Here is a 72089-nt window from a genome sequence, read left to right as displayed (position 1 = left end):
CCAATAGGGTTATATGGAAGAAAGGAAGCTTGTTAGGAGACTATGGCATTAATGCAGATATGAGGTGAAGGCAACTAGCTTTCAGGAAAAAGGCAGGCATGATTATGAAAGTTTAATAGTTTTTTTAAAAGATTATTTATTTATTTGAAAGAGAGAGAGAGAGAGCACAAGTAGGGGGGAGGGGCAGAGGGAGAAGAAGAAGCAGGCTTCCTGCTGAGGGCTCAATCCCAGGACCCTGTGATCATGACCTGAGCCAAAGGCAGAGGCTTAAACAACTGAGCCACCCAGGCACCTCAAAAGTTTAATAGTTTTAATCAGAGATACCTAGAGTAAAAAATATTAAAGCTAGGAAAAAATTAGAAATCATCTAATCAAGCTTCTTCACTTTATATAGGAGGAAATTGAAGCTAAGAAAATGTAAGCGATTTTTCTAAGGTTACCTAATCAAGTAGTTAGTGACAAAGCAGGGAATAAAATCTAGAACTTTTGACACCTTAACAAGTGCATTTTATAAAACATTAAGCTGTGGAATATGAAATGAGAGCAAGATATCCATGTTGGATTCCCTGTAGGGAGCAATAGATATGGTACAGACATTCAAGTGAATGAATACTTAAGATTTTATTAGAAGGGAAGGTAACTGGACCCACAGTCATAGATGACCTCTGAGATAAGAACAAAGATACCGAGATTAAAGGGTGAGTGAAAGAAGAGTACTTTCAAAAAAAACTAGGGGATAATCAAGTGGAAGTCACATCACGGTAACCAAGAAAAAGGAGACTTTCGAAAATAAAGGATGGAAAACACACTTTTGACCTAGATGGAATAGCAGGAATTGGATTTACTCTCCTTAATGAAACAACTAAAACAATTGGACAAAGCATATGAAACAACAGTTCTCAAAATATTAGATATTAGGTAATGAAATGTAGCAATCCTTGAGAGACTGATAACAAACAAAGGGAGCTCTATGATTGCCCCCAGATTAATGCCTTTGGAGTGTTTCTACAGTACAAAATGCAGGAACCCAGGAAAACATGGTAGTCTCTTTGATTTGAAGAGACAGAGCTGTAGATCTGGGGACACCAAGGAAACTTGGGTTTTCAGGACAGAATACCAAAAAGGAGAGATCTACATGAAAAGAGAATCATGCTGATCTGAAGAGTGTCTCTTCAAGTATTCAGCTGAGTCCTGATTAACATATGTGTGTCCTGTACCATCTGAAGTGATTAGACATGAGGGTACTCAATGCTCACATAGGCTGGGAATAGCGCCTGTTCCCACTAGTCAGACTGCAAAAACTCAATATTCACAGATCAATGGGTAGAGTACACTGAAGAGTCTTACCTCAAAAATAAAAATAATTCATCCTAGACTAAGCACTGCCACAATCACACCTAGCAAATCTTCAAAACAAACCCAGAGGGATTATTATGTTTTGAAGTACATGTCCCAGAAAAAGAGCTCAAGAATATTTATAGGACTACAAAAATATCCAGCACCCAGCAAAGTAAAATTTATAATATCTGTCTTCCAAACAAAAATTACCAGGCATGCAAAGAAGCAGTTAAATATAACCCTTAATGAAGAGGGGGGAAAATCAATTAATCAAAATTATCACAGAAGAGGGGTGCCTGGGTGGCTCAGATGGTTAAGCATCTGCCTTCGGCTCGGGTCATGATCCCAGAGTCCTGGGATCGAGCCCCGCGTCCGGCTCCTGGCTCAGCAGGGAGTCTGCTTCTTCCTCTGCCTCTCCCCCTGCTCGTGCTCTCTCTCTCTCTCTCTCTCTCTGTATCCCTGTGTCTCGAGTGAATAAATAAAATCTTAAAAAAAAAATATCAGAAGAATACAGATAACAAAATTAATAGACAAGGACATTTAAAGTTAACATAATTTTATTCCATATGTTCAAGAAACTAGAAGAAAAATGGAACACATCAAGAAGAGATCTAAAAAGTAAGAAAGACCGGCGCCTGAGTGGCTTAGTCATTAAGCATCTGCCTTTGGCTCAGGTCATAATCCCAGGATCCTGGGATCCAGCCCCGCATCGGGCACTCTGCTCAGCAGGAAGCCTGCTTCTCCCTCTCCCACTCCCCCTGCTTGTGTTCTCTCTCTCGCCGTCTCTCTCTGTCAAATAAATAAATAATATCTTTTAAAAAAAATAAAAGAAAAATAAGAAAGAAAAAAATGAAGTTCTAGATATGAAAACTACAATGGCTAAGAAAAAAAACACTGGATAGGATTAATGGCAGAGTAGACGTTACAAAGGACAAGATTAATGAACTTGAATACAATACAATAGAAATAATAAAAGATGAAACAAAAAGATTTTATCTTTTTATTTGACAGAGAGAGAGGGAACACAAGCAGGGGGAGTGGGAGAGGGAGAAGCTGGCTTCCTGCCGAGCAGGGAGCCTGATGTGGGGCTCACCTGAGCCGAAGGCAGACGCCTAATGGCTAAGCCACCCAGGCGCCCCAAAGATGAAATGTAAATAGAAAAAAAATACTGGAAAAAATAGAACATCAGAGACAGCTGTGGGACAACTTCAAATATTCCGATATAAGTAAGTGTAATTGGGGTCCTTGAAGGAAAAGAGAAAGGGGATGAACAGAAAATATATTTGAAGAAGAATTGGCCAAAATTTTTCCAAATTTGATGAAAACTATAAATTCACAGCTCTAAGAAGTTCAAAACCCGTAAAAACAATAAATATGAAGACAACTATAGTAAGGCATATCAAAATTAATCTGCTTAAAACAAAAGATAAAGATAAAATTTTACAAGCAGAAAAATAAGGAACATATCACCTACAGAAGAACAAAGATGAGAATGACAGCAAATATCTCCTCAAGAGAACAACAAAAGAAGAACACAGTGAAGTAAAATGTCTTTAGTATTAGGAAAAAAACCTGTCAAACTAAACTACTTTATCCAAAGACAATATCCTTTAAAAACAAAGGAGAAATTGAGACTTTTTCAAATATGCAAAAACTGAAATAATTAATATCCAACAGATCCATACCACAAGAAATGCAAGTTTGTCTTTGTGCAGGAGAAAATGATACTAGATGGAAATATAAGTTTACACAAATTAATGAAGAGCTCCAGGAATAGAAACAATATGAATAAATACAAAGACTTTTCCTTATAATTTAAATTTAAAAGAACTGTTTGAAATAAAAAATAAAAACATGTGTTTTGGAGTTTATAACATATGTAAAAGTAAAATGTATGACAAAAATAGCACAAAGATTGAGAAGGAAAAAATAAAAGGATATTGTTGTAAGATTTCTATATATTCTATGTGTGAAGCAGTATAACAGCACTTGAAGTTACTTACCAGTGTCACTGTAAACAACACAACAAAGTGCTATAGCTAATAACACAGAAGGATATAAAACAGAATCATAAAAATTATCCAATTCATTGAAGGCAGAAAAAGTAGAAAACAGATGGAGAAAATAGAAAATAAATAGATAACAGATTAAAACTCAAACATATTAATAATCACATTAGATGTTAATGGTCTAAACACTGACTAAAAAGCACAGATTATCAGATATGATTTTAAAAGGCAAAATCCAAATATATGTTGCCTACAATGAACCAACTTTAAGTATAAAGACACAAAATAAAAATAAAAGTATGGGAATAGATAGAATATGTAACACGAATCAAAAGAAAGCTGGAGTGTCTATATCAAACAGTATATTTCAGTGCAAAGAATATAATCTGGGATAAAGAGTATAATTTAATGATGATAAAGGGTCAATACATTAATAGGACATAAGAATCCTAAATGTTTATGCCTCCAGTAACAGAGCTTCAGAAAACATAAAGAAAAAACTGATAGCCATTCAGATAGAACAAAACAAATCCACAGTTATATCCAGAGGTTTCAACACCCTTTCATCAATAATTGATAGAAAAAGTAGACAGAAAATCAGTAAGGATATAGAAGATTATACTATTAACCAACCTTGCTAAATTAGCATTTAGAGACCCAACAACAGAATACACATTCTTTCTGAGTGTTCATGGAATATTTACCAAAATAGACTATATTCTGGCCCATAAAGCAAGCATCAAACATTTTAAAGGATTGAAGCCATACGAAGTAGGCCCTATGACCATAATGGAATTAAACTGAAAACAAATAACAGAAATATCTCTGGGAATCTGCAAATATTTGGAAACTAAATTTAAAAATTCTTCTTTTTTTTAAAAAAAGATTTATTTATTTTAGAGAGAGAGAGCATGCATAAGCAGGGAGAAGGGGAGAGGGAGAGGGAGAGGGAAAGAGAATCTCCAGCAGACTCCCTGCTGAGCACAGAGCCCAATGTGGGGCTTGATTTCACAACCCTGAGATCATGACCTGAACCAAAACCAAGAGTCAGACATTTAACCAACTGAGTCACCCAGACACACCTAAATTTAAAAATTCTAAAAAAAAATTATGGGTCAAAGAAAAAATAAAAATAGAAAATATTTTGAGCTGAATGAAAATGAAGACACACTATTAAAATTCAGGGATGCAGCTAAAGTAGTACCTAGAAAAAATTTATAGCATGCAAATGCTTATATTAAAAAAGAAGAAAGGAATCAAATCGATAACCTCAGCTTATACCGTGTGATTTCACTTACATGTGGAATCTAAAAAACAAAACAAATGAATAAACAAACAAAAAGCAGAATCAGACCTACAAATACAGAGAACAAACTAATGGTTGCCAGAGGGAAGGGAGGTGGGAGAAGGGAAAATGGGTAAAGGGGAGTGGGAGAAACAGGCTTCTAGTTATGGAATAAATACGTCAGGGGAATAAAAGTTACATCATAGGGAATATAGTCAATGATATGAGCACAGCATTGCATAGAGACAGTTGCTCACTACAGTTCTGGTGAGCATAGTATAACATATAGAGTTGTTGAATCACTCTGTGTTGTACACCTGAAACTAATGTAACATTGTGTGTCAAATATACTCAGATAATACATACATACATACAAACTAGAAAAAGAGCAAATGCAACCTAAAGCATAAAGAAAGGAGATAATAGAGACCAGAGCAGAAATCAATTAAATAGAAAACAGGAAAGACAATATTTATAAAGCCAAAAGCTGGTTCATTGTAAATATAAATAAAATTGATAAACCTTTAGCCAGACACTTGAAAATTTTAGATAAAATGAGAAAGGGAGGGAGGGAGAGAGGTAGGAAGGGAGGGAGAAAGGTAGGAAGGGAGGGAGGGAGTGAGCAAGAGAGAGAGAACACATATCAGGAATGAGAGATGACATCACTAAAGATTCTATAGATATTAAAAAAATAATAAGGGAATATAATAAACAATTTAAGCCAAGAAATTCAACAACTTAGATGAAATGGGCAAATTCCTTGAAAGACGCAAACTGTTAAGGTTCAATCAAGAAGACATAGAAAATCTGAATAGCCCTACATCATTTAAAGAAATTATAAAACCTTCACTCAAAGAAATCTCCTGGTCCAAATGGCTTCAGTGGGGAATTCTGCCAAATATTTAAAGAAGAAATAATACCTATTTTACAAAAACTTTTCTAGAAATGTTAAGAAGAATCATTGTCTAATCAAAAACAAAGGCATTGCAAGGAAAAAATACAGACAATACTCTCGTGAACATAGATGCAAAAGATTCTTAAAATTTTAGCAAATCTGATACAACAATATATAAAAGGGACAATACAATGTGACAAAAGAGGTTTGTCATAGGAATAATAGATTGGTGTAATATTCCAAAAGCAAACTATGTAATTCATCATCCTATCAAATTAAAAAGAGCAAAACTACATGACCATCTCAATAGATACATAAAAAGCATTTGATAAAATCCAACATCTACTCCTAATAAAAAGTTCTGAGCAAACTAGGAATTGAAGGAAATTTCCTCAACCTAAAAAAGAGCATCTACAATAAAACTATAGCTAACATCATACTTTGGCAAAAGACTAAATGATTTCCCTCTAAGATTACCTTAACAACATAAAGATGTCCACTCTCACCACTCCTATTCAGCATCATGTTGGAAGACCTAGCAGTGCAATGCGGGTGTGTGTGTGTTTTGGTGGGGGTTGGGGGGGGAATGAATATAAACTACCTGGATTAGAAAGAAAGAAAGAAGTCTGTTCCTATTAGCAGACAATATGATTTCCCATGTAAAAAAAAAAAAATCCTAAGGAATCTATAAAAACCTACTATAAATAAGTGAATTTAGCAAAGTTATAGGACAAAATTCAGACTTAAGCATAAACTTCAGACTTAAGTATAAACTTCCCCAAATACGTGCAAGATCTGTATGCTGAAAACTATAGAACACTGACAAAGGAATGCAAAGCAGACTCAAATAAGTGGAGACATATTCTAGTGTTTTCAAGGATTGGAAGACTCAATAATTTTAAGATGTCAGTTCTTCCCTAACTGATCTATAAATTCAACTTGGTTTGGATCAAACTTTGTTTTTATACCCCTCCCACCCCCACCTCTCCGCCATGACTACCATAAGTGGCAGCTTGTGTGAATGGCGAAATTAGAATTAGACAAAATTAAATTACTCCATTGCAAAAAATTATGTTATATGGAAAGGCACACAAACTACAACAGCCAAAACAATTTTGAAAAAGAATAAAGTAGAAGGAATCACTCTATTCAATTGCAAGACTTACTATCTAGCTATAATAATCAGGACTGTTGGGTATTGGTAGAGGAATAGACACATCGATCAAATGGACACAACAGAGCATCCAGAAATAGATCTACAATATATGTCAATCAATTTAGACAAAAATTCAAAGGCAAATTAATGGAGAATGGATGGTCTTTTCAACAAACGTTGCTGAAACTATTGAATTCAAGTCATACAAAATATGATTGCAAAACCAACAAAAAACCTTTTATCATAACTTGAACCTTATACAATGACCAATTTAAATGGATCAGAGACTTAAATGTAAAATCTAAAACTATAAAAACTTCTAAAAGAAAACATAGGATAAAATCCTGGGGATCATGTATTAGACAAAGATTCCTTAGATATATACCAAGTGCATGATTCTAAAAAAAATAAATTATACTTCATCAAACTTGAAAATGTCTGTTCTGTGAATGATACTTTAAAAAATGAAAAGTTACAGATTGAGAAAAAAATATTTGCAAAATACATCCCTGCATATCTGACAAAGGACTTGTTTCCAGAATAAATAAAAACTGTCAAAACTCAATAATAAGAAAACAATCTAATAAAAAAGGGGGGGAAAAGATTTGAATGGCTACTTTACCAAAAGAGATATATGAATGGCAAATAAGCACATGAAATGATAATCACATCATTAGACATTAAGGAAATGCAAATTAAGCCTGTAATGAGATACTACTATGTATATTAGCCTGTAATGCTGACAAAGATGCAGAGAAACTAGAATTCTCATGTACTGTTTCAGCCACACTGAAATAGTTTGGATATTTCTTATAAAGTTTATCATATCCTACCATATGACCCAGCGATCTCACTTCAAAGTATTCATGCAAGTGACATGAAAATGTATGTCTATATAAAAACCCCATATAAAAATATTTAAAGTAGGGGCGCCTGGGTGGCTTAGTCATTAAGCGTCTGCCTTTGGCTCAGGTCATGGTCCCAGGGTCCTGGGATGGAGCCCTGCATTGGGCTCCCTGCTCCATGGAGAGCCTGCTTCCCCCTCTCCCACTCCCCCTGCTTGTGTTCCCTCTCTCTCTGTGTCTCTCTCTGTCAAATAAATAAATAAAATCTTTAAAAATACATTTAGAGTAGTTTTATTAATAATCATCCAAAACTGGAAATAATCCAAACTTCTTTCAGTGACTATCTGGATAAAAGAACTGTGGTTCATCCATATAATGGAATACTAGTATGGGACAAAAAGCAAAAACTATCCACACATGGATGAATCTCGAATCCATTGCACTTCATGAAAGGAGTCAGGTTCAAATGACTACATATTATATGATTCCATTTATATGACATTCCAAAAAAGGCAAATATACAGGGACCAAGAACAGATCAATAATTGCCAGAGGTTGGGCTTCAGTGAGGAGTTTAGTACAAAGACGAGCACGAGGAACTCTATTCCAACTGAGCGAAATTTACTGTATGTAAATTAAAAGCTAGAATAAAAATAAACATCTCTCTACTAAAAAAAATCAGTCACATTAACAATGTGTATAAAGGAAAACATCTTATAATCATATCAAAAATGCATTAAAAGTGTTTGATAAAAGTCAATATCTCAGAAACAAAAAGAATTGCTAGAAAACTAAGTAAAATGAAATGTTCTTATTCTGATTAAAATATATGCAAATTTGATTAAAATATATGCAAAACATGTATAGCAAGCATCATACTGAATGGTTATATGTTATAGCTTTCCTTCTGAGATTCAAAATAAGACAAAGATGCTTGCTATTATTACCTCTATTAAACATTGTATTTGGATGTCCTATCCAGTGCAATTAGGCAGGGAAAAGATATAAAAAGCAGAATTGAAAAGGAATACATAAAAATGTCATTATTCATGAACTATATGACTGTGTATGTAGAAAATAGAAAAAACAGCTCTAAAGAAACTATTAAAATTAATAAGTGAATTTGGCAAGGCTGATAGATACAAAGTCAATACACAAAAGTGAAATGCACTTATTTAAACCAGCAACAAATATCTGTAAAATTAAAAAAAAAATTTTACATAACATCTTAGATCAGTTTCCCTGATCAGCTTTGGTGAGAGGGACTTCATTCTGTTTTGGCACATGCTTCCATCTCTGCCACCTTGGATATTCTACTTATGTTCTCATGTGCTAGCACTGGACTTGTCAATGATAGAGGTTAGACAATGTAAACTGGTCAAATAATCCTGTTGATCTGGTTGTTAGTGCCTCTTCCATGGCAGATGATTCTGATGGGCTTTTTTTTTTATTTTAATTTTAATTTTTTTAAAGATTTTATTTATTTATTTATTAGAGAGCGAGCGAGAGAGAAACAGCATGAGAGAGGAGAGGGTCAGAGGGAGAAGCAGGCTCCCCGCTGAGCCGGGAGCCCGATGTGGGACTCGATCCCAGGACCCTGGGATCATGACCTGAGCCGAAGGCTCTGATGGGCTTTAACATGTGATTTAAAGATCTTCATACCTAGGTGTCCTATCCTATAGGTCTATCCCCACTCCCTAAATCTATCACATGCCTCCTTCCCAGACCTTCTTGTTCCTGATCTTTCAATCTTTCACTGTCATAAGTTCTTAAATATTCTCAACTTAGACCACTTATTTTTCCACACAAATTAAATGACCAAGTGTATTCCCTAAAGATCTGCCCACTGGGAGAATTTCCCCTCAAAGCTCTCTTTCAGACAGAATGTATGACTCCACGTGTTTAGGCTCAGTGCCTTTCTGAGTAGGGCTGTAGTGTACCAGAAGTCCATTTTTGATTTTGCACCTACATAGTGAACTGACATGATTGTGAACCAGGTTTGGTCTTTTTCCTCATCCATAAGCCAGTCATAAGAGATACCCCTGCACGACCACCATCACCTATGTGGCCATAAGTGTGAGCTAAGAGAAAGGTACAAATACAGTAGTGATGGATGACATGAAAATCTGGTCCATCTACTCATGCAGCTTTCTTGTGTCCTTTGGCCTAGCTTATGACCGATCCCAAATATACCACTTCCATCTTAGAGTAAACTGCTGCTAGATCCACTAAATCTTATAACTCAGTCCACAATCTCTTACAGCCCAACTCATGATGGATAGTTCTGGCCACATAGCCACTTGTTCCATGGTGAGGCACTCTCCTATGGCTTATAACATATCAGGGACTGGTTTTGAAATGGTACATAACTTTCTATTGAAAGTGGCTTGGATTTCCTTCAGAACACATTGGTCTATACTGTGATGTTCCTATTGAAACTTATGATAAATTCCACATGGCATCTTTTTTTTATCCCCAATACCTTGAATACCATAGTGTTTGCTGAGTCATATGACCCAAGCAACAGGGCTACTTAGATGGCAGCCTGGACCTGCTATAGAGCCTTTTCCTGTTTTGAGCCCTACTCACAGCTGGCAGACTTTCATGTCATCAGGTAATATATTGAAATAATATTCCAAAATGTGGAATATGCTACCTCCAGCACTCCTATCAAGTATTATTCTCTCTTTAGTGATGAGAGGTATGATTATTTATCCTTTGCTTTGAAGGGGTCATTCCAGAATACCCCAGATCAATACTAAAATTTTTAATAATGTCATGAGCTTCTGAATCTTTATAGGCTGTATCACCTACCTTGTGATGCTCACATTTCTTACTAATGCCTTCAATTACTTATTTTTCATCCTGTCTGGTTCACATGATGTCATTGATATAATGCACCAATGTATGCTATGTAGAATGTTTCAAAAATTAAGTATTCTTGGTGCTATTTAAAGAGAATAGTTGAAATAACAGTGCTGGTGGCAAGAATATATATGTAGTCTCTTATGTGTTCCAAGTAAATGCAAACTGCTTCTGATCCTTATTCTTGATAGGGATGGAAAAGAACTCATCTACCAGATCACTGATCATTTACCAAGTATATGGGGACTTGTTAATCAGCTCTAGCAAAGATAAAAATTCTGTTGCAGCAGCTGCTATCGAGGTTTATTTGCTTGAATCCAGTCATCCTGCACTAACTGTGTGGTTTTTCTAAGAACCAGACTAGTAAATTAAATGGAGATAGGATGGGGACCACTAGCCTTAAGATCTTTAAGGAGGGCACTAATCAATGTCATTTTACTTAGGTTGTAATATTACTTTTTTATTTACAATCTTAGCCTGGTGTTTGGTGGAGGGGACTTCGAGAGGCTTCCACTGGGCCTTCCCCTATTATGATAGCTCATTCCCTATAGGTCCAATAACCGGAGCAGGGTTCTGACAACTGTTCATTCCAATTAGACATTTGAAGACTTGGGAAATAACTATGGGTTTGGACTATGGATTCCCTGTAAATTGATTTGGGGTTAGGACTCCATTTATCCCATACTTCCCCATTCAGAAGGGGCAGTCAGTGATGATAATTCCAGTCCTTGAATATTAATGTCAACTCAGACTCAACAGTTCTTGAAATATTTGGGTATTCTCTTTTCCCCAGTGTATAGTTATCTGAGTAAATGACCATAGGTAACTTTAGGGCAGGGTTTCTCAACCTTATACTATTGAGATTTGGGGCTGGATAATTCTTTGTCGTTAATCAGGTCCTGTGCATCGTAAGATGTTTGGCAGCATTTTTGGCTTCTACTCACTAGATGACAGTAGTATCCTCCAAAACACAACAATCAAAAATGTCTCCAAGCATTACTAAATATACCTTGGAGGGCAAAAGTCACTCCTAGTTGAGTCAGTGCTGTAGGAAAAGACTGAGGAAAAACATACTGTATACATTTGCTGTGGTGTTGCAAGTATTTGAGGCCTAAAAACTGATATACATCCAGTCTTGAAATTGGGCAAGGTATTGTGACTTTTTATTGGTGTAATTGTGCTTAGCCTCCTGATTGTCCATCTTTAATTTCTCTTGATTATATAAGTCTGAGGTTAGCAAATTTTTTATTCAAATATTTCACACTTGCAAGTCATCTTGTCCCTGTCACAACTACACAGTTCTGTTACTGTAGTGTGAAAGCAACCATAGACAATATGAAAATAAATAGGCATGGCTGTATTCCAATAAAAACTTTATTTATAAAAAACAGACTATTAGTCCAGGGGTTATAGTTTACCGATTTGTGGTATAGATTGGGAAATATCTTTTCTTTTTGGCTACCAGTTTGTCTTGCCTCTAGGGATGCAGTGTATTATTAACCATTATTTGTTTCTGATGGTAAAGCACCATCAGTTGACCCCCATTATTTCAGGATTATCCCCTCCCTCTGGCTATCATTGACCTTAGTTTTGTAATAGCATTTTCAGCCATCATCCCCAGCCCAGAGACAGCCCCTCTTAAACTTTTCAACAATGCTAGTCCACCTCCTCACCAGCACATTCCTTATTGTTTTGAGTGCCTCCGAGTCCTCTCACAGAACATAATCAGTGAGTTTCCCAGCCTTACGTAGAATACCCACTCTAACATATTCACTTCTCTGAGCCTTCTGATCTCTTCTTTCACTGTCTCCTATGACAGGCCTGGTATGTCTACTTCACTTAGTATAACCCATCATTTTCTCTAAGTTTGTAAGAGCCATCCTGGCAGCTTCCTAGCACTGGTTCTTAAGGTCCTTTTCAGGGTGGTAAAATCTGGATCAATGGGGAATGCTTCCATATCAATATACTGTCTTTTATTCAATCTTCTATTTCCCCTTCCCCTCTACCTTCATCCAACACCTTCATGAGTCAGTCCCACACATAACTTTCCTGGCCCCTCTTTGCCAGGTCCTGTATTTGTTTTGGGATATAGTTGCTTTTCTTCCTTAGCAGCTTCAGTTTATGTTGTGACTTGGCACTAGTTTCTGGTCTTGTTAGCACAAGAGATAGGAGTAGACTATGAAGGAATCACATGTTTCTTTGTAAGACAGAGTCCTCTGCATCCTCTTCAAGTAAAGGAGGAATGCTAGTCTTTAACAGGGAGAAGTAGACCACTTCCACAGGACTAAAGGTCTCAAGGGAAACTGGTGTTCCCAGGATTTTTAGTTATATGACCCTGTTGTCCTCACTGCAAGTCCTAGGACTCCTACATAATTAGGCATCCAAATTTGACATAGATTTTCTGTGGCTGAGAAATCAACCTTCTCTGGAGCACTGCTACTCATATGGGTAAGTCCTGAGTCTGATCCTCAGGTTTTCCTTTCCTCTGCAGGAGGTAAGAGTGTTTTTATATGCTGCCAAATATACCAAATACACCCTTAAACTGAACACTTTATGTTCAGTTGGTTAATCACCCTCAGCCATTCATTGTCTTTCTTCAATGCATTGATGGCATTCAAGAAGAGCTATGTGATTCCATTTTCTTTATAATTAGTATTTCTCTCAAAACTCTGGAAAGCTTGAAATTATACCCACCAGTAACCAATGCATTCTCTTCAACTAGTATCCCATCCTTGTTCACCACATATGAAAGTTTTAACTACTTCACCACTAGAGCATGGCCAGGAGTTCTACCTAGTACCAGTGATGGGGTTCTAACTGCCAGATGCCCAGTGGGTGATTCAGATCTAAAATTCTATTTTTAGTCTGCATCCTCTGACCACCTCTGATACCAATTGGCTTGGATGATAGACTCTGAAACAAAGATTTGTATTTTGTAAGATTATTAGAGAGTACCTTTAGGATCAACACTTGTGGGGGAATGGAAGAAGTAGAATTATGCAAAGGAAGGAGTTGAAGTGCAATGCAATAGCAACACAACCTCATGCAAAACCAAGGGACTCTTGCGGTGCCTGGGTGGCTCAGTCGGTTGGGCATCTGCCTTCAGCTCAAGTCATGATCTCAGGATCGAGCCCCACATCAGGCTCCCTCCCTGCTTCAGCCCCTCCTGCTGCTCATGCTCTCTCTTGCTATCTCTCTCTCAAATAAATAATAAAATTTTTAGAAAAAAGAAAGTCAAGGGATTCTCTGAAATTGGAATGGCACTTCACAGTTGTCTACCCTTGAGTATCATTGACAGAATTACTTAAAAACAGGGGTGCCTGGGTGGCTCAGTCATTAAGCATCTGCCTTCGGCTCGGGTCATGGTCCCAGGGTCCTGGGATTGAGCCCCGCATCGGACTCCCTGCTTGGCGGGAAGCCTGCTTCTCCCTCTCCCACTCCCCCTGCTTGTCCCTCTCTTGCTGTGTCTCTCTCTGTCAAATAAATAAATAAAATCTTAAAAAAAAAAAGAATTACTTAAAAACAAACAAAAATAAAACAAAATGAAAAATAAGCTGCTAAGCTAAATTTGAATTTTGGATAAAGAGGAGATAATTTTTAGTATAAGTATGTTTAAACATTAATACAAGAATTCTTGTTTATCTGAAATTTAAACTTAACTGGGTGTCTGGTATTTTATCTGGCAATCCTACTGTTGTGGCAAGAGAACAAGGCCTTTTAACTACTTTCCTGTATCAACCAGTCACTGGGAGGAGGGTGAGACTTATGGCGAGGGATTTCTTTTCAGCTGAGGGGAATTCTTGGGAAAAGACTCAGCCAAAAGCCTTCAATCCCCAAGGCTCCTGGCAGCGTTAGACTGGAATGTTCCTTAGTCCTGAAGGAGAAGATAATGGGTAGTACACCACAGTTTCCACTTCACCTAGGAATAAATCTAGCAGAAAATATGAAAGGTGTCTATACAGAAAACTTCAGAAAAATTTGGAGATAAAATCCAAACGACTTAAATAAATAGAGATATATACCATGTTTGGGGATTGGAAGGCTCATTCTGTAAAAATGTCAGTCATTCCCAAATTAATCTATAAATCAGTGAAAATTGCAGCGATATTTTTGTAGAAAAAATGACAAGCTAATTCTAAAATGTATATAGAAGTACAAAGAATCAAGAACAACCAAGAAAATCTTAGAGAAGAACAAAACTGGATGACTTACTAACCTGATTTCAAAATTTACTATACAACAATACTAATGAAGGCAGTGTGGTATTGACATAAAGATTGACAAACAGGTTAATAGAAGAAGTTTCCAGGTGCTTGTAAAGAAGATTGGAGGCAGACCAGGAGATTGAAAGAGCTTCCATGCGTTGGTGGTGCACTATGTGATTAGCTGCTCCTTGACAGATAGGTAAGAGTCTCAGTTGCTCCCCAGCATCCTTCTCTCCTACGAAGTGAGGGTTAAGCTGTTGTTCTGGGGCAACAAAACCTTTCTTCCTAAGGTTCAGGCAAAAATCCATTGCTTCTGGGACAGGAGTAAAAGAAATCATTTGCCTCCGGGGGAGGAGTAGAAAACCCTCTTACCCTCAAGACACAAGTGTAGTAACATTGTTTGTTAAAGCCCCAAACTGGAAACAACTCTAATGTCCATCAGCAGTAGAAATGATGAATAAATTAGGTTACATTCATGCAGTAGAATACTATATGGCAATGGAAATAAATGGATACTGCCACACTAAACAATATGGATGAATCTCTTGAAAATAACATTGAATAAAAGAAACCAGGCACACTAAAATATATGCTGTATAATTCAAATTAAAGAAAGTCAAAAAACAGACAAATCTATGTTGTTAGAAGTCAGGACAGTATTTACCTGTAGAGAAGAAGAATGACATAGTGATTAGAAAGCTCAAGGGGCCTTCTGTAGTGATGGAAATGCTTTCAGTTTTTGATTGCTTACATGAGTCTATTTGGAATAATTTATAAAGATGTACATTTATTATTTGCATAGTTTTTGTATGTATTTCATGCATCAACAAAAACTATTTATAAAAATAATAAACATATTAGTTATATATGTAACTCCTACACTTAGAGGCACCTTGTCTATGGACTTGAAATTAGACAAAACTGGAGAAGAAAAAACTCATAAAATTTAAAAGTGTGCATATTATGTTTTTTCCCACAGGCTGTGAATTAGGATCTAAATATTTAATGCTAAATTTCAATTTCTAACATAGATGGTTTCAAAATGCCTTTAAATGGTGTGACAGATGAATAGAGAGATGGACATTTAAGAATTATTGTACATAGATAGGTCAATAATTTCATTTCATGGTTGAAAACAATTTGACAGAAATAGCACATATCTTAGAAGGAGAAATTAACCCTAATGAAATGACAGTGATATTCTAAGGTTCAAGTTATTATGTACTAGATTACACATTTGGGGAACATTTTGTCTTACTCCTATATATAAGTAGATGTTATGCTTTTAAGATTTCAGTTTAATGTACTTCGTGGAAATTAACAGCAAGAAGATACTATATTTGGCTAATAGTAAATACAGAACTTGCACAGGGCGTTTCATACCAAGTTACTCTCTTTATATTACTCCCACTAGGCCCTTTGTCCAGAATATCGCATTCTTTAACAACAGTCAGAGGATGGACTACATCATAGTAATTCAAGATGGGCAAGAGGTATGCCTTTCTTTTGTAGAGCAGGAAAAGGACTTCTAAAGAAGACGTTCAAAGGAGAACTAGCATGACAGTCCAATTACAGATCTGTTTTTTAAAGATTTATTTATTTATTTATTGGAGAGAGAGAGAGTAGGGAGGAGGGGCAGAGGGAGAGGCAGAGAATCTTAAGCAGACTTCCTGCTGAGTGCCAACACGGGGCTCAATCTCAGGACCCTGAGATCACAACCTGAGCCAAAGCCAAGAGTCGAATGTTTAACCAACTGAGCCACGCAGGTGCCCCAACAGATCTATTTTTTAAAATACACTTATAAAGATTGAGAATCTGGCCATTGATTTTCTTAAAACTGTGTCTGGGCGTCCTCTAGAAAGTCTTCAAGCACCTGCAAAGTGCATACATGCTGTTATAAGACTGTTACCTTAGCATGTGTGCTTTTGCACCAAGAGCTTTGCTGTGTGAATTATCATTGTCACCAGAGCCATAAAACTTGGAAATCAAGATTGATTTACTCTGATTATGATGTGAAATGTCTGTAAACAGTTTCAAGGAAATTAGGACCAATTCTAGGAGCAGTCCTATCTGAGAGGCAGAGCAGGGAACATGGTGACCTTGGAGCAATGCCTCAGCCAGCTCTTTACTGATTCTCCTTTTCCTGTTCCTCCTTTACAGATCAATGCTCCCATCTTTGAGGCTGTGTGCAGAGTTAAGAGGAGCAAGGTATCCTCAAAAGCAAGAGAAAAATATTTTTAAATGATGATAAATACTATACAACAACATCGGGAGTGACTCTTCTACCTAAAATAATATCTACTATAGAGACTTTCAGTGTGCAAACAACAAACTGAAGATACGTGGAGCAAGGCAAAGGCTTGCTCTTCTCAGAATTCTGGACAATGTTGCCTTCCCTTCCCTTGCATAAAGCAAACCAACAGGTGGCAGCTTGCATTTCAAACTGCTTTTCAAAATATTTGCATATGAATTATACCAAGAAAAAAATCTCTTCACCCCAGTAAGAATGGATTCTTATTCAGCAAGGATTAATAATCATTATATTAGCCTGGAGGAAATGATAAATATTTATAACCAAGTAACCTCTTGAGGTTTAAATATCACACAGAAAATATAGCTATTGTTGCCATGAGAGGAATGCACAATAGGACATGGGCTAGAGAGTTAAGGTTCTAAAGGCCCAAACCCCTTTCTTAGCTGCTGCAATGCTCACTCCACAAAAAGCAGGCAGGTAGAATTAGTCCTTGGTCAAATTATAAAGGTCTATTATTACTAGATCCAGATACTGGTTGTTTTTTTTTTTCCCTCTATCTCTACATCCTTTCTTGATAATCTCATCCAGTTTCATGGGTTTTATATCTTCATTCCACACCCCTCTCCAAACTTGATTTTACAACCAATTGCCTTCCTGACATCTTTACTTGGCATCTCATATGCATCTCAAATTTACTAGGACCAAAACTAAATCTCAACCCATGTACACTGTTCCTCATCACAGTTGGCAACTCCATACTTCTCATTGCTCAGGTTCAAAACTTTGGAGTCATCCTGTCCTCTCTTCTCTTACAGCCACATCCAATTCATTAAGAAACATGTTGGCTTTACCTTCAAAATATACCCAGAATCCACCCATTTCTTACCACATACATTGCAGCCGTGCTGGTTTTGACCACCATTATTACTTGCTTCTGATTGTTGCAATGACTTCTAGGTGGTCTTCCAGCTTTTAGCCAGAGGGATTATATTAAAGCGTAAGTCAATGTCTTAGTCTATTTGGGCTGCTATGACAGAAATACCATAGACTAAAAACAGGAATTTCTTTCTCACAGTTCTGGAGCCTTAGAAGTCCAAGATGAAGGGTCCAGCAGACTCAGTGTCTGGTTCATAGACGGTTGACTTTCTGTGTGTCCTAACATGGTAGAAGGGGTTAGGGAGCTTTCTGGGGCTTCTTTAATAAGGGCACTGATCTCATTCATGAGGGTTCCGTTCTCATGACCCAAGCATTTCCCAAAGACCCCACCTCCTAATACCATCAAATTGGGGATTAGGTTTCTACAAATGAATTTTCTTGTGAGGGTAGGGGACACAAAAGTCAGTCCATAGACGTCAGATTTGAAATATCCCTAAGTACTTTGGACAGTGTTGCCACATAGTGGGCACTCAGTAAATATTTACTAATAAAAAGTAGATTTGTCTTTCTCCTTTTTACCTTCCAAGGAACTCAGGAGTTCCTCTTTGTTGCCCAAAATGCAAGGACCTCATTTATTCATTCAACAAGAATTTATTTATTGAATGTCTACTATGTGCTGTGAAGGCCTGATGTAAGTACTCCATTGCCTACATGGCTGTGGAAGACTCTGAATGGGAGCTCCATAGCCTTACACAGATGGCCTGAGTTTCATTACCTTTCTATGAGGAAGCCCCTGAATAGTCCAGGCCTGACAGTGGGAGACCCACCTTCAGGAAGGGTGTCTCTTAATACAGAATAGGAGAACAGCACCTGCTATCACAACTGAAGATATACCCTAAAGCCAAAAGCTTGTGAAATATCTTGGCCTGGAGTAGATACTCTGTGGGGGCTCTGCCAGTGGTTCCATACATGGGCCCTAAAGCTGCACGAACAGGTCTTCTGGTACCAAGGACAATTCCAGGAGATACACAGTTTAGGCAGGAGCTGCCATAGCCCCATCATTTCTTTCTTGTTCCTTTGCCCTAAAGTGCAAGTGGGTACACTGAATGTTCTACAAAAAGAACACAGGGAAGAGACACTCTGGGTCTCTAAAAGATTAGAATGAGTTTGCAGGTACACTCTAAGTGCCATGTGCACATATACTCTAAATACTTGCAGCACATGATTCACCCCAAAACTCTTGAAAATTGGCTTAGGTTATTGAGACCACATTCACCAATGTCTGGTTATTAACAGTCCAATAATTCTAGTGATGCCTCATTTATCCAGCTTGTCCATAAAAGAGAATCTTCCAGGTCACTAAAGCTGATCCCTTAAAGTGTCAAAATGCGTATAACCAGTCTAGCTTGTAAACTCATAAGCTTTGAAGGGACCTCTGAGTTTAATCCAAGTCCTTTATACTGTCTAGCCCAGGGTTTCACAACTTTGGCACTACTGACTTTTTGAACTAAATGACTCTTTGTTGAGGGGAAAGGGCTCTCCTGTGCATTGTAGGATCTTTAGCAGTATCTCTAGCCTCTACCCACTAAATGCCAGTAACACCCCTTCCCTGGATTAACAACTGAAATATGTCCAGACATTGCCGAATGTACCCTGGGTAAGATACACAGTCTCCCTTATTGAGAACCAATGATCTAGTCCAAATTCCTCATTTTACAAATGAGGAAACTGAATTTGATTTAAAAGCTAGTGTGTGGCCAAGTAGGGACTACTAAATGGAATGGCACAGCCACCATCTACCCTGTTGTACATGCTAGGAAATTGGGCATTATCCTTGATTCCTCTCTCTCTCTCTCATCAGACATTCACAATGTCCTATCAATGCCATTTCTAAATCTCTATCAAATCCATCTTCTCTCCATTGATATGGCCACTGTCTTAAACCAGGCTTTCATTTTCTTTCACCTGCATCACTAAAACAGCCCCCCAACTCTACTCCCTGTCTTTAGTCTTGCTTCCTCTAATCTACTACCCACACTGTAGCTAAAGAAAACAGTTACAATTTTTTAAATTGATTCATGTACAGTAACTTAAAACTCTTCAGAGGCTTCCTATTGTCTTCATGAAAAATGTCAAACATCTAAACCTGTTATCTGTCACTCACATATCTTTCCCTCCCCCACTGAACTACTTGTATTTCCACAAATATGTTCCTTCTACATAGAACTATTCACCCTCACTATTTTTGTCTGGCTAACTTATTAACTTAGACATCATATCCTCCAGGAAGCCTTCCTTGAATGCTCATATCCAGTGTCGCTGCTGTGTGGTCTTTTAGCACCCTGTTAATCCCCTTCTCACCCTGCATGTTAACCAATTGTTCCTTTGTTTCTTCCACTAGAATGTAATCTCCAAGGTGGCATGGGCTATGTATCGTTCACCATTCTATCCCCAGTGTCTGGCACATAGCAGAGTGCTCAATTCATATTTTACAAGTGAAAGAATCAATGGAAGAGATGAGATTTTTGAGTTTCAGTGTTTTTGGTTTTTTTTTTTTTTCATTACAACATTCTTTAAAATTACACACAGAGGGCTGTGCTTAAAGAGAAGACATCTAATATAATTTAGGGGTTTTTTTTCTTCCTAATGAGTCATTAAGCATCGTGTGGTGCTTTCATATAATGATGCCTTTAGGGACTTTGAGGACAATCGTTATTATTTGCCATGGCGCTCAAAGGTCCCAAACAGCTGAAGTTTTCCATTCTTGGGTCTTTTTAGTTATCAGTCTCCACTCCTGTGTCATTTCTTGAAGTTATCAGCATGACTGACACTAACAGCCTAGCAATAGGAATGGGGGAGTTCTATGCTTTGTTCCCTTTCTATTTTGCTGTTCCTAATCTACTATAGCCAGAAAAGAAATGGCCGATTATACTAGAGCTGTATACAAAATAAAACTCTACTGGTATAAGGTGATGATGAAGGGTTTTCTTCCTGTATAAAAGATATGAACATTAGGACATGTAGTAGCTATTTTGACTATTAGTAGTCCTTTGCACAGCTTCCTTGCTTCTCAACTTTCCTCCAGGAAGGACAACTTGCCTGAAATGCAACCACCCAGTCATCTCCATTACCCCCATAGCTGGGAGCCCATAAACTATATATTGGAGTCAGAATGGGCCTCGCAGGATTCCATTTCAGGGTTGGTCAAAGCTGCCTCAGAGCAGATCTCCAGCCCTACTGTTTGGCACTCTGGGTCTTCAACTAAGGAAGAAAGAGTTGTCATTTTTATTCTGTCCCTATCAAATACACACAGAAAAATATATATATTATTTGTGAACACTACAAATGCAAACACATTTGAAGTTTGACCAAGTTTATGGATTGTGAATACAAAATAAAGGGGAAGAGGGAGGGCTGCCTTCAAAAGAAGAACTTGGCAGGCAGGGGTGCATGAAGAATGTGTGTCAGACAGCCTGGGAAGGCAGCCTAGCATATTGGTGAAATAATTCCCTGAATAAAAAGATACTTAACTCTGGAGAGCAGAACAGTTATCCGGATGGAGAAGCTTAGTTACATGAGCACACATCCTGCCATAAACTCCAAAATCACACCTCATCTTTCCCTAGAGGCAGCTGCTAAGTGGGGAGGGATGTGTGGTGTGTTTAGACTTTGTGAGAAGTCACTTACCAATGCGTACACCTGAGTGTGTCATCTGTGTATCATATGTCAGGTTTGCATATGATGATGATGGTGGCGATGGTGATGATACTAATTATTATTAGCTTACCTTTTTTGAATATTCTACTTTTCAGAGCACTGTCACATCCATTATCCCCTCTTTTTCAAGAGGAAACCAAGACACAGAAAAAAATAAATGACTTACTCAAGATCCCACAACCAGGGCAGAACAGAGCTGAACTAAAACTCAGGTCTGCTGATGTTCATGTACTTTCTACTAATTACACTGCCTCCACTGTCATAACGTATCGGTATTTTCTAATGGCTGAACCAGAGAAGCCTCTCTCTTTCTTTCCTTGGGGAAGTTGAAAATGCCTTTGGGTTACTGCAGACCACAGCTCAAGCAGAATCTAAGTTTCCAGGAGGCCATCAGAAGTGAAAGAAAGAAGGAAGGTCTTCAAGTCAGTAGGTGCTCTGCACTAGAGCAGATAGAAGCTTCCTGAACAACTGGAGGAGCTTAGCCAGGAGTGCAGGCTGGGATCAGGAGACATCTAGCTTGAATAATCAGGGAAGGAGGACCTTAACTTGGGTTCAGGGGCAGCCATGACTGAGAGGGCAGAGGAAGACCCTTTCCCAAGTTGGATAAAGCTGGGCTTATGGCCTATGTGGTTGTAGTTTGTACCTTTCTAATACCCTTACACTTAGGCAGGTAGCATGGGGTACAGAAAGAGCACAGAAGTGAAAGGCAGACTGTCTAGGCTAAAAATCTTGGGAATTCAAGTCAGAAGGACATTAGAGGTCAAATAGTCCTATTAGTGGTTCAGACAGATCTCTAACATCAACATTAAACTCCCTGGGTAACTCTTTCTACCTTGAGCCAGGTGACCTTCCCAGGGAGTCTACAAACTTCTTATGAAGTAAGTTGAACAGGCACCAAAAAGTATTTCACATTGGTGATTTGACAGTCTTAATCTATGAGGACTAAACCCCTACATAGCTGAGTGTCTCCTAGCCAGAGGAATGACAATCAGCAAAATAAGTTGGGAGTATCTAACCCTGGTATGGTAGCCTAAAAGTATTTTAAGTTGTTTGTAGTAATTTAAAGGTATTTTGCTCTAAGAAGCCTTCCCTAACCCTACCTAAGACTGGATTAGGCATCTCCTCCATGCTCCTTTACACAATGACCTACTCGTTATCTTATTTCCTATACATGGTTTGTAATTACAAGTAATCTCTATCAGACTGTAAGCTCTGTAAGGGGCTCTGTCATTGCTATACCCATACCTAGCACAGTGTGTGACATACAATAAGTATGCAGTAAATACTTTTTGAATTGAATTAATATTAGCAATAATTTGACCTCAGAAAATGCATCATTTCATAAAGCATTCATGGCAGTATGATACTAGTCCATACCAGTAAATAATCCAGACTTTGTTTAACCTAATTCATTCTCTTTTCCCCATCTGCTGGCCATTTGATTATATTTCTTCTTGCTCTTACCTGTCTTTTTATATCAGTTTCTGCCCTGGTCCCATAGCAGCTCAGAGATGCCCCTGTTATTCTTCCTGCTCTCCCCAGCTATGATCCATGCTTTGGAACTGTTCTTTATTCCTTGTACTCCCACCAGCATCACCCCCTCTTCAAAAAAGATCCATTTTCCCCAGATCTCAGTGAGATATTGTAATGGAATGCAGTTCAAAGTTATAGTCATGCCAAGATGCTGATGCCCAACCCAACAATTGCTTTAAGTCTTAGGACTTCCAAAATTATTATTTATCAACAGCCCATTTCTGAAGCCCCAGTGCTTTAAAGCCAGAGAAATAAATCTGTCATATTGGAATTTCAGTTGGGCTTCATATTTGTGAATGCGTCCTAGTGGGGAATAGTGGGTGTGTTGGTGAGGGGGTGCCCGCCAGACCACACAATGGCCTAAGCAATAGCTTACATGGTTTCACTGTGATTGCAGTCTTGTGTTGGGGAAACCAGGGAAGGCAAAATCCAAGTCAATCACATTTACTTCTTTGGAAAGAAACTGGAACCTCTGCCAAAATTAACTTTGCAACTATTAGATAAAGTAGATTGCTATTACTCATGTTCTTCCTGTTCCCATTCAATTCAACAAATCCTACTGAATGCCTGCCTATGATGCACATTGTACTGAGGGAGTTGACACTAGTGTTTCTAAACCAAAAATTATTCATGCTTCTATAATGATTAAAGCAAAGCCCCTTAATAATCAGAAATGATTTTGTTCCCCCTCCCTCCTCACCCATCTCCCCCCAAAATATTCTCCATTAGTGCCTCTGGCTCCCCAACTAACTGCATTTCACTGTGTTCACCTCCTGTATGTCCTGCTTATGGATCAGTCCTCAAACTGCTGAAAAATTTGTGCTTAATATGGAGAATGCATCATATTTATGTCAATGGTGCTGAAGGTTAATGGTGCTTCAGATAATGAGCTTTTATTTTTAAAAAAGACAACAGCAAAAATAGGAGCATCTGAAATTAAAGGGCACTTCACAAAGTGCAATCGAACAGGAGCAGGTGTCTATTTTTGCAGTGAAACTGTGATTCAACTTCGGTCTCTTTTTATCTATGGAATGGTTACACTTAAGATGTAAATATCAGAAGCTTGTTACTGATTGGTCCAACTCCAGCATAAGTGTGTGTGTAGGGCTCCCTGAATCTATGGGCAGTTGGCAAACTGCTATGGACTCCTAGAGATGACACCAACAATAAGCAGGGAGTTTATATCACAGGTGAACCCATCATTTCTTAATGCACTTCCCTCTTGCCCTTGATTTAAAAGCAGTTGTACTCTTGGGACTAATTTCAATGCAGATAGCACCTTGCCCTGGAGACCCTCCAAGCATTTAATAGGGAGAAATGATGATGCATTTCTTGGTTTCCCTGCAGATAGGAAGGGCCACAAAACCTTGCAGAGCTGATCTATTTCCAAGTCATGCTTTCTGGCATCGAGTGGGCCTTTGCTGCCAACTGGAAACTTCTTACTGTTTTCACTGACTCCCAAGTCCTGTCACAAAGTCTGTTTCAGAGCTGATCTCTCCTTAAGTCTCAAACTCACTTCTGTCCCACCTCCCCCCTTCCCTGAACAGATTAGTTTGTCTCCTCCTTGAGAAGAGAATAAGGGGAACTGAAGTTTGAGATAAAAGAAGGGAGGAAAAGTAGGTTTCAGAGTACAGTTTGCAATCTTAGGAGAGATATAATTCAGACCTTGGAATGGTATTTGTACATGTTAGAGACAAGGAATCCAAGATGTGATAGGATAACTAACTATCTTGGTTTCCCCGGGACTAAGGAGGTTTCCTATGACTTGGACTTACAGCTTGAGAATCAGGATAGTCCCAGGAAAACCAGGATGGTTGGTTACCCCACATGTAAGTAAGGGGCTGAGAGAGTCTACCGGAGAGGGCACTGTAAAAGTAAACCTTCTCTGTGTAGACCTTTAAGCCATGTGTATTATAGTAAAGCTTTTCCAAAACTTTCTTTATCAGAAGCTTCACCTGTCCATCTCTATGATCTCATTTCTTGCCATGCTGCCCTTTGCTCATTCTGATCCTGCTATACTGATCTTTCTGCTTTTCAAACACTCCAAACTGAGTCCATGCTGGGGCTGTTCTCTGTACTTGGGAACACTATTCTCTTTACCTGGGGCTTTTCCCTTCTCATCTTTCAGGTCTTAACTCAAATTTCACATCATCAAAGAGAACTTCCCTAAGCATTCACTATAAAATGCCCCCTCTCTCTGCCTAGTCTCTTGCATATTATCCTCTCTTTTTTTCATAGTGCTTAACACCAGCACAAATGATTTTATCAATCTGTTCACTTGTTTATTATGTGTCTCTAAATGAAATGTGTCACTAAATGAAAACTCCATGATGGCAAGAACCATGCCTTTTTTGTTCACTGCTCTACCACCAGCACCCAGAAGAGTAGCAAGAGCTCATTCTATCTGTTGAGTGAATAAACAAATCCAGGTGCTCATGCACTGCAAGATGTACATCATGGATGGAGACGTTACAGAAGTACTAGCTAAGAGATAGCTTTAGTTTCACGGTCGTATCTGAGTAACTTCTTCGAGGGACATTTATACAAAAGGGATCTGAATATGTATGTGTCTTGCAAATATTCTCTGGATCTTTGGCAGTAGACAATGAGGATAAAAAAGGAATCTATAGTTACTTGGGAGTGGCATACATTATTGATAGAGGTGGCTGTGAACGTTGGGAAATAGAGAAAGAGAATTTAGCCTCCTTGGAGTAAATGACTCAGCAAAAAGGTTGGCCCTACAACTGGAATTAGTTGTTGCCACAAAACAGTGTAAATTCATCAGAATTAAGGATAGAGCCTCTTGGTACCAAAATTTTCAATTAACCAAAGTGAGAATATAAGGAGAGAGGGGGGGAGGGAGAGGGAGAGAGAGAGAGAGAAGGGAAGGGGAGGGAGGGGGAAGAGAGGGTTAGGAAGGGAAGGCAAAGGAAGGGAAGGGAAGGGAAAGGAAGGGAAGGGAAGGGGAGGGAAGGGAAGGGGAGGGAAGGGAAGGGAAGGGAAGGGAAGGGAAGGGAAGGGAAGGGAAGGGAAGAGAGATCAGGGACTTAACAGGAATATTAAGCACATTTATGAGGCCAGAACTTTTCTCATGAAAGATACTCCATGAGATTGCCCAGATATAGCAGAGGAACCTCTCCCCTGTATGAAGATAGTAGAGCGTAAAGATCAGATTAGGGGATAGAGTAAGGAGGTTGCTTAATGAAAACTTGGAGTTTTTGCTGACGAGGGAGCTATCTGATCAAAATCACAAATAATGCATCCCAGAACACTCAGTCTTGAACAAAAAGAATAAAAAGCAAATTATAAAGTTGTATTTTGAACTTGGAGATTAAAGTCAATAAGTAAATTCTAGGGGCACCTGGCTGGCTCAGTCAGTTAAGCATCCAACTCTTGACTTCAGCTCAGGTCATAATCTCAAGGTCCTGAGATGGAGCCCTGCTTTGGGCTCTGCACTGGGCATGGAGCCTGTATAAGATTCCCTTCTCCCTCTTCCTCTGCCCTGCCCCCCTAAAAAAAGTAAACTGTAAAAGTCACCTATCTCCATAGGGAAATGGAGGGCTGTGGGGAGTGCAGCAGTGAGAGAGAAAGAAGCAGAGAATGGCTAAAACCAGAGACCCTAGGGATGAGAATAGGAGCATGGAGACTGTTAGTTGATCTTCTAAAGCTATACACTAAAACTGTTGATAATTTGTGTGTGTGTGTGTGTGTGTGTGTGTGTGTGTGTGTGAGCATATGCATGTCCTTTTTTTTCCAGTTGGAATAACAAACTTATCTGGGGAAGAATTTTTTCCTTAAAGAAAGAGAGCACTGCAATAGGGAAAATAAGCTTTTAGGCAAACTTTGGAGTTGTTTTGTGTGTGAGATTATGTGTGTACAATTCACCTTTGAACAACGTGGGGATTAGGGGCATTGACCCCCCCACCTACTGTGCAGGCAGAAACACATATAAGTTTTGACTCCCCCCAAACTTAACTACTAATAGCCTACTGTTGACTGTAAGGCTTACCAATAACATAAATAGTCAATTAACACATATTCTCTATGTTATATGTATTATATACTGTATTTTTATAATAAAGGAAGCTAGAGAAAAGAAAATGTTATTAAGAAAATCATAAGGAAGAGAAAATACATTTATAGTACTCTACTGAATTTATTGACAAAATCCATGAATAAGTGGACACACGCAGTTCAAACCCATGTGTTCAAGAGTCAAATGTATGTATTTAAGTGACATGAATATTTTATTCCTTGTTATGTGCTGGCTAATTCAAAGTTAATTTGATTTAGAACAACTAAAGGTTTTCTTCCTTTCTTTTTTTTATGTTTCTCCTCTGGAATACAAAGAGTACTCAGCCTCCCTAGGCCATAAATAACTCCAGGGACATTGGAATAAGTCATACTATTATGAATTGGGTTTCGTAACTATCTTAAATGACTCATTGTGTCTATCAGGTTTAATGAAATGCTTCTTCTCCGTTTTTTAATAAGCACAGAGTAAGGAAAATGACACAAAATTACCAAGAGAGGAATGGAATGAAGAAACTCACTTACCATAATATTCTTGTGAACAAAAGGCCAAAGACAAATGAAATGAGTTTAGGAACGGAAACCAAAGAACAGAAGGCAGACATATAAAGTAACATAGTATGAGGATGGAAGAAGGAGGACTAAAAGTTCAAAGACCTGTCAAATTAATACATACAAGAGTCAAAGTAAACATTTAAACTGGGTATTTTATGCCCTGAAAGAGTTCCTCTTAGCACTATTCTGATCTAGGTCTTTTGGTAAGCAACAACAACAACAAAATGGCTGACTGGATTCTGCATTGTTGTGGGATTTCTAAAGTTTTTTCACTATATTCTATTATCTTACACTTAAACAAGCCACAACTTGATTTAAAAAGAATCTGGAAGAGGGTGGGTTGGAGTCAATATTAGAAGAGGCCAAAGGATAAAGAGGATCAGTATAAGAACTGTGTCTGCCAAAAAATGAGCAGTGAGTAAAGGATGGGAAATATGAAAGAAGAAAATAGAATGCCATTCAGAGAGTGAGACTCAGACAGAATAGGCTTAATGCATACAACTCTTGTGAAAAAAAGGGCTAAGACAGGATGCTTACATAACATATATTTTTACTTGCAATTGCTATTATTATGGTTATTTTGTGTTAAATGCGTAAGAACTTCTGGGCTTTCCATGTTCCTACAAGAACTTCACTCTGATCTAGTAAATTGCTGCCCCCATTTGAAAAATTGTAGCTTTCAAAATGTGCATTAGTTCTGGTTAGGGAGAACTTATATTGCCTGCATCAGGAAACTGTACAGTGTTGTGGCATCTAGGGAAGCAGCTTCGGAGAACTCCAAAACATGCTTCATTAAAGAGCCTGGATTTCAATGCCAGTCACAATGGCCTTCAATGTTAGCCAAGACAGAACTGTCAGAAGCACCAATTAAGTAAAAACAGCCTCTTGCTTATGTTTTTCTTTTGTCCCAGTCAACAGGGGATGAAAGAATGAAAAAAGAGTAGTATAAGAGCCCTTAGGACTAGAGGAAGAAAGATCAGCCTGCTTCCTAACTGTAGATCCTTCAGCTAGAGAAAGGCAGAACATAGGAGACTGAAGTTTTACTTTACACTGGCTAGATTTTTCATTAACTAAAAAAGTCTTAATGTTCAAGGTGAAGCAAACCTTATAGCTGAAAGTACCTGAAAAGCTATACACTCTTCCCAGGAATCATTATGGGGCAAGAAAAGGAGTCTTTTTTTTAAAAAAAAGATTTTATTTATTTATTTGACAGAGAGAGACACAGCGAGAGAGGGAACACAAGCAGGGGGAGTGGGAGAGGGAGAAGCAGGCTCCCCGCAGAGCAGGGAGCCCGATGTGGGACTCGATCCCAGGACCCTGGGATCATGACCTGAGCCGAAGGCAGTCGCTCAACCGACTGAGCTACCCAGGCGCCCAAGGAGTCTTTTTTTTTTAAAGATTTTATTTACCAGAGAAAGAGCACGCGAGAGAGCATAAGCAGGGGGAGCGGCAGGCAGAGGGAGAAGCAGGCTCCCCACTGAGCAGAGAACCCCAACGTGGGACTCTATCCCAGAACCCTGGGATCATGACCTGAGCTGAAGGCAGATACTTAACGGACTGAGTTACCCAGGCATCCCAAGAAAAGGAGCCTTAATAGCATAATATGGGGTAAACAAATAAAGCTATTTCCTGTTTAGAACTCTTCAAGTTCCGGTTATTATTTATTAATTAACTGGTTATAGAATCTAGTTATCTTCATAGAAAGATAAGGCATTTCTGATATTTAACTAAAGGGTATAGTTCTTTGGTTTGACATATTGTAGATCTAATATTTTCATTCTAAACATTGACACTTGTTGTTTGCCTCTCCAGCAGCCATACTTCTCTTCCAGCAATGATGCACTGATCGTCCTTTGAGGAATTCATTCTTCCTTGACTTTCAGTCATTATGGTTTGGATGGGGTTGATTCCATCCCCTAAATCCAGAGATGGGCACTGACTGGTCCAAACAAATCAGCAAATCTCATCCTCCTGGCCAAAGTGATTAGTTCAAGGATGAATATTAGACTGAATTTATGTTAATTATGGAGAATGAATAGGACTAGTGCAGAAACTATTGCAAGAAATTCTGTCTTCCCCTATATAATATAGGGAGAGTGAGAGGTTGGGAATTGCAGCCATTGGTAGCAGCCATTTTGTTACCATGAGGTGGGAAAGGTCACAACTGCTAAGTATCTACCATTAGGATGAAGTCAGGACTGCAGAAACCAGAGTAGAAAGATGTAGAAAGACTGGGTTGTCAGTGACATTGGTTGAGTTGTTGGATTAAGCTTTATTTAACTCCAGGATTTTAAGTTATACGAGTCTCCTCTACACATTCCCTTTATTATATAAATTACTTTGAGTTGGTTTTTAGTCACTTAAAACATAAAGAATTCTAACAGATAAATTAGTTTTATCTTGGTTTCTTTCTACAAAATGGGCCAGTTGGCTTTGACCATGTTTTATCTGCCACGTAAGTGTGATCAGCTGTTTCACAGATGCATCCTAGAATTGGTTGAAAGTGAGTTTAAAAAAAAAAAAAGAAAGTGAGTTTGGATGATTCAGTGGAAACTCATTCCTATGATTACAAAGAAAAATTTAAAGCACAAGGCACATGCTCAGGGCATATGAATAATATTGATAGTACAACCAAAGACCCTATTACAGTCTATTATTTTGGGGCTCGGGACATGAGGGTCAGTTCATGTTTAAATGCTTGTCCTAGAGTCTTCCAGTTGGTTGCTGTCTGAGCACCTGAAGTTAAGTTGTATGTAAGTGTTTGAAAGATTCTTGGCAAGCTTATCTAGTACAACCACTTTAATTTGTACATGAGTAAGCTAAGGTTCAGAGGGAGGGTGATCAATCCAGAGAATTAGTAGCCAGACAAACCTTGATTATATCAGTGTTGTTTATATTTGGACATACAACCTCAATGTTATTTGTATAGCCACATATAAGCTCCTTGCATATACAGATGGTTTCCTAAGAAAGTTGCCATCAGAGCAGCATGCTTGATATTTTAACCTACATGCTGCCCTTGAAGCTAGGTGGCTATTGATTTAAGAGTGCAGATGAGATTAAGGGCATTGTCTTAATCCTCTATGTGCCAGTGAGGTAGACATCAGTTATTTTTACTTGTCCAGCATCCTTTTTTCTGGTTAAAGAGCCCACCTCTTCCTTTTGGCTTAATCACTTCTTCCAGATCTAAAAATAGGCAAATAACCCAGGATTGGCCAATAAAAGGACAATATCATCCTGGCTTGAGAGTGAGCAGATATCCACTACAGTTGAATTAGAGAAAATTCAGACACTTATAGAAATTATTAGAGTTGAGGAGCTTGTGGGGTTTTTTGTTTTGTTTTATGTTTGTGTTTTTTTATTTGGCCAAGGTTGTTACACTAGTGGAATGTAAGTTTAGAGATGCTGTCTTCTTCATCACCTTGTTGGGGATAGCTTCCAACACAAAGGAAAGCAGAGCAGAAAAGTGATAGAGACTCCTAAACGTATCATTTGAATTCCCCGCTATAGTCAGCCTTACTCCTAAAACTTTCAGATATGTGACCTGGTATATTCCCTTTCATTTATTAAACTAGTTTGAACTGTGCTTTCTGTCACCAAAAGAGCCCTGACTACTGCAGACTTTTATTTCTCTGAAATCCACAGATGGCACGTATAGTAGATATGAGTTGTCCCCTAGCCAAAGCCTCCTTATTTGAAATTGTCCACCTAGTTTTAGTCCCTGATGAAAGGATAGTGGTCATGTTTTGGATTGGGGTGAACACCTAACCCAGAAGTTACCAATCCATAAATTATGCTGCTGTCATTATTTGGACACGGTGACTAAATGAATTAGCTATAAGGTCATCTCTATTTGGGTCAGAGTTGGTGCCATGGCAAGGCAAAGTCACTTCCAAACCATAGTTATGGAGTTATGGGAAAACAGAAAAACCATGAATAAATAGAGAAAGCTAATCTGTAAAGAGAGAACAGTAGAATAAAGCACATAAAAACAAAGAGACCATGTAGCACCAAGTAAAAGAAGATACCTAATGATTTCCTTCACTTCATTCCTTCCAGAGCCAAGTGTTTCCTTCACTTCATTCCTTCACTTCATTCCTTCCAGTGTTTCCTTCACTTCATTCCTTCCAGAGCCAAGCCCTACCTTCATCCTTCTCATGCAACTTCCCTTTGTAATTTAAACTAGCCTGAGTGGGCTTCTATTCTTTACAACTCGATTCCCCTTTCACCCAAAGATCCCAGCACTATGCCAAAGGATGAGGAAAATTCAATACAAACCTACCTGGACTAGAGGAAGTAGAGCTAATAGCAGAAGACTGTGTGATGTCTGTAGCATGAATTTTGAACACAAAGAAAACCACTTTTTAAGCCTCAATTCCTTGACTAAATTTCAAGCCTAAAAATCTGTGGACTGGCTTCCTTGTGCATGGAAGCTAGGGAAGATCTCCCCCACAAGTGTTTATAACAATGTTTAAATTATCATCTCAATTACTCTCTGTGTACACATCAATGAGCATTGTGCATATCAATAAATGAACTCTGTCTATTCAGAAGGCTACTGTGGTAACATCAACATCTAGATCCAGTTCGCATTTGATGGGCACTTTCCCAGCTAGTTTTAAATGGCTTAAGGGATTATGTCTGAGATTTAAAGAACAGATGATTCTCATTGTCCTACATGAGATAAATTAAAACAGTCTGAAAATGAGTGCCTTAAAATGTGGCACTGATCAAAATCTCTTCCTGATCTGTTCTATAGCTATACAGAAAAAGCAGGGCAAAATGTTCCTGGGGAGAACAAAAAGATCCAGAGATGCTTGGCAGGATGGGATCACATGGCCAAAGCAAGGGAACACCTTCTATGGAATTCAGGTTCCCCCAACTAACTTAAGGTCATCTTCCAGACTGCCAACCAATCCTTAGGATGATCCCACGCCAGGGTAGGGAAAATGAAACACAATGTAGTCCTGGCCCCATCTTGCCCACTATCCCTCTTAAATTCTTTCCCGATGTGGCTCATGGGGCCAGTGAGAGATTGTTTAGAAATAATGAGAGGGTTCCCCAGAAGCTCAAATCTTGGAGAAGTAGCAAGAACCTTAAAACCGTGACTTTGGGTGGTATGAAAGGTCCTAGTCTTTCTCTGTGATTCCAGAGGTTAGTCAAAGACTTTCTCTTTTACTCTCTCTTTTTTTCCTAACTTAAAATGAGGGGAGAAAAAGAGAGAGAGAGAGAGAAAGACATCCTAGATATTGGTGATATTATTTTCTAGCCTATGGTTCAAATCATTTGGGCAGAGTTGTCTTCCCTTCCTTACCACTCCTTCCTCCCTCCTTTTCTTTTTTTCTCTCTCTCCCTTTTTTAAGGAGGATGCTTTTGTACCATTAAAATGAGCTTGTTATTATTAAAAATGCCTAGCCTACCAAAGTTACATAAGGAATTAATAATCCAAAGCATTGCTAAAACAATTTGAAGCAGAGAAGGGGGAAGTGAATATTTCTTTCCCATTGTCAGAAAAATTAAACCCAACTTGATTTCCTCCTGTGACGTCTTAGTCTTTTCCTCCTAGTTGAGGAAAGGGAATAAACCAGTTCTCAGAGACTCAAAGGCAGAAGGAGCAGCACCAAGCAGCATTTACATGAAATAAGGCATGTGAAGCATTAGCACAGTTCCTGATACACTGTGAGGACTCAGTAAGTGTCAATTATTCATGTTAGTGTTATTATTGTTATTACTATTTTATCATTAGTCTCAAATATTTACATTTGTTGTTCAAGATACCCTTAAAAACTGGCCATCCCAAAGAGTCAACCTCAAAAAGCTTTAGCAGCAGAATTTCAGGGTCTCTTAACATTAAAGTGCTTTCACATTTAGGACCCCGCTTTTATTCTGCTAAAGGTTTGGATTGTAACTGGAAGGAGCTTTTTAAGGCAGTTTTCTAGCTAAAAGAGTTCCTGGAGTAAAATCCTACTGTATGCAAGTCATCATTACCATTGCAGGAAGAAAATGCTGAGAAGGGGGGGTTCTCTTCATGAAAGCACTAAATAGCTTCATTTGCAATGTTGGAGACACACGAAGATTTTCACTTTTGTCAGTGCATAAAGACAATCTTTAAGTACTGAGCAAAAATGGAGTAATAAACAGGTGTGGAAACTAACTTTATGGGGCTCTATTTTTATTTGAATAAACACTCTCGTGGTACTAGCAGGCATATAAAAGTTTTACAAATAGGGCGCCTGGGTGGCTCAGTTGGTTAAGCGACTGCCTTCGGCTCAGGTCATGATCCTGGAGTCCTGGGATCGAGTCCCACATCGGGCTCCCTGCTCGGCAGGGAGTCTGCTTCTCCCTCTGACCCTCCTCCCTCTCATGCTCTCTGTCTCTCATTCTCTCTCTCGCAAATAAATAAAAATCTTAAAAAAAAAAAGTTTTACAAATATTAATCTAGTTATCTTCGTAACAAGCCAAAGAAGTAAGTTAGGCACTATTATGTGGCCATCACCATTTTACTTTTGAGAAACTCAGAGCAAAGAAGAGCTATGCCAATATCCTACCATCGTGCAGCCAGCACATAGTGGAGCCTGGATTCAGACCTAAGCAGCCTGCCTCCAGTCTGTGCTCCATACCACAATGCTGTGCTGCCTCCCTCTGCAACTACATCCCCTAGAGAGGCTATGGACTAATGATTTTCCAATTAATTCCCCTCTCAGTACCACTTTCTCAGCATCTGCAGACTTCTGGAAAGAAAGCTTCTGGCAGCAAAATTATGCATACCTTAGTCCAACGCTCTATCTAGGGGATAAAACTGCTGGCCAAAGAGAGGCATGGAATAATTGCACAGTTGCACATGGGTACTTTAAAGGTAGTAGCTAGAACCATGGAAACAATCCTAGATCCAACTCTAAGGCACTATCTTCTATTTCTTTAACTGATGAACTAAAAAGAGTCACTTGCTTTCCCTTTCCTGGACATTCACTCCACAATAAACCAAACCTCTCTTTAATTAGCCAAATACTTTCTTGGTTTGAATAAAAGAGATGGAGGGGTGGAGCTCTTTCTCTCTAAAGGCCATAATCTCCATCTTTAACTGGTTAGACCACTTGATAACAAATCCTGAAGCAGAGAGAGGGCATCCCTGTGGAGTCAGAGGGAAGCAAGGATAATGTCAGGCACACAGAACAGATGGAGTCACATTTCCTCTAGAGAGGGAAAATGACAAGTTGCTATCAGAACCCATTATGCATCCTTTATAGTTCATTGTATATAAATGTTTAAACTGAATGCAATTCTTTTTCTTAAAAATAGTATAGTATTTATACTCTGTATCCAGACGTCTTGTGTTCAAATCTAATTTCTTTAATTAATCTGTGTTGCTACCTGTGTGTTGCACAGCTGTTACTTTGGGCAAGTCACTAAACTACTTTATGCCTCTGTCTCCTCATTTCTAAAATGAGGATAATAACAGTATTTACTAATAGAATTGTTGTGAGGATGAGACAAGCAAATATATTTAAAGGTATTATAAAAGTGTCTGGTAAGCATTATATATATCAGATAATACAGGGAGTTCTTATCTCTTCTTGTATCCCCAAATTCTCCACCATACTATTTACTCAGGCCACTGACTTCATTTCAATTCTAATCATCTTTAACCACTTGTTCCTTGGTTTCTGTCCATGATCAAACAGAAAAAAAGGCAACAGCACATACAGTCAGGTTTTGGCACATGCGCAGACAGGAATTTGCCATATGGGACCTACTTTAAGACACAGTCTCTAGGAACACAGTACTGTACATTCAAATGCCGGGTCTGTCTGAAAAGTAGACAAGTGCCACTTTCTGATGGCAACAATCCAGTCATGTTAGGTTTAAGTTACTATCAGGAGAGATATAGCTATGTGATCTGTTCTTTCTCTGTGTCTTTTTGGTTGTCTGCTTATTTGTTTGTTTGTTGAGTTTTCTTTTTATCTTGTGTAAAAAAAAAAAAAGAGAGAAAGAGACTAAAAGAACAGCAAGGACCCCCTAACTAATCTGGAACACTAAAAGCACAAGCTAAAGTTATCCCTTTAGTTAATTTTAACGATCAAAACACAGTGATCATATTACTCATCAAGGAGAGAGGAAGGGAGGCCCTAACTGCTTATAAAGGAATTGATCAGGAGCCAGCCTAACAAAATCCTAGCACCTGAAGTAATTCTGGGACCATATCCAATCAGAAATGGAGCATTTTAATAAAAACATAAAACCAGGACTTAAACATACTGCTTAATTTCAACTAGTGAGATATATACCAAAGTATCCCTAGGTGTTGTTTACACCTGCTCTGTAAGATTATATTTAGAATGCAGGAAAGTTATATCTTGATGAAAAAGCAAAGATCTCAAAACATTTCCTGGTTCTTATCTCTATATTATATAAAATATATGGCTTGGAATTCAGTTCATGAAACCATATGAATCGACGGACATACTGCAAAAGTACTTTAACTATAGGGAAATAATTGGGCAAGAAGGAGTCTTGGATGCCAAACCTGTAAACTCAAAAGCATAAAGTCATGACAGATATTACAGCCACAGTTTATACTTGAAATAATCTGAAAATTGATTAAGAGGCTGTCCTAAAAGTTCCACAGCTGGTCAGCAACAAAGGTAGGAGTTAGACCAGCCCTGTTACCTACCCCTCCCTCCATTAGGTTGGAAACCACTCAATGGAGGGCAGATTTTATGGCTTTTTATTTGGTGGGTAATGAGCCACTCAGTTACATGGCACATTATTTTACTTTCAGTCCTGCCTAAATAGTCATTTTATTGACTATTGGTCAATGTATAGTCCTAGAGATAATTTCCAGTCAGAGGAATAGAAGGTCTCAGAGTTCCTATTCCCCATCTCACCCCAGCTACAGATTTGCTCTGGGTTTTTCCTTGATTGTATCTAGTTCTATCAGGAATGATGTGGTCTACTTTTCTCCAGACCTGGACCTTGAAACAATTAGGGAGTAGGTGAAGTTTGACTTCTACACTGTCTATCCTCTCTTTTCCCAAAATGGCCAAATATTACCTTTTCAAGGCTCAGTTCAAGTAACATCTTCCTGGTGAAGAGTTTTTTTGACCATTCTGGAAGAAAGAAGTAATCTCTCACCACTTCCAACTCCTATAGCATATAATATATTTGTCACCCTTTTAATAGTTACTGTACATCTTAATGATGATGGTGATAGTGGTGGTGGTTGTGGTAGCTAAAATTTGTTAAATGTGTCTTTATACTAGAAGATTTTTATGAATTATCTCATTCTTCACCACTACCCTTTGAGATAGGTTCTTGTCATCTCTATTTGAAGATGAAGCTACAGGCTCAGAGTGTTTAGGTAACTTGGCCATGGTCACATACTAGTAAATGGCAGGGCCAGAATTCAAACACGTTTTTTTTTTTTTCTGTCTCCATATTCCAGACTCTTAATCACTATATCACGGTTTTTCAGGGTACAGTCCATAGACAACAGGCATCAAAATCACCCAAACATAGGTTGTTTGGTTTTGTCTTAAACTTTCTGAAGGATAATCTCTGAGAAGGAAGTCTGGGAACCTTAATGTTCTCTAGCCCCTTGGAGGTTCAGCTATCCATTGAAGTTTGTGAGAACCACTACACTAAAAACTCTCCTGGTAGCAACTCCCTTGAGTTTATATAGGTTTTCATGATCACAGAGCTCCTTGATATCCATTATTTCTTGCTGGCTATTTCTATTTATGACTCTTTATATGACTTTATGTTTTGTGTCTCCTAACTAGAGTATGAGACATGGTTTCTCTCTGGCCTGCTCACTGCATACTTCAGTATTTTGTACACTTCCATAGTTTTCAGTAAACCTACTCTTTGTGATTGCCAAAAGGTCTCTGCTGCTTCAGAGAAGATACCATTCTATGTTTCACACTAGAGGGGGTGTTTTTGCCTCCTGAGCCCTTCCACAGAAGCCACAAAGGGTGGCTTGAATTTCAAGCATTTCTGTGTCATGCTCAGTCCATTAAAACAGGAGGGGGGCATCACAATGGTATGATCTTTCTCTCTCCACAGGGAGAATGGCATTTGAGTCCTTTGCAAAGATTTTCTTTCCCTTTCTGGATGTCTTTTCCTTATCACTAGCTCCTTGCCACTGCTTCCCAGGGAGAAATGTGCTTACAGAAGAAGTTGAAGACACTAATGGCCTGATGCATCCTGGGTCACAGAAGGAGTACTCTGTGAGATTATCAATGGGAGGAGTATGCCTTTGGCCACAGTGATCAAACATTAAGATGATAACCAAATTTTTAACTCTTTTACTAGAAAATTTATTTAAAAAAAAAGAAAATTTATTTAAAAATAATGAATGTATTTTTTCAAGTACAAAAATATAAAATGCTCACCATAGATTACTCAGAAAATAGAGAAAAAAAGGAACAAAAAGTTCCTTGGTCACCCCATCATTTAAACAAAACCACTGTCAACATTTTACGTATATAGCCTTTCAGTCTTTTTTCTATGCAAGTGTGCATGTGTGTGTGTGTGACATATTTTTTTTTTTAAAATGGAACAATACTGCACACAAGATTTTGGATCTTGACTTTTATCATATCAATAATAAATGAACATTTTTTCCTATTTCATTAAATACGCTTGTACAAAATATGATGCTGGAAAAGTTTATAAAGTGGTTAAATGAAGTTCTTGTTTTGCTTTTTAAAAAAGTCTAATGGCTGCCATGTCTGCATCAAGGATACTTGAAAAATAAGACAAGCAAAAAGGACCAGAAGTAGGGGCCAAGTAGAACCAGTGGGCCTGTGGCTAATAGTCTAACTAGAGTCCCGTTGGGACTTGGTTCACACATCAAAGTAAGTCATAAGATGAAGCTGGAAACAGTATCCAGGGAATCAGAAGAGACTGAAAGAGCATAAGCAAAGTTCCAAATTACAGTATGTGGACTGAGAGTAATACTCAGAGAGGTCCAAGTTAGTTGGAGGCCTAGCATAGGTAGAGTCAGAGGTCAGGGATCAAGGCTGAGAAGGCTAAATGTAAGCAGGAAGGCAGTGTAGAGTCTGAGTGTACAAACGTGGGTGTGGATTAGATATTGAAGACAGAGATAAACAACCAGTTGGGGAATTCAGGGGGACCAAGCACAGGAACTCAGGATCTGAATCAGAAGCCAATCAACACAATAGTGTGACAACCAGTCCTTGGAGGGGGGCTGTCTGGATATTAGCAGTCTTGGTGAAGGCAAATAAGAGTTCAGTAAGAACACTACATAGTCCAAGGGTTGTACTCAAGGAATTGCAGTCCAGAGTGCCATTATAGTTGCAATAGCAACCACCATAGAAACTCTACTTGTTGATTAAAGGCAAGAGGATTCAAGTCATTGCTGGGACTGTTAGCAATCACTAGCCATCAATGGACATAAGAGAAAAAGGTAGAAGGCTGGGCTGACAGTACAGAACACTTTTGCAGGGTAACTTTCTAAAAACCATATGAAAATGGAAATTGCCATTTTTGTGCTCAAAAATGATCAAATAGTGCTTTTGTACAGTTCAAATCATATAAATCCTTGGCAAAAGAGATGAGTGTCAGGTTGAGGGGAATTGGGGTTGGTGGAGTGCTGGAATATGGATTAACTGAAGAGTTTGGTCCTGTGGATTACAAAGACACATAGTTTTATTGTACAAAAAATGCTAACTTTCAAGCCTGGCATATAGTAGATGTTCAGTAAACATTAATTAATTAAAAATTTTTTCAGAACAGCACCAGGGTAGTCACAGTGGAACATAGGAAAGAAGAATGTGCCACTGTGCCCTAAAAGAGCTTATTCCTTTTTGAAGAAAAACAAAATAATTAGAGAGGAAAAGATACTCATTTTCTTAGTGTGTAGAACAAGAGCACCATAGCCAGTGATCATGTAGGAATTCAAAGAAGAGAAGCTGGAGATCAATATTGGCAAGAAAGACTGAAGAAGGTTTCCAGGTGGAGGGAAAAATAACAACTAGGAAAGGTTTGGATATGCAAAGGGACAAGCTATCTCTCACCACCATGTTTCCTACCAATTCTAACAATGCTTTCCAAACTAGTGTTCCTCAACTTAGATTACGATGATGAGCAGTTCATCCATCCTAAAGAATGTTCTGCAATACACTAGTCCTGAGATGCTTCATTTTCAAAGATTTCCATAGTCAAAGTTGGAAGTGCTACAATTTCCTCTTGGAGATTCACAATGCATATTAGCACAATAAACTCTCTGAAAAGTCCTGCAATAAATAAAGAAATCAGTTCTAATGTTGTCTCATCCAGCATTTCTGAAAACAATTTGATTATGGAAATTTTTGTTTGAATAAATGTTTATGAACATTCCATGCTGCTAGTGTGCTACAGAACACACTGTAGAAGACACCACTAGAGAAAAGTAAACAATTTAAATTTTCTATCAAAATCTCCAAAAATGAAGGATAATAAACAGAGAAAACAGAATGAGGGTCTCAGGAGTTAAGTACCAACTTGCTGTCACCAAAGAGGGCAAGGGAGAAGAAACGGACACAAAATATTTTAAAGGCTGTTTATCTACAGAGTCATGGTTGGAAAACAGAGTTCTAAACCAGTACCCATTTCTAATTCCTTTAGCCTGGGCTAAGATGCATATGGCATTTGAGTTTGTTAGGTTTGATGAGCAAATAACAATTTCAGCTTCGGGGTAAAAGTAAGCAGACATGAAAGCACCTTTTTTATTGGACCTCCTGATACTAAAGCTCTCTCTCCGTCTCTCTGTCTCATCTATCTCTATCTCAATCTCTCTCTATCGCTATCTGATAACTATACTTTTTTTTTTTTAGTTTTAAACTTGGTTCAGTCCTGGTTACCGAGAATTGGGGTATGTCATTGGCCTTAGAAAACAGAGACCTTCCCATAGTTTATCTTGCTTCCTAGGAGAGTGCCTTGGCTATAGCTGATGAGGAAATGAAGTTCAGAGATGGAGGGCTTCCTGGAGGCATCCTTTCTCTGGAGATATGCAAGCAGAATGTAGTAATCACTTGGCAAGATTGTCAAGAGATAGAGATTAGTCTTTATGACTTTAGAGTTTAGAATTAGGTTGATGGCTCTCAAATCTCTCTGCATGTTAAAATCTCATGGGGAGCTTTTTGAAAATGCCAATGCCTAGCTTTCCCTCCACATGAATAAAATCAGAATCTGAAAGGTGGGTCCTAGGCATTTTATTGTTTAAAGGCCCAAAAGTGATTCTAATATGCATCCAGAGTTGAGAATAGCTGGCTCGGATATTTTTAATTCTTCATTAAAAGTGCTGATCCCAGTATGATAGATCCTGTGATTTCATTATTCCATGCCAGATTTATATTCCATCAGAGTAGGTGTCTGCCAACATGGGATGATTTGGGAGGGCACTGGATAGATTTACCCTTCTTGAGTCCCCAGATTCTCTTTGGTCTAACCACTGTGCTAGAAATTCTCCCTATTAGAGGTGTGTTCTTTTATGTTAGCCCCCCAGAGTCCCCTCTTAAAATGCAAATACCCTCTGGAGACAGAGAACACTAAAGCTATTATTAGTCACTGGCAGGCACCATGTCGTTTAATGGATCAGCCTGTCACCTAACGAGGCCAGAAAGGAGTAGGGAGGGTACATAGGGAAAAACATTACTTACTCAGAGATTATGCCAAGAATTGCATCAAAAGTTTACTGTCTTCCTTCCCTGTACTCCTCCATTACCCTCCCTTTTCAGTTTTAAGATTACTCATCTGACCCCTCTACATTTGCTGCCTGTGAACTAACTGTGAGTCATTTTTATCTATTTTGTCCCTGTTGGTGATAGCATATTTGGTATCCTATAAAGAACTGGGATAAGGGAGCTATTTTTTGATGTTAAGAATTTGAGTCTTTTCCTCTAAACAATATAGTCAGAGTAGCAAGTAATGCAGGTTGTGTCTATATAGGCCACCAAATTACCCAATTACCAAATTGCTTGCCATTTGGTGAGCCAATTTAATAAAATCATTCTAATGAATTTCAGCAAAAGCAACAACAAAAAAGTGATTTGACTCCCCAGCCCCACTGGGGACCAGTTATTTGAGAGACCTAACCAAACTGACCTGAAGTTCTGGTACCATGTTGTCAATTTCATTGACATCTCCTCAACCCATCACTTGGCCACTGACTAAAACACTGGATGGGGATTTGACGTTCTAACTTCTTAGTAGACAGTTTTAGGTTTCCAGTGGATACAGGTTAGATAGAAGTGATCAATAAACCTCTTTTATTGCCAGAATCTACTGTGTCACTCCTAACTCTCTTAGTTATGCTTGGCTGTCATTGGACAACTGCATTTTTTTTTTGCACACAGTCACATCTCAATGATAGTATCTCTTTCTGCTCTCTAAATATGTATATTTGCCCTTATCAAATATTTTATTTTTTTTTTAAAGATTTTATTTATTTTCTAACAGAGAGAGACACAGCGAGAGAGGGAACACAAGCAGGGGGAGTGGGAGAGGGAGAAGCAGGCTTCCTGTGGAGCAGGGAGCCCGATGCGGGGCTCGATCCCAGGACCCTGGGACCATGACCTGAGCCGAAGGCAGACCCTTAACGACTGAGCCACCCAGGCGCCCCCTTATCAAATATTTTTTAAAAATCAGGGTGTTCTTTAGTTCAATTCATGTAACACAACACTCAATTAGTGCCATTTAAATGCTCTTATTTCCTTTTTTACTAATGTCTTAAAAGCTCCCCCTCCCTCTAACAATATAGCACTACTATTCTCTTGGGTCTTTGTTTCAAAGGTCCTCTTAGTTTCTCAGATATTTCATCCACCTCCTCTGGCTAATTTTTGGTACCTGATAATCCCTCAACATACTGATTCATTTGGTTTGTAGTCATGTCTTTATAATCCTCACCGGATTCAAAATTCAAGTTAGTGAAAATTTCAGTTAAGCTGATTATATGGCATCTGTTGAAGGGACTGAGTTAATTATTTGCTTTTATTCATTTCAGTCCCCTTGGTATGTGTACAGGCAGATCCTTTCTGAAGGCCTAGGACTGTGTTTACGAACAGAAAGCAAAGGAAAGAAGCAATCTGGATAATACAGGTAAAAACACTTTGTCCTCAATTATGTGGCTCTTTCAAACTGCTAAAGATGGACTTTTGCCTAAATTATCCAGACAACTGTAACTGTAACTATTTAATATTTTTTTTGGAGATTCTCTCTCAGTATATATTGAGATACCCACTACTACAAACCTAGGCAAGGTAAGGCCTAAAGTATTGTAAATGTCATTTAACCAGTCTCTCTACCTGTAGCTTAGGGGTTGGCAAATTTTGGCCCACAGGCCAAATCCATCCTGCTTTCTTTTTGTAAACAAAAGTTGTTTATATATTAACTAATGCTGATTTTTATACTACAATGGTGGAGCTGAATGTTGCAACAGAGACCATATGGTCTAAAATATACTACCTGGCCATTCACAAAAAGCATTTGCTGGCCTTTGCTCTTATCTCTTCCTCATTGATCCTCCACATCTTTTTTTCATTTTTCTAAAACACTAATTTTATCCTGTCACTCTCCTGCACAAAAGTCTTGAAAGCACAGTGATATTCAGCTGGTATGCTCTGTTATAGCCTTACTCTTCTCATTGCTAGTGCCCATGCCATGCTGGTTGTTAAGTATTTTGAAAATCATCTTTGCTTAAATGTTTTTTATTTGCATGGAATAAAATCAAGCTCCTTAGCCTAGCATTCCAGGCCCTTTCTAATCTTCTTTCTTACTTGTTCCCTGTATGAATCATCTTTGCTTTGTCCAGAACACACCCAGCTCATCTTTAATGTTGCCTTTTCCTTTAAACTATTTCATTCTTTTGAAATGCCCTGAACTCTCCTCTCACTCTTTATGAATATGGAGATCATTTATCTACATTTACTTCACACAATCTCAGTTTACAGCTGTTATCCTGATGTAACAATATGGTGCCTCCTTTCCCTCTCAAACATGTCCTATATTGGACAAGAAATTATATGGTTATCCTAGCTATGAACCATATTCTTCCCTCGAGGATCACTTCCAACTCTATTGCTCCCATGAAGCCTTTGATATCTTTAACCTACAGAGCTCTTTCCCTCTTTCTCAGTTTTCCTATCTGTTGAAGAAATAACATTGGATTGGATGACTTCTAAGAGCTAATATTCTATTATATTCAAAAAATGAATTAATCAGCAAGTCATTTGTACAACATGGATTAGGATAAGTAATATATTCCATAGATCTACCTGAATTCATCCTCAATTAAGTTATTGACCTCAAATTGACCTTCTGTTAGCCATGTTTAGTTGAATTACTCCAAACTGTGTTCCTCAGACAGAGAAAAAAATTCATTTACAGTAAATGTAAAATAAACACATGTGTCCTGATAATGAAATGACCTTGTTAATTAAATTTTATGAGAGGAAGATTCGGGGAACATGGTGAACTGAATATATAGCCCCTTTCTCCTCAACTCCTAACTACAATCCATTTGCTTCTCCTGAGCAAAATGGGAACTAGTCCCCATGGCAGCGGGGTACAAGAAAGACCTGGAGTTCTGTTAGGTCCTAGTGAGAAAACTGAGAAGGGCTTTCTCCCTTCCTGTATACTGTGTAAGTGTATAAAAACCAGCATCAGGGATCTTCTAAGGTAAAGACTGTAAATTACTAGATCGTGACTTTTACAGACCTATGAGTCCTTGTGGAAAGGGCTGATATTTGTCTTACATGAGATTTCTGGGTCACACTGCCTCCTAAAAAATCCAAGAAAAAATGGCAGAAGTGATTAAAATCCTTCCTTCCTGAGTCAGAAAGATAACAAGGAAAATAAGAGAGCAAAGAGACTTCTTCTAAGCGCCTTAATAGGAGACTAGCACTCTACCTACTTCTATACTCTTTGCTTACAGGCATAAGAGAGCACTTTGCATTTTCCACAGGACTGCTGACACATATGACATGCCACTCATCAGAACTGAATCCCAAAGAGATGACAGTGGACTGGACTTTACCCAGCAGCTAAAGAGAAAAAGATCAAACAAAATAAACTGAATGCACAGTGAAATAGAGTTGCTGGAAGAAACAGATGAAAACTTAAATAAAAAATAAGAGCACTGAAGGAGGTTCTAGTGCAGTAAGGAAAACATTTTTCTAGAATAAAAAAGAATAATTTTCATCTATCTTGTTCTGTAAATAAGTCAAAACAGAAGATGGTCATTATTAAGACATGAATTGGTATACATACATTGGGATAAGTGGACTGGGAATCTGTTTAAAATGTTTGATAAGGACTTAACCAATAAGGGACATACTTTAAGAAAAATTCTTTAACAGTCTAGAGCAGTGTCTGGCAAACTACAGCCCACAGGTCGGACCTGATTTGCCACCTATTTTTGTATGGCCTGTGAGCTAAGAATGCTTTTCACATTCTTAAATTGTTGAAAAATATCTTTTATTTCATGATGTATGCAAATTATAGGAAATTAAATTTTTAGTATCCATAAATAAAGTTTTATTGGAACACAGCCATACTCATTCATTTATGTATTATCTCTGATTTATGTGCAAAACGGAAATGTGTAGCTGCAATAAAGGCAATAAGGCCTGCAAACCTAACATGTTTATTATCTTGCCTTTTATGGAAATTTTGTCAATCCCTGGTTTAGAGAAGTACTGTCAATAGAACTTCCTGTGATGATAGAAATGGTCCAAAAATGTGCTGTCCAAAGCAGTAGCCATTAGTTATGTGTAGCTACTGAGCACTTGATATGTGACTAGAACAAATGAGTTACTGAATGTTTATTTTTATTTACTTTTAATTAAGGGAAATTTAAATAGTCATATGTAGTTTGTAGCTAGTGGCTATGTATTGGAAAACACAAGTTTAGGAAAAAAAAATAATAATTTAAGCAAAATCTAGGCATTATGGTGGTAGTGGTGGTTGTGAGAAAATAAAAAAGCAGAACTGGGGCGCCTGGGTGGCTCAGTTGGTTAAGCGACTGCCTTCGGCTCAGGTCATGATCCTGGAGTCCCTGGATCGAGTCCCGCATCGGGCTCCCTGCTCGGCAGGGAGCCTGCTTCTGCCTCTGACCCTCCCCCCTCTCATGTGCGCTCTCTCTCGTTCTCTCTGTCTCAAAAAAAAAAAAAAAAAAAAAGCAGAACTGGAAATCATGATATCAGACAAAGTAAATTTAAGGTTTAATACACAAAACATAAGAGGGATATTAAAGTAATGGTAAAAATCACACATGTGTATATACAAAACTACATAAAACAAAAACTTTTATAAATAAAAGAAAAACTTTATAAAATAAAATTATAGTGAGAGATCATATATACCATTCTGAGATCACACTGCCCTAGTAAACAAAAAATAATATAAAGGAATAGAAGGAAACAATCAACAAACTTGATTGACTAACTATATATAGGAACTTATATCCTCAAACAAAGAACATACATTCTTTGGTATGACCATGAAACATTAACAAAATTGATCAGATATTTGGCCACAAGGAAAACCATAAAATAATGAAAAAAATATTTTACTGGTTGAAGTCTTTGATCATAATCCAAATATATTAAAGATGAAAAGTTGGACATAAAAATCTTAATGACTTGGAAACTAAATTAAGAAATATTTCTGGATAACCCTTGGATCAAAGAGGATATAAAAGGAAATTATAAAATACCTAAATGACACGGGAAGGAGAATGCTTTATACTAAAATCTATAAGACAATGAAAACTGTAGTCAGATGGAAATATATAGCTTTGACTTCATCATAGAGGAAGAATGAAAATAAAGAAATTTACTCATCTTCAAAAAGTAGAAAAATAACAAAATAAAGCTTAAAAATAGAGATAAAAGCTAAAACTTAATGAATTTTTTTAAAAAAACAAAAAAAATAAAAAGACAAATAAATCCAAAGCTGATTTTTTTTTGAGGAAAACAAACTTTTAATGTTTCTGTTTCAGAAAGAGAAAAAGAGAGAGTCAGAGAATGCCAAAATAGATGCATAGGAATAAGAAACAAACATAATCATGAAAAGAGAAATAATGAAACTCCATGACAGCAACATTGAAAATCTTTCCAAAATTGACCCAAAAAGAAGTGAAAAACTTGACTAGACCAAATATCAGAGAGGAAAATTGAATAGGTAAATGTGTTACCATTGAAAAAGGCTTCATCTGGGACACAGGAGTTACCACCAAGTTTTATATGACCTTTAAAGATTAAATATTTTTATGATATATAAATAATTCCAGGCCATAGAAAACAATGGAAGGCTCTCCAATACATTTTATAATGTCAGCAAAACCTCCATTTTAAATTTGATAAAAATAACATTTGAAAAGATTTTGCATACAATTGAACCTAAGTTGACATTAATCCAAACAAAATTGTTATGAATTACAATGATAAATGGGAAGTCTCTAAAAAATAACTCAAAAAATAGACTAAAATAAATGACAAGGGAATTAAAGTGATATATTTGAAAATATCTATTCAACAAAAAAGAGGGCATTCATGGAGCAATGTAAGGACAAAAAAGACACAAGTCATATAGAGAACAAATAATAAGTCAGCTGAGCCTCTGACTCTTGGTTTTGGCTCAGGTCATGACCTCAGGGTGGTAAGATCAAGACCCACCTTAGGCTCCTCACTCAGTGTGGAGTCTGCTGGGATTCTCTCTCTCTTCCTCTGCCCCTCCCCCTGCTCACACACTCTCTCTAAAATAAAATAAAATCTTTTAAAAAAAGAAAATAAATGATAGAATTGCAAATGTAAATCCTGCTTTATCAGCAATTACATCAAATGTTAATGATTAAACACTCCAATTGGAGGCAGAAATTGGGAGAATAAATAAAAATATGATCCAAGTGAAAGGATAGAAAAAAAAGATATACCATTGAAACAGTAACCAAAAGAGAGGGAAAGGAGCTATAGTAATAGCAGACAAATAGACTTTAAGGTAAAATGTATTACTACAGAGAAATAAGAACATTTTATAATGATAACAGGATGAATCCATCTAAAAGACATCACAATTTTAAAAATATATGCATCTAACAGAGCACCAAAATGAATGAAGCAAAAGCTGACAGACTTGAAGGAAGAAATAAACAATTGAGCAATAACAGTTGGATTCTTCCATACCCCACTTGCAATAATGGATAGAACAACTAGATGGAATATCAATGAGGAAATAGTATATTGAACAACACAATAAACTAACTAGAACTAACAGACATCTATAGAACACTCTACCTAACAACAGCAAAATTCATCATCTTCTCAAGTGCACATAGAACATTCTCCAAGATAGACCAAATGTTAAACAATGAGACAAACCTTAATAACTTAAAAGGATTGAAATTATATAGAGTATAGGGGCACCTGGGTGGTGCAGTCAGTTGAGAGTCCACCTCTTGGTTTCAGGTCAGGTCGTGATCTCAGCCTTGTGGGATTGAGCCCTGAGTCAGGCTCCCCGCTCAGCATGGAGCCTGCTTGAGGTTCTCTCTCCCTCTCCCTCTGCCTCTCCCCACTGAGTTCTCTCTCTCTCTCAAATAAATAAATAAAATATTTTAATAAAAGAAATTATACAAAGTATATTTACTGACCACAATAGGAGAAAACACAAAGAAAATTAGAAACTAATCTGAGATGAATGAAAATGAAAACATAAGATACCAAAACTCTTGGGATAGAACCAAAAGTGTTCAGAGGGAAATTCATAGCTATTGATGCCTATATTAAAAAAAATAAGATCACAAATCAATAACCTAATCCTCCATCTTAGAAAATTAGGAAAATAAGAACAAATTAACCCAAGGCAAGCAGAAAGAAGTAAATAAAAAACAATAAACAAAGCACAAAAAAAGAAATAGAAAATAGAAAAACAATAGAGAAAACCAACAAAACCACCAGTTGGTTCCTTAAAAAGATGAAAAATTGAAAAACTTTTAGCAATATTGACCGAGACAAAAATAGAGAAGACTCAGATTAAATAGAAGACATTACTACCAACCTTGCAGAAATAAAAGAATTATGAGGAAAATCGCTGAACAACTGTATGACAAAAAATTAGATAACCTAGATGAAATTAACAAATACCTAGAAAGACACAAACCACTGAAACTGTCTAAAGAAGAAAAAGAATATCTGAATACACCAATAATAAGTAAAGAGATAGACATAGTAATCAATAAATTTCCCACAAAGTAAAGCCCAGGACTGAATGACTTTACTTTTAAATTTTACCAAAAATTTAAAGAACTAAAACAAGCTCTTTTTAAAAATGGAAGACAAAAAATAACACATTCCAATTTATTCTATGAAGCCAGCCCTGCTCCAAAACACCATAACCAAGAAGGAGTTATCTCAGGTACGCAAGGTCAGTCCAACATATGAAAATCAATGCAATACACCCTCTTAATAAAATAAAGAAAAAAATAACATAATCATAGAAAAACACTTGAAAAAATCCAACATCTTTTCATGATAATAACATTCAACAATAGGGATAAGGAATAGAAGGGAACTTCAACCTAAAAAAGGCCATCTATAAAAAATCCATAGCTAACATCCTAGTTAATGGTGAAAGATTGAAAACTTTGCCCCCAAGATCAGGCCTAAGACAAGGATGTCCACTTTCATGACTTCTATTCTACATTGTACTGGAGGTTCTAGTCAGGGTAATCAGATAAGTAAAAGAAATAAAGTGTATCTAGGTTGGAGATAAGTGAAATTATTTCTATTTGCAGATGACATTATCTTGTACATAGAAAATCCTAAGGAATCACCAAAAATAATATTAAAGCTAATAGTGAGTTCAGCAAAATTGTAGGATATAAGACCAACATACAAAAATCAATTGTCATGGACTCCAAGAAACAAACTGAGGGTTTTAGAGGGGAGGGGGTGGGGGGATCGGTTAGCCGCGTGATAGGTATTAAGGAGGGCACGTATTGCATGGAGCACTGGGTGTTATACGCAAACAATGAATCATGGAACACTATATCAAAAACTAATGATGTACTGTATGGTGACTAACATAACATAATTAAAAAAAGGGAAAAAAGCAATTGTCTTTTTATACACTAGAAATAGACAACCTGGAAATGAAATTAAGAAAAATAATTCCATTTACAATGGTATCAAATGTAATAAAATATTTAATAATAAATTTATCTAAAGAAGTACAAGATTTGCACACTGAAAATTACAAAACCTTGTTGAAAGAAATTTGAAAAGATATAAATAAATGGAAAAGTATCCCATGTTCATGGGTTGGAAGACTTAATAAGATGGCAATACTGTTGTACCAAATTTATCTAGAGATTTAATTCAATCTCTTTCAAAGTCTTTTTGCTTGTTTTTGCAGAAATTGACAACTGCTCCTAAAATTCATATGGAACCCAGAATAGCCACAGCAGTATTGAAAAAGGACAAAATTGTAGGACTCACTACAAAGCTACTTCTGCCTTTCAAAACTTACTACAAAGCTATAGTGATTACGACTGCATGGTTTGACATAGGATAGACATATAAGTGAATGCAATATATTTGAAAGTCCAGAAATAAACCCTAACATTTATCATCAGTTGATTTTTTGGCATGAGTGACAATACTACTCAATGGGAAAAGAGTAGTTTTTTTTTTTAATAAATGGTGCTGAAACAACTAGATATCCACATATAACAGAATAAAGTTAAACTACTATGCACCATTTACTAAAATTAACTGAAAATGTTTTAAAGACTTGAATGCAAGTGCTAAAATGATAAAACTCTTAGAGAAGAAAACATAGGTATAAATCTTTGTGACTTTGGATTTGGCAATGGTTTCTTAGGTATGACACCTAAAGTACTTCATCAAAATTAAAATTTCTGAACTTCAAAGAATGCTGTCAAGAAAGCGAAAAGTATGGGAGAAGATATTTGCAAATCATATATCCAATAAGAGTCTAGTATCCAGAATATATAAAGAACTCTTAAAACTCAGTAATAAGAAGAAGACATCAAAATGCCAACGGGTACATGAAAAGGTGCTCAACATCATTAATCATCAGGAAAATGCAAAGCAAAACAACAGTGAGATATCACCTCACACCTGATAGAATGGCTAGCATCAAAAAGACAAGAGTCAACAAGTGCTGGTGAAGATGTGAAGAAGAGAACCCTTTTACACTATTGGTAGGAATGTAAATTGGTGCAGCCACTATGGAAAACAATATGGAGGTTTCTCAAGAAATTGAACATAGAACTACCATATGATTCAGCAATTCCAGTTCTAGGTATATTTCTTTAAAAAATGAAAACAGGATATCAAAGAGATATCTGCACTCCCATGTTCATAATAGTTAACCTAAGTTCCCATCAATCGATGATGGATAAAGAATATGTGGTATATTTATACAATGGTATATTATTCAGCCATGAGAAAAAAGAAAATCTTGCCATTTGCAAAAACGTGGATAGACCTTGAAGGCATTACGTAAGTGAAATAAGCCAGATAGAGAAAGAAAAATATTATATGGTTTCAATTATATGTAGAATCTAAAAAAAAAAAAGTTCAAGTTCATAAATACAGAGTATAAAAGTGGTTGTCAGAGGCTAGGGAGTGTCAGGAAAAACAGCTCAATAATAAAAAGACAACAGAATTAAAATATGGTCAAAGAATTTCAATAGACATTTATCCAAAAAACATATGAAAATGGCTGATAAACACATCAAAAGATGCTCAACATTTTTGTCATCAGGGAAATGCAAATCAAAATCACATTGAGATACCACCTCACATTCACTAAGTGTGCTTATCAAGAAGACAGAAAATAACAAGTGTCGGCAAGGATGTGGAAAAATTGGAACCCTCATACACTACTGGTAGGTGGTAATGTACAATGGTCCAGCTGCTTTGGAAAAGCTTTGCAGTTCCTCAAACTGTTAACCATAGAGTTACCGGATGACCTAGCAATTTCACTTTTAGGTATATACTCAAAAGGATTGAAAACATATGTTCAGGGTCGCCTAGGTGACTTAGTCGGTTAAGCGGCTGCCTTCAGCTCGGGTCATGATACAGGGTCTTGGGATTGAGCCCCATGTCGGACTCCCTACTCAACAGAGAGCCTGCTTCTCCCTCTCCCTCTGCCTGTCGCTCTACCTACTTGTGCTATCTCTCTGTCAAATAAATAAATAAAATCTTTTAAAAAAAAGAAAGAAAACACATGTTCACAGAAAAACTTGTATACATATATTCATAGGAGCATTTTTCATAATAGCCAAGAAGTAGAAATAACACAAATATCCATCAACCAATGAATGGATTAACAAATCCACGCAATGGAATATTAATTCAGCCATAAAAATGGAATGAAGTATTGATACATGCTACAATATAGATGAACTTTGAAAACATTATGTATGTACAGTTTAAAGGATGGAATTCTGTATGTGAATTATATCTCAATACAGTAGTAATAATAATAAAATGAAAATCTTCTGAGAAAGCTAGGGTACTACATGGTACAATCTAGAGAGTATACGAGAAATCTAGGAAAGCTAGAATCTTTAGATCAAAAGATAGACATATTTGATCATTTAAAATTAAATCTTCTATATGGTAAAATATGTCATACACAAAAATATCATAAAATTCATAATGCTGATGAAAGAAGATTACTATCAATAAACAAAGAGCTCTTTAAACTGGGAGGAAAATGACGAACCACTTAATAGAAAAATGGGTAAAGGTAATGAAAAATCAATTCATAGAGGAGTAAAAACAAAAAGATTCACTAGCAGTCAGGGAAATGCAAAGTAAAGTAAAAATGAGGTAATACTTTAAATCCATCATACTGGCAAAGTTTAAAGACCAATAATACCCACATATTGTTGGTGAAAATGTGATGTATTACAGCCATTTTGGAAAGCAATCTGGAAACATCTATTAAAATAAAACATTAATTTGCTTCTTAACTCTGCAGTCCCATTCCTTGTAGTTTCTTCTATTGTAATAAAGGCATATGTACAAGGATGTTTATTGCAGCACTGCTTGTACTGACAAGCTGACAAAAGCAAAAGCAAATTAGAGAATGCCCTGTACTATAGGGAAGACTGAATAAATTATTGTATACCTACTCCATAGAATGTTATACAACAATTAAAATTAATGTAGTAATGCTACCTCAGATGACTAGGAGAGATTTCCAAAAAGTATCCTTGATTGAGAAAAACAATATGCAAAAAAGTATGTATAATATAATCCCACTAAATAATGACAAAATCCTACATATGTGTGTATATGAATGAGCATGAGAAAACATGGAAGGATGTATCCTAAGAGTAACATGGGTTATTTGATGGAAAGCAAAAAAAGATATAACCCATCTCCCTGGTTTCAAATCCAAGCATTACCACTTATTTGTTCTGTGATCATAATTAAGTTACCTATTCTCTCTGTGCCTTAGTTTTCATCTATAAAATAAGAAAGAGGACAGTACCGACATTATAGAATTGTTTGAGGATTAAACCAGATATTACACATAAATTGCTAGGAAAAAGTGCATATAGTGAGCTCTCAATACACATTAGCTATCATCGGTAGAGACTTCGTTTTGATATATGACAGGAGAACTATACCAAGTGACTGATAATCAGGAGACCTGGCTGTTAGCTTGGACAAGTCACCTATTTACCATAGTAGGCTTAAGGGTCAAGTAAGAAAACTAATGTAAATATATTTTGCTTTGGGAACTGAAAAGATCATAAGTTTTTAAAAAATCATTATTATATAAGACTGTAAGACTCTAGTAGTACAAAATGAGAAGACATATGTAATCATTCTAAGAAACCTCCTACAACAAAGAAACTGAAAACAGCTTAACTTCAAGCAAGTCATTAGTAAAAATGTTATGTCCTTATTTTACTTTGATGTTATATGATATTAGAATTGGTTGGGAAAGAATGGTTTTGATTAGGTGGGATTATAGATACAATAAGAAGCTTTATATAGAACTTAACCTAGCAAATTTATACTTATTTAAGTCACTGCAAATTCCCCAAAGCTATTAGGTGGGAAAAGTTACAACTTTCAAGATTTTGATTTCAAGGTACTCGGTGCAGTCCCTCAGAATTCTACATATATCTATAAAATTAAGGGTTGGAAGAAGTATTATAGTTTATAGCCTGGAAGAAAAACCATGGTTGAATTAAATAGTCATTGATAATGTAATGATGCATTTTCTGATTGTGGCTGGGAGTTTTTATTCATTTAAATAATGTTTTAAATGTTCAATCTATTGAGACAAATTAACAGGAGAGTGTATAGGAAAGACAATGTATGGTGTTTAGACTCAAAATGCCTGGGTTCACTCCCAATTCTGATATTACTCAGATGTTTCACTTTAAGCAAGTTACTAATCTCTCTGTCCATGAATTTCCTCATCCAAAAATGAGTTTAATAGTATCTCCTAGGGTTATTGGAGAATTAAATGAGATGACATATTTCAAGCAGTTAACCCAATACCTTTGTCTTTGTAGGCATTCAATTAAGTGTGACTTTCCTTTGGTATTTTAATAAAAATGCTATAATGGAGGCAGGAGGTTCAGAAGAGTCAGATGAGTGGCAAAGCATACTAATCATTTTTTTTCAATATACATAGGGAAGGTTCCCTATTCAATTTGTGAGTCCATATCCCCAGAAAATACTATCCAGCAAATGGTCACCATGGGACACAGAGGGAAGCAAAGCAAGTAACTCCTTGATAGTCTGTCTTACAAACCCAAGACATTGGACTTGGACAATGAGGTGGATGTTGTTTTGATAGCAACCTCAGTCTTCCTCTATTATTTAATGACTCTGTAATAACCATTATCTTCCCTGTGTTGCACTCATGCCACTACTTCCCACCCTCTTTTCAAAACAAAGCTAAATCCTTTTCTACACAGTTAAATACTTGGAGATGTTTAAAGACAAGTTAAACCACTACATGTGAGAAGATTTGACTTTTTGTTGATGCTAAGTTAAGAGGCAGGTAACTGGAATTTAAGACAATTGTGTAAATGTGAATTTGATGCCATAAACTGAAGCTTATAGTTAATAAGTTTATTAGCTACAGTTAGAGTCAAGAAATATTACTTTGAACTCCATATACATTCCAACTAACAGCTTTGGGTAGCTTCTACCCCTCTAATCACATCACTTTTTCTTTTTCTCAACCTCCACCATTAATCACATATGCTTTGTCTAAGATACCATTTTGTTACTCACAAAGCAAATTACTTAATGGTTTCCCTAAGGTTTTGTTGCCTGACCTTTATCGCCATGGAGAATGTTCTATACATAGAGTATAGGGCATAATGAACAGCTACTTCAGTATGTCCATCAACCTTGTCTATGTCATCAGTATGTCTATGCTGTTGAAAGTTTGAATGGGGGGTGCCTGGGTGGCTCAGGCAGTTAGGCTTCTGCCTTCAGCTCAGGTCATGATCCCTGGGGTCCTGGGATTGAGCCCCACGTCAGGCTCCCTGCTTGGCAAGGGAGTCTGCTTCTCCCTCTCCCTCTGCCTCTGTCCCTGCTCCTGCTCTCTTGCTCAATCTCAAATAAATAAATAAAATCTTAAAAACAGAAAGTTTGAATGGTCTTTCAATTGAAGAAGATAAGTAAAGGAAAAGGAAGAAAGGCAGGGAAGAAAGGAATCTCTTACCTGACTAAATAGCAGGTACCTGCATTATGTATGAAGAGAGAACTAGACTTTACAAATTCTAAGACTTTCACTATTTCTCACTCTTCATGGGGCCAGAAGAGACATACAAAGATTAAGTATCTTTATAATAAACTGTTAGTCTGCAAAGATTGGATCTGGCTGCAAAAGTTGACTTTTGGATCCTCCACTTCACAGAAAAGCCCCACACATAATTTCCATGCATGCCTAGCTCCATTCAAGCCCACAGTAACTCTGTACTAAGCTCCCATGTAGAAGATCTCAGTGTTGGTCTATAGTCCTGACCTTTAGAAAAACGAAGAAGACTTTAGAATGTTCTCTCTCTCTCTCTTTCCTCTTACTTTTTGCTCTTGGGATGATTATAGGCATATTAAGTTCATTCAGTTCCCTATTTATAGATTGTTATGAAATCTGGCTGTCAGTAATCAATAACCCAGGGCTTGAAACTTTCTGAAAGAAAAGTATCTTTTGTAGATATTAAAAGGTGTGCTTTTTATAAAGACTAATTAAGGCGCAGTGTCTGAATCGGGGTGGGGGGTGATGATGAGATCACATCATCTATAATGAGTACACCATGTAATTCAAGTGTCTTACTTAGAGAAGCTGGTAAAAGAGAAGCCATATAAAGAGTAAGAAGCTGGAGTGTAGGTATTTCAGTAAGGAAAAAATAGCTCTTAACAAAAGCTATCTGACAGTATTACTAATATGATATAATAACCCAATCACACATATTTTGTTTCACTCATCAGAATAATGATGGCTCATGTAATCTCCTTCGACTGGGAAAATTATTTGCTCATTCATTCAACAAACATTGAACACCTGTTATGTGCCAGGGATTGTTCTAGATAGCTGGGAATACATGGTTATTTTTTTTTTAAGATTGTATTTATTTATTTGTCAGAGAGAGAGACAGAACACAAGCAGGGGGAGCGACAGGCAGAGGGAGAAGCAGGCTCCCCACTGAGCAAGGAGCCCGATGTGGGACTCAATCCCAGGACCCTGGGATCATGACCTGAGCCGAAGGCAGCCGCTTAACCGACAGAGCCACTCAGGTGTCCCTGGGAATACATGTTGAACAAAACAGACATTGTACAAATCTGATGGTGACAAGTGCAATGGAGAAAAATAAAGAAGGGTAGAAGATAGGGGGTGACAGAGACTTCTCTATTGGATTGGGCAGCTAAGGAAGGCCTGTCTGATGAGGTAATATTTGGCCTGAAGGGAAGAATGTTTCAGAAGCTGGAAGAGAAAGTTCCAAGAATTGAGGAAGATTGTGACAGGTTCTGGTATACATGACAGAAAGCCACCTGGGGGACAGGAGCAAAGTGAAAGCCAAGTCAGAAAGGTATTTGTAAGTTAAGGTTGCTTGTACAAGTTTTGTTGGTGGTGTTTTGCTTGACATACATAGGTGCTTAAGAAATATTTGTAAAATAAGTGCTGTGTGTAATTACAATAGGCACCAATTTCAGGTACAAGAGCTCTCTTTAGCAACTTCCTATGTTATTGTTGAAGAAATATCCACAAATAAAGTTGTTAGAAATTATTCATGACTGTGATCAGAGGCAGAACACAGCATTGGAAAGAGCATAAACTTTAGAGTCAGAAAAATCTGAGTTTCAGTCCCATCTCTACCACGTACTACCTAGCTGTGCAACTGTTAGCAAGTTATTTAACATCTGCCCCAAACTCCTCATTTATAACATGAACATAAAAGTGACTTTCTCATGCATTTGCAAAGATTATAACGGATGGGGCATGTGAAATGCCAAGCACCACGTCTGACACATACTTAAATAGTAGCTCCTCCCCATTCCTTGCACATGCCTAGTGCTTTAAAACTAAATAAACAAATTTACCTGGCATCATTGCATTTGATTTACACAACAGCTTGGGGGCGGGGGGAGCAGACAGTGCCACAGTGAGCAACATGGACTGCAAACACTCAAAAATACTCAAGGAAAGGGACAGGCCATGGTCAAGTGAGCCAGGGTAAGGATGGCTTGCTCTGTTTAAGTCCTGTTTAGTGGGCAAAGAGTATACATCAGTCCTATCTGGAAAGGGTTAAGGGTAGTATTACTGAAATCACTGACAATGACTCCTTGGGGATTTTCAAGAGAGTTTTTAATTATGCCACATCTACTAGGTTGAACCATATGAACTTTCTGATATTTGACAGGTTTTTGCCTACAAAAATTGAATTTCACATCATTCAACCTAATACATCATGACTGATCTTAAGGAACTTTAAAAAGTTTTTTTGCTTGTTTATTTTCTTAAGGCCTGAATGAGGGGAGGCTTAGAAATTACTTGTTCTTACCCGTTCCCCTGCAAAATAACGGCATAAATAATGTTTATTTGGTGCCAAGAATGATGAGTACCATGTGACTGTCAGATGATAATGTCATATTATTAGCCCTTTGTGCATTTCATATTTACAGCAGCATGTGGCTGAACTCAAGCTTGTCTTTTATCTTTCTCTTGTTCTGACTGGGGGCAGCCAAGTTTGATAGGTCTGTAATTTGAGCAAATGCTGTGAGGGAGACTAAAGAACAGCAGGAACAAATTGGTGCCATTCTGTTCACATGCTAGAGAGAGAGTGTAAAGAGGCAGTTTACTTCCCTGGTTGGGAGAAGTGGGAGGGAAAGATATGGACTGTTAGCGGAGAGTAAATTGCTACTACATAGAAAAATGAACTGAATGGGTTTTTTTGGTTGAGGGAGCGTTTCACACAGAAGGGGTTAGTTAGCACAGTGTTTGATGGTGCAGGATGACATCATTGAATCACAAAATGTTAGACCTTGAAGAGCTCTGTGGGATTATCTAGTCCAATCTTCCATTACACAGGAGGAAATGGAGACCAAGTGAAGGAAGCAACTTTCCCAAGATCACAGAGCTAGTAACTGTACTCCCCCAGATCATATGTTCCTAACCCAGGGAGCAGGTACAGGTGTGTGAGGGGAACCAGAAACAACAAGATTAACTTGACCTTTCTTGATTCTTAGTGCATCAGCTTTCCCATGGATTGGTCATCTAATATAAACATGAATCATTCATAATTGGAGATATGCAAATTAAAATATTCACTGGACTATCACTTCACACTTCTCAGGCTGACAGAAAACAGAAATTTGGATATTGCTAAGGATTGGAAGGGATGAGGGTGAAAAGGAACGAACTCTCCTTCACTGCTGGTGGGAGTCAAAGCTGGTGCAGTCATTCTGGAAAGCAATCTGGCACAACTTAATCTAATGATAAAAACACATATTTTATAGCCCAGCAATTCTCTTCCTGGTATATACTCCACATGAATTTTCACATGGGTCCATATGGGGACATGTACAAAGATGTTCCCTGCATCTATGCCCAGGGAGGCAGGGAATTGGCAGCTATTTGAGTGTTCATTCCTGGGAAAGTGGAGAGGTAAAATGTGATGGATGTACATTCTGGAGTGTAATGTCCCAGTGCATAGCATCAGGTTAGAGGCATACAAAGAGCATGGATGGCTCTTACATACAAAATGTTGAGAGAAAAATAAGTATAATAACCAAAAGAAGATACATAATAAATATCATTTACATAAATTAAAATGCATGCATGTAAAACAATACATTTGGAATAGTACATTCAAATAAAGAGATACCCAAAAACATATGAGCATGGTTACATATGTTGGGGGAAGAAAATGGGAAGGGGGGTAGGAGGCTAAAGGGGAATAAAATTAAAATGAAATAAACAAGAGATAGAATGCCAGATTCACATAAATTTTAAAAGAAAACAGTAGATTTCAAATACATGTTCCATTTGAGTTTCACTTTGGACTTTGTCTCCAATCTTGTGGAGCATAATGGTGGGGGTGGCATGGGGGAAGTTATTGGTTCTGCCCTTAGGGCTCCTTTGGTGGAAGAATTTGAGAGGCCCTGAACCACTCACAGTAACCATGGGCTTCACTTATGGATCAAACTCTTCCACCTTGGTCCCTTGACTAACAAGCTTCCATTCAGCACTCCCTGAGGAGATGTCTAGGCCAAAGGAGCCTACTGGACCTACTTTCTATCATTCCCACTTTCAACTCTTTATCATTTGGTTCCTGAAGAGAGAGCTTTCTGCCCTGATCACCTCTGTCCCCACCCTTGTTCCAACTTCTGGAACTTTCTCTCCTCAGCAGAATGAAGGCTTCTTCTGCTTCCTATTGGTTTCTCCCAGGAGGGTTTGCTGTAAGGGCTGCCACTCTGTATTCACTTCCCAGGCAACAGGATAATATTAATTACAGCTAGTGATGGTCCACAATTATTTTACAACTTTCCACTTCTACAATAAAAAGGAAGGTTGTTAAAGCTGCCAAGCCCAGAATTTGGGGTCATGGAATTAAGAGTCTGAAGCTGCACAAAGAAGACAGAAGAAATAGGGACTTCTCTCCTTCAAGATTGTCCAAAGGAGCTTGGTCAGACACAGAGCATGCATGGAAAGGGAGAACTTGGGAAGGCCTAAAATTCTCTAGAAGAGCTGGGCCAGTGAGACAGGTTCTTTAGTAATAATGTCCTATATTTATAAAGAGAAAATTGATGAGGAAATCAATAGAACAATTTGTGAGGCTCTAATGAAAGAGCAAATGTGGGAGTAGTGTAAAGTTCCAAGCTAACTGTATCACTTAAGTATTTTCACATTTACGATCTGTCTAGTTGCCAAAGCTCACAAAATTTCCAACAGACATTGCCTACCATTTTCTCAAAAATCCTTTATATACCCTTCCTCTGGATCACCTTCCTCCTCACTAATGAATCATCTACTTTCTCAGCCCTTTTGTTCATTTTATAGGTATCCACATCTCTGTCATTCCATAATATTTATCTTAACCTCCAACAAAATGGGAAAGGGAGATGAGTTCCTGTCAACCAGGGCCAAAAAATTCCCATCACTAAGATTACACACGGTATTAGGGAGTTGTGTGTGACTCCAGGAAAACTAGCACCAGGAATTGCTTGGATCCTATTTTCTCAACTTTTAAAATTTCAGTAGGTATTGAAAAGTGGGTTCTAGATCCAGTTAGACTTGGGTTCAAGGCTTGGCTCTGCCATACAGTAGCAAGTAATCTAATCTCTCTGAATCTCAGTTTCTTAATACTAGCAAGTACTTGGCATGTAACTGGCATTTGTATGTCTGAAGAATTGAATGCAAATCTATAAAATAATAATGAACAAAGCTTTTTTTATAGGATTGTGAGATAAGCAATATGTGGATAAGCTATTAGTATAGTCTAAGCTTTATTTGTATATATTATAGTGTTTGCTGTATGGAGGCATTCCATTTTTTTTTTTTTTTTTGGCAAGGAGGAGTGATGAAAAAGACAAATTTAGTACAGTGTTTATTCCTGAGATGGCAGCAGGGTTACACAGGAGCTTCAAATGTATTGTTAAGGTTTTATTTCTTACAGTAGGTAGCAAGTACATAAATGGTTGTATAGTAGCATCCATCTTTATGAGTTTGTCATTTGGACAAACTTTGCTGGTTCCTATGTACCTTAATCATTCTCTTTTTCCTCCATTCTTTCCAGAGCAATGTTATCTGCAAGCTCTATAACTGTTTGGCCATCTTATGACCATACCAATTTTCAGTCTACTTCTCTAAGATTGGACATGTATTTTCTAAAGGGGGTGGGGGAGAGGAAGAAGGGGAGGGGGGAGAAGGAGAAGGGGAAGGAGTAGGGAATGGGGGAGGGAAAGGGGGAAGAGGATGGGAGAGAGAGAGGGAGAAAAACTATATGGGCAACTTTGCTTTATTCCTCTTGTCATTCTGGAATCATACAGCTCTGGGACCAAGCCCCAACTTCGTCCCTTCTAAGCTGAGTGACATTAGGCAACAGACTTCATTTCCATAAGTCTTAGTTTCCTCACTTGCAGAATTACACCCACCTTACAGGGCATCATGAGGACTGAATGAGATCATATGTATGATGGGAAGCACAACAGGGATTTCCAAACTTTTTACCATCTTATTATCTTCTTATGAAGCCAAATCTTATTATCTTCTGATTATAAAGCCCATCTTATTATCTTCTCCAATCACCACAACTCTGGAACCTGGGTTTTGAGATTTTTTTTTTTCGTACTGAAATATATAAGGTAACTATGCTTTTCTAAAAAACATAAATAGCTACCAATCAAAACAGTTCCAAAGGTCAGTATTACATCTGTGAATTGCTAAATTCCTATCCAAAAGAGAAAAAAGAGTACTTTTTAGTCTAAGGAGCCATATCTTGAATAAGTGTTAAATTTCAATTGACTAAAATTGCTCCAAATCTAGAAGCCATTAAATGATAAGTGCTCACAATCTACCTCCCAAACTATGCTTCCCTCTGCACTCCCCCACACAAACGCTCACATTCCCTAACTATGGTTAAGCCATCAAGAGCATGTTCTCACCTCTTTTTTTTGATGCAGAAATCTAAGTAAAAGAAAATATACAATAAAGAACTGATCTAGGGAAGAGGGGTGAAGGAGAACAGAAAGACAAGAGTCTCCATGGGCTTTATTTGGGAGAAAGATTTAGGGAGACAGAGCTGGGGAGAAATGGGACCTGGGGGCAGCTGTGGTATGTGGAAAATACTGAGAGCAGGAAATGGCCAAGGGGATTTTGAAGAACTCTCTCTGTTCCTTATGAATGTACTCTGTTTTGGGCACTTTAACTTTAGAAAGAGCTTGCTGTGAAGATATCAACTGCTCTTTGATTAGTTTGATGTGGGACTTGTTTTCCTTTGATTATACCACTGTGAGAGATAGAGCCATGATGCAACTGGGCTTTATTCAAATTATGCAGCAAGATCTCTTAAACCAAGTCAAATTGTTTTTTAAACATACTGCCTCATTCTATAAGGAAAAGAACAGAATCTTTAACTGTGAAATCTTTCCAAAGTTCTCCCAGGAGTCCTGGGGTATTTTCTCCAAAATGCATTAACTTCTCCTATAACTGGAAGTCAAGCTCTGCTCTCTATTTGGCAGGATCTGTATCATTTACAACCCAAATCTAAGGATTTTTAATGACAAGCTGTCATTTATTGAACACTTACTCTGTTAGCACTTTACAGATACCATCTTATTTAGTTCTTATAATAACACTATTACAAGGGAATTATTGTCCCTATTTTACAGATAAAGAAACAGATCAAGAGTTGAAGTGATTTCCAAGGTCACCCAACACAGCCATAATTCAAACCCAAATCTATCCAGTGCCACGACTTGTGCTTTCAATTACTACACTTTGTGCCTGGAAAGAGACTAATGGGTTACTTATCTTGAGAATATAAACATTTTAATTATATACCCATGGAATGACTCTGTACCAAGTTAGCAACAGAGATGTTTTTGAGTAGGGGACTATTTCTAGCAGAAACCATGAGCAAATCTCTTCTCCCTGAGCCTTGATTTCTTCAGCTCTAAAATGAGAATACCAATACCTGACACACAAAGTTGTTTGCATGATTGAATGTGAAAAGAAATGTAATACCATAGGTACTCAGTGAATGGTGGCTGTGGTTGCTATTGTTAATATTATTGCCAAGAGAATGAATGGATTTTTATTTATTTTATTTTATTTTTTAATGGATTTTTATGAAGGAAGCAGTTTGTTCAAGTCAACTAAGGTAATATTGGTTGTGGACAAGGTACCATATGTCTATATTAATTATTTTTAGTGAATGAAATTTACAAGAAACTGGTTTGGGTTGGGAAGGTCAGAGCAAACACTCTGAGGTGAGCAAGAAGTCTTCTTAAATGTACAGGGGTACTAAAGGGGAAGGTGTCTATGAAAGTACAGAAAGGAAGTAAAGGGACAGAAAGGAAGTGAATGTGAAAATTGGACAAATCAAGGAAGTAAGGTGAGTTAGGAGACAGGCCAGAGCACCTACAAGGAAGATTTTAAAGCAAAACTCAGGAAATCCTATACACTGGAGAATACCTTTTAAGTTGTACTTAATTGTGGCTTACACAGTGTAAAGGAAGGAATGTGAGCTCATTACATATTGCTTTCTAAATATGGAGGGGAAGAAGAAAAAGTCTCAGTGACATTGACCACATGTGCCTTATAGAAAGTTTAAACAAGGTTATTGAATCAGAATTCTTGCCCAGTGCTCCCCATTCCTGCTGTCAGAAACAAAATCTGTTGGGACTCAGTGTTAACCTATTTCCCTAGAACTCATCTGAGGACCATCTTAGAAGTACAGCTAACAGTCCATGTTTCCATCAGGAAGTCAGATGGGAAAGAGGTCACAGGAAGACCAGCCCTCCCCTCAACAAACAAACTGAAGAAGAGAATCATCAAGGGCCCCAGCTTCTCAATTCTCAGTTCTGCCCCTTTTTCTCCTTCAGTGCTCTCGTGTCCTCAGCCTTATCGCACTTGTTTCCATTTCTTTAATTCACATGCACATATAACCTACTCCTAACAGCTTCACAGACTTTAAGGCTTCTTCAGGGCATAACTTCAAGTGGCACCATTCATACTGGAACAGCTTATGCAGCCTTGGCAGTGCTTCCTAAACCTCACTTCGAGGACCCCTGGGCAGAAAAGAAAGAAAAAATATCCCCCAGTGTAATGTCAGAGGTATAGCCCAAAGGGATTTGTTGCAAGACTGGAATTATTTTGTTATCTCTGATTTTATTGTAAAACAAAAGAAAGTTATATGAATTTCAGGCTATTCTACTAGATATTGCTATAGACTGAACTGCACCCCCCAACACACACAATTCATATGTTGAAGCCCTAACCCCCAATGTGGTGGCATTTGGAGATGGGTTTGAAGGGTACTGAAGGCAGGAGGAAGTTTTGGTTTTGGTTTATTAGAATCATCCTAAACCTCTTGCATTTCCATACCACGTGAAGTGATTTACTCCACCTAGGGTTTGGGTATACTGGCCCCAGTGAGTGCCTGATAAGAATAGCATAGGCTAACACATTGAATGATTAATCCAGAACAAGCAATCAACACACAACTGCTGCCCAAATCCGCTCATTCACCTAAACAACCACTGTTTACCAAACCTCTACTATGTGCCAAGCAATAGGCACATTATGCAGATATCGAACATACAGAGAGAATTTAAACACAATCTGATATGGGGAAATCAGACCAGGAAGATGTGACTGGTATCCAGGAGAAAAGGAAAGATGCTCTTTTTCCCCTATGCTCAAACTGTCCTCAAATTTCCTACTTACTAGCCCTTTATCCAGAGAACTAGAATTGCTACTTATAAAATATGGTGAAGCTAAGTACTGAGAAAAAGAGGGGACTTGCCCACAATGCACATTTTTCACAGCACCAATTTGTATACACTGTTAGCTATGTGTTTGCCTTCAATATTTGCATTCACTATGGTATCAGGAAGATCCAACCGAGGAATAAAAAGATCATTTAAAAAAAGCTACCAAGTCTTATCCTAGTTTTGTCTCAGAGTAGCAGGTGATTTACTTCGTTATATCTGAATAATGTTCAAGTATCAAATTTATCTTCTCCCAGTTGAATAGCAGATTTGAGACCTCTTAGAGGCCTCTAAACCAGCTTACTCCAATCAAATCCTGGTACTTTAGCAAAAAATGGTGTGATTTTAAGTCAAAATTGTATTTTAGAAACCCCCACAGACCTCAGGCACTCCCCAAACCTACTTTTGCTTGGAACTAATAGTACTAGGGAACACCTTCCAACGGGAGCAGAGACTGTGATCACAAGGAAAGTATGCAACAAATGAGTCCATCTGTGTGTGGCGATGAAGAAAAGGAGAAGCCAGTAAGAGAACTGTGAGGGGAGATGGCCGGCAGTTCTTGTTGAGAGAACAAAGATGAAAGAGCAACAGAAAGAATATCAGGGCAAGATTAAGAGATTTTAACATTCCTCAAAGTTCAAATTAACCAAGCTAGGGCACAGTGAGGATCACATATGAATGTAAACTCAGGAGTCAACTAGAAAAATGTGCTGAATTTGGGTGACATGAATTGAAGGGAGAAACGGAGGGAAAATGAGAGATACTTAAAAAAAAAAATCCTGAGGAATCTTAAATCGTGTGTATCCTGTAGGGCCTGTACAATAGCCCAAATACATTGAAAAGAGATTGTTTGCAGTGGGATGACCCTGTAAAGACAATAATGTGCCATGAAGTTACTTCCTCAGATGGGAAAGCAACATCCAACTAGGCAGACTGAGGATCCAGGGTATTGACATGCTATTTATGAGGTAATATGGACTAGGGGACATCCATGAGCATGGGTTTTTGTGTTAGAAAACCCTGGGTGTGAGTTTTTCTCAGCAACTTAGCAGTTGGCTGACTGACCTTGGACAAGTTAAACTCTGAACTTCAGCATCCTCCACTGTCAAGTGGACACAATATAAGTGCCTGCCAACAGGCTTGTATGAATTAAATGAGATACTGCATGTAAATGCTTGGAGCAGAACCCCACACATAGAAAATAATTGATGAATGTTGGCTATTATCATTATCATTTTTTGCCATTATCACGTTAGTCAGTGATAGGAACAGGATCAGATTTTAACTGGAGGATGAGGATGAATAGATCTGGAGCACTGGGAACTGTTGAATATTGCATTTTGAGGATGGTAGTGCCAGTATGAAGGGACCTGGAATCCCAGAGGTGGCATATGCATACAAGGTTTCTAAGAGATGCTGAGCAGAGAGGGACAGGGACCCTGAAAGAGCACAGAAAAGTGCCAAGGACAAGTTTCTCATCTTTCAGGACTTAGCTCTTGGCCAGTCATATGTACAGATAGCACTGGGACAAGCTTCCTGATGTGGCCACTGCAGAAGCTCTTCCACTTTGCTCCCACCAGTCTCCCAGGGAGTACAGTTTCCAACAGAGGTGACAGGGAGTGCTAAATGTTGTAGGGAGACTGGTCTTCACTGCAACCAATGCCTCTACACAAAGCCAGCATAAGACAGAAAAAGTTTGCCAAACCCAGGGCTCACCCAGCCTGGGCAAGTGGTTCTGCTTCTCTCCTTCCATCCCTCCCCTCTTCATAACTGATTCCTTTCCAGGACACCTGTTCTATCCAGTTAAAAGAAAAATATGCTAGTTAAGAGCAGCTCTGGGGTCGGTGTGGTTATGTTTGGAAGCTGCTCCTCCAATAACTTGTGTGACCTTGGACAAGTCATGGAATCTCTCCAAAGCTTAGTTTTCTCACGGGTAAGATAAGAATAATTCGAATTGACTTTCCTTACAGGATTGTTGTGAGGCTTGAGTGAGATAATACATGTTAGGTTCTTCTCCTGGAGTCCTGCCTATGTCTATGTTCTAGGTAATTGATTGCTATGGTTATTCAATTGTCACCCATTGTTCTCTTGACTAGCACACCATAGCTCACTCCCAGAATGTAAATGAGATCTGAACAAATGTGCTTCAAATTCAAATATTCATTGAGCAGAACAATGCTGGAGTTTGGGGGAGGGGAAAAGGTATCAAGATGGACACACAAACACCAACCCACAATCAGCTCTCACTTAAAAATCTATCATTCTCTTCCTTCCCAAAGACATTTGGCCAGGGGCTTTTGAGAATCAGCAACAGGTTTTGAAGGGAAGTATCTCCTCTGCATCCCCTACCTCTCCTCACCCAAAGCCACCACCATGGGGGCAACAATCTCGTCAGACCAATCACAGAATTTCAGACCAGGAAGGGAAAGGCCATTCCAAGTCATTGAATGAAATCTTCTCTGAGGCCCGGAGAGGCCAAGTGGCTTGCTCAAGTTCCCACAGCAAATTCATGGCTGAGCTGGCAGTGGAAACCACACTCCCTAATTCTTGTGCAGCTTTCCAAAGGAGGCAGCACGTGACAAAATCTGAAAATTGCATGATGTCCCTCTGAGAGTACAGCACTGGCTGTACAATGGCATATATTATACAGGGAATAACAATTGTGTTTCTTCTCTCCCTACTGAGCTGTATTTGGCAAGTTGTTGGTACTGAAAAAGGTGTGGCTGTAATTCACTATGACTACTCCTCATCCCCTCCATGAACATGCCATGTGTTCAGCCATTTGCTTGCATATAGATTATTTATGTTATGAAGAATCTGCATATCTACCCAAGATATCCACCCAGCCCAGATATAGGAGGTACTAACAGCTCTTGAGGGGCAGGGAATATTTTTTTTTCACCTTCTGACAGCCCTTGGCATTGTTCCTGATACAAAAGGGATTCTTGAAATGCTTTTGGTGACAGTCGAATTTCTTAGTAATGTGTCAGTGTGTGTGGAAGGGAAGTGAGGAAAGATAGGGAGGGAGATATGGAAGAGTGGGGTGGGGGAAGAGAAGCATGGGGAAAGGGCAGAAGGAAGGAAGACAATAATGGGTGGGTCAGGAAGTTTATTAACAGTTATTGTATCTCGTTCTAGAACAATATACGAGAGTGTTTCTCAAAACAGGTGTTGTGGAATAGTGTTCAGTGGGCTGCCACACGGGTAATAGTTCTGTGAGTCAAAATAATATGAGAAAATTCTGGTAAGCAAAGAGTAATCAGGTTTCCTTACTGCAGGACGACTTGTAGTAAAACTAGGATTGCAGTCTATATCTATCCACTCAGGTGCTTATCAGTGCCTGCCAAAACAACCACATACCTTTACAGTACCCCAGGAGGTAACATACTTATACACACATGCACGCACGCACACGCACACACACATACACACAGAATAGGCTGGTACCTTGAAGAAGGGCATCTCGGCCACTTTCCCATGTGAAATTTCCTTCTCCCTTGCCAAACATCCTTGGCTCTGGGCATTGCTGTCTTCCTAGCATGGCCTCAGTGCCACATAAAGATATAACTAGAGTTGTGAACTTTATCCTTAGGCATCTTTTTTGGACATCAGCCACAACAAGGTCCAGATCCTTCACTTTGAGGACTAGGCTCCACACCCAACCACATGACCATACTCAAATGAAAAAGAGGAACAAGGCAACATTAGCTTCTGTAAAGACCATAAATGTAATGCTGGGGTCAGTAGTTGGTGGAAGGTAGTAGGTAACAATTATTTGTCAGCACTAGTTAGTAGGTGGAGGTAATATTGTAGTGGTGGTTCTGGCACCCCTGCATATTGAAATGTAAAACATATTCAGAACATGTTATATAGTGAATTAACATGAAGTGCAACCTTACATTTCATTGTTTTGAATGGGAAAATAGCAATACATTCTCAATTCATCCAAAGCACCAACCAATATTAAATGTTTCTAAAACACTCCTAATTATTACTTAAACACTCTTAAATAACTACATATCAATTCACAAAGTGTTTGTTAATATTATAAAGCATTTAAAATGTTAATATCTAGTTATTTAACACTATAAACTCATCAGTAGGTATTTTTATGCTTGGTATACAATAATTTACAATCTTAGAAACAAATTATATTTCCTTTTTAAGCTGCAATGAACATATACTGTAATTCAAATAAACAATGAAATGATATGTTCAAGACTCTCAAGATGCTGTTCCCATGGACCCCGGTTGATAGTATCCTCAGGCACTTTACATGAGCAAATATTGGACCTCACGCAGGGATAAAGTCTTAGGAAAAATGTGGGGGAAATGATAGTGATGTTTTAGTATAATGCTTTACATCAATTGAAACATAAGATACCATCTTATCCAGAGACGGGTACATTCTATGTCCTTTGGATGGGACTTCCATATGGCTCAAATGTTTCATTTGAGGGCTTTCAATCTGAATAGAGGATTTGGGGTAAACATTTTTGTAACTTGTTATAATGATTGTCCAGATAGTGAAAGTTCAGATAGCAAGGGATATCTAAATAGTAGTAGTAATGGTAGGCTCTCATTTACTGAAAACTTTACTTAAGAGCAAGGTCCCTATTTGTCTCATTCAGCGATGTATTCCCAGTGTCCCAGCACAAAGCTCAGCACATTACAAAGGTTCGACAAATAGTTGTTCAATGAATGCATTGAGCATAAACTGAGTAGCAGGCACTAAGCAATTTACCTGTCTTATCTCACTGAATCTTAATAGTCATTATTCCCATTTTTCAGATGAGGAAACTAAGGCCCTGAATTAAAGAGGAACTTGGCCAACATTACACAGTTCATGTGTCAGGGCAAGGGACTTGAACCTTCCTGAGTCCAAAGCCAATGTTTTCAACTACCATCCCATACATGAGTCTCTTCTTTCATTTAAAACTTCACTGGGTGTTATACGCAACTAATGAATCGTTGAACACTACATCAAAAACTAATGATGTACTATATGTTGGCTAATTGAAAAAAAAAAAAAAAACCTTCAGATAACTGCTTGGGTTCCAGAGGCTATAGAGTTTTCTGACACCTCAGGTCAGAGACCTTGGAAAAAAACCATCTGCTTCTGAAAATTATGAATGTCTTGCACATGATTTCATTAATACTGTTAGGCCAAGTCTTTAAACACTAGGACATATTTTTTATTAGAATCAATAATAATTATAGCTACCAAATGTTGAGCCTTCATTATGTGCCAATCAGGTACTGTGCTATGTAGTATTATACTGTTGAAAAGAAAACCACAGGCCCAAAATGGTGTCACTTAGATCAAATTATCAAACCAAGGCTTAAAACCTAATTTAATTGCAGTTTCAACCTCCCCCAGAAATACAGTCTTAACCAGTTAGCCAGGAATTTTTTGATCAGTGCCAATGAAATAATCTGCCAGGTGGACCCTTTCTATCCCCCAAAGGAAGATGAGGTAATCTCCATGATAAGACCTCCTGTTCTTCCTTCTAAGGGAAGTGACCTTGCCTGGGACAAACCTTTTCTTTTGCTAATAACTTTCTTACCCCACCATCCTTCCCATAAAAAACTTCTTTTTGTACAACTTGGAGTTCCTTCTACTTGCTAGATGGGACGCTGCCTGATTGATGACTGATTAACAAAGCCAATTAGATCTTCAAATTTACTCGGTTTAATTGTTTTTGTTTTTTAAAAAGAATTGTTTATTTATTTGAGAGAGAGCGAGAGTGCATGCGGGAGCAGGGGAAGGGGCAGAGATAGAGGGAGAGAATCTCCAGCAGACGCCCTGCTGAGCACAGAACCTGACATAGGGCTCTATCCCAGGACCCTGAGATCATGACCTGAGCTAAAATGAAGAGTAGAATGGTCAACCAACTGAGCCACCCAGGCGCTCTGAAACTTGTTTCTTATCAATATCCATCATTTCAGTTAACCTTCACAGTAACCTGATGAATTCCCATTTTATAGACAAGGAAACTGAGACTTGGAAAAGTTAACTAACTCACCTAGGCAAATATCCAGTAAATGATAGAGCTGAAATTTGAACTCAGTGTGTCAGATTACAGAGCACATGATCTCCCTCACTTACCACACCACTGATGACTAGCTGATAAACCAGCCCATATGACAAAACAGCAGACCTTACTGCCACTGCCTTATCAACTACTGTCAGGACTTGAAGAAGTCCCACCCTCTTCCTGTCGGCTTTTGCAAATCCTACTGTTCTTCCATACTCAACCCAATTTCTACTTCCTCCATGAAGCCTTCCCCAACTCTTGTTTTACTCCTCAGTGATTGCTCTCTCTGCTAGGTCCCCCTCAGCACTGCATGTGTGAGTCTCAAAGAGTTGTCAATTCCTACTTGCCCTGCACTGGTCTCTGGCTTCCCTGGTATAGATGCCTTCTGTGCTCTCACTGGTTGGACGGGGGGCTCACATAGTGCAAGACCCAGGTTTGCTGTGAAGGGGAGCAGAATATGCCACTACTACATATGGCTCTTTGGTGTAAAGATTATCTTGAGCTAATTATTTTTAAGAAATAGCCGACACAGGAAAGGCTCTGAAAACTGAGAAAGAAGTTGCTGTTTTATAAGGTACATTTAGATTTATTTAAAAAAATCTCCACTTGTAAGGGTGTCTCTCTTTCTGTACTAGACGGAGGAGGATGACCAAATCTCTAGAAACTCTTTATCAGTGGGGAAGGCAATGAGTTAAATGTGCATAATAACCTTATCCTTGTTTACTGTGCTTTTCCTGGTAACCTCCCATAACCAGCTCTCCATTCCCTCCCTCAACATCTTTCTTTTGTCTTTAGCTGCAGATGGTATTTAAGGTGGTAGTTTGGGTCATTTGGGGGAGTTATTCAGCTTCTCTGGGTCTCTTCCCTATGCAGGAGGTATACACACTATTAAACTTTTGCTTGTTTTTCCCTGTTAATCTGTCTTTTATTACAGGAGGGTCTCAGCCAAGAATCTGGAAGGGTGGAAGGAAAATTGTTTTTCTTCCCTTACCGCTGGTTCTGGCTACCTATTTCTTCACCATAAGTAGAGTGCCATGAGTACAGTAGGGACAGGAGAGTGTGGCCACAGTGCCACAGGATACAGGTGAATCTTTTGTTGTTATTACTGAAGCAATATACATCTAGTGTTAAGAACTTAGAAAATCTATGTAAGCAAAATGGAGAAAAACACTTAAAACTCTGGCATTAACCACCTAGAAAGAACCTTTGTTAAGAGCTTAACAGTTCAGTGCACAGTCTTTCATACCTGTTTTATGCATGCATGCTCATAGATTTTACTCATCAGAGCTCAAACTATTCAAACTAACTTGTAACTTGCTGTTCCAGTAAAAAGACATGGTGAATACTTTGCCATGGCATTGAATGTTCTTTTACATCACTTTTAAAAGACTACATCATACTATAGCATACAATAAAGTTGATTTAATGTATTTTCTAAATATTAAACATCTACATTGTTTCAAATGATTTGCTATTCAGACAAAC

The sequence above is a fragment of the Mirounga leonina genome, unplaced genomic scaffold (genome assembly GCF_011800145.1).
Source record: "Mirounga leonina isolate KUSES-001 unplaced genomic scaffold, KU_Mleo_1.0 Mir_101664, whole genome shotgun sequence".
Lineage (NCBI taxonomy): Eukaryota > Metazoa > Chordata > Mammalia > Carnivora > Phocidae > Mirounga > Mirounga leonina.
The sequence above is the reverse complement of the archived record's forward strand: the minus strand, read 5'-3'. Positions refer to the sequence as shown.